Source organism: Polistes fuscatus, unplaced genomic scaffold, assembly GCF_010416935.1.
Source record: "Polistes fuscatus isolate 324 unplaced genomic scaffold, CU_Pfus_HIC Scaffold6, whole genome shotgun sequence".
NCBI lineage: Eukaryota > Metazoa > Arthropoda > Insecta > Hymenoptera > Vespidae > Polistes > Polistes fuscatus.
In genome coordinates, this window is record NW_025113140.1 from 12,581,403 (window position 1) to 12,653,491 (window position 72,089).

At 30.1% G+C, this 72,089-nt stretch overlaps 1 protein-coding gene across 1 annotated transcript; it reads right to left on the reverse strand.

Moving 5' to 3' along the window:
• Positions 1-8,310: 8,310 nt before the first annotated feature.
• On the reverse strand, positions 8,311-44,792 carry LOC122523377 (G1/S-specific cyclin-D2). Its single transcript, XM_043645075.1, has 5 exons — positions 43,360-44,792; positions 36,914-37,129; positions 16,963-17,125; positions 10,390-10,535; positions 8,311-9,016 (listed from the first exon to the last, which is right to left on the reverse strand). The coding sequence occupies exons 1-5, from the start codon at positions 43,558-43,560 to the stop codon at positions 8,714-8,716; spliced, it is 1,029 nt and encodes a 342-aa protein (XP_043501010.1). The 5' UTR covers positions 43,561-44,792; the 3' UTR covers positions 8,311-8,713.
• Between the last annotated feature and the right edge of the window lie 27,297 nt (positions 44,793-72,089).

Consider the following 72,089-nt stretch of genomic DNA (forward strand, 5'->3'; position numbering starts at 1 on the left):
TAAAAATAACTTGTAGAGTCACGCGTACTATACGAAATTTTTGAAGTTATACTTCTTTTGGCGCGTTGGGGAAAATGTAATGGGTAGTGATTTTGTTCCGAGCGTCTGGAAAAACGACACCGTGAAGTTTGTCGGTATTTACGAGCGCGGCAAAGCGATTCAAGAATACGGCATGAAGTTGTTCTCTTCTTTCCCCTTTTTTCTCTTTATAAAAAAATAATTCCCCCGCGAAGAATCGAACGTTGATAAACCAGCGCGAGAAGCAAAGCCGTTACTACTTAGGCTAACGCACCACTCGATAATTGCTCAATTTATTTCGTACAATTCTTAAGACTTCGAAGATGAATCAGAATGCATTACTGTTTTCTTATAACATAATAAAAATGAATTAAAATTATGTATAGACAAAAAATAAATTCCACGTTTTTAGAATATCCTTTCATATATATCTTGAATTAATTTTATGTGTGGTTATAAAAAAAATTCTTCTTTTTCAAATATGTATTTAATTTGATAAACTAATAAATTTTTACGAGACAAAAAGTCAGTAATTTAAAATTTTATAAAATACGAAATTTATTAAGAAAAATATTTAAATTTTAAATTTCGTCTTACAAAGAATACGTATTCAATTTGATATACAAATAAATTTTTGTGAGTCAAAAAATTAATATCAATTAATTATTCTAATTAATTTTATGGCGAGACACAAAATTAATTCATTATTTTTACTCTCAACTAAATAATAATAGTTTCTGTTAAAATTAATTATTTTTTTTTTACTCAAGGTTCATTATTTTTGACAATAAATAAAGAAACGGCGTGCCATAAGCATCAAGATTCGATTTAAAAATACCGCGCTTATAAGCCGATATATGTATAGATATACGAAACGCTCGACGCACGATGGCCAAAACGAAAAATTCTCGCTACCGAAAGAAAAAATAGAAAGAGAGAAATATCGGTTTTCTTTCTCACTCTCACTCGTATACAGAACGCTCGACACTCGATGGCCAAAACAAAATACTCGTTATCGCATGATAAATAAAAAGAGAGAAGTATTGGTTTGTTCTCTCACTCGCACTTTCATTCAAGACCGAGAGTCCCGAAGATTGCCGAAGATCCTTCGTTTGTGTATTAGTCACACGGACGCTCGCACGCATACTAGCTCGCTCGCGTGTAAAACGCGACGGAGGGATAAGCTTGCTTTCTCCCACTTTTACAATTTTTTCCCATCTTCAATCCAATTTTATGCGCTTATTTTTGAAAATACGAAGATAACTCATAGAACATTTTTTAGTATTTTTCAATTCTCTACAACTTTTGTTTGAAACTTTTTTCGATTAAATGCCTAGATTCTAAGATAAGGCCATTTTTTACCCTTTTTTTACCCTTTTCTCAAAACCCGGGATCAAATTTAAATAAAATTAGCACCATTCGATTCAGCGTCGTCAACTTACCCTTATATCAAAGAATCAAGCAGGGGCTGCAAAAATCAGTTTTTGGCCCGCGTTGACTGGGCTAAACGTAAAAAAAAAAAATTGCGGCTCATAGAAACGACACTCTGCCTCGGAATAAGTAAAAAAAAAAGAATGGAACGAACATATTAGCAGAATGGACAACAGAAGAATCGTCAGAATTGCACGGGATAAGTCACCGATTGGCCGCAGAAGTACGGGGCGCCCACAAAAAAGATGTTGCGACAATTTAACAGTGCAATAGGCAGAAAAACGTCGTTACGAAACAGGCAACATGCCTAAACTAAAGAATGAAGAAGAAGAAGAAGAGATATATAATAAAATAATTATTTTTCTTTTTTAAGTTATTTTTTTTCTTTGAAGTTTTTTTTTTAAGTTATTTTTGAGGTTATTGAGGTTATATTCGTTTTGGTACAGCAAAGAAGTATAACTTCTTACGTGCGTACATAAGTACACACACCAGTTTTTTTTCTATTTTATTTTTTTTAAATTTGCATTTTTTTAACACGCGATTTTGCAAGCATAGATATGCATTTAGCATAGGAACCGAGTGACTCAGCTACTCGAGTGAGCCCCTATAGTGACGAATCGACCTGGAAAAAATATTCGAAAAAGCCATTCTAAGTGAGTATAAAAAAGTTGGCATAGAACTTTAACAGCTGAAAAAACTGAATAAGTGTATTTAATTGCTAGCTATTTGCTAATTCAAAATCCGTAATTGCTAACTTTTTTAATTAATTATTTAATTAGTTATTGATAATTAAAAATATGAATACTTTTCTTTTATTTCTAAGTAAAGCAATGTAGTTTGCAACAGTAGAAGAAAAAGAAGAGAAGCACTAAATTGCTAAAAAAATGCCTATTTAAAATCCATAATTGCTAACTTTATTAAATAATTATTAAATTAGTTATTAATAATTACAAATGTGGAAACGTCATAAGTGCGAGATATGTTATATGCATGCGCAACTACAAATTTAAGGCGCAAGCGCACTTTGAAAAAAATCTCCAACGCATGACGTTTCTACATTTGTAATTATTAATAACTAATTAAATTATTAAATAATAAAGTTTTCAATTAAATATTTTGAATTAGCAAATAGCTAGCAATTAAATGAACTTATTCATTTTTTACAGCTGTTAAGGTTCTATGCCAACTTTTTTTAATGCTACTTTAGTGGAAGGTCCTCTAAGCACCATATCGGTAATAGTAGTGTTCTATCTTTATCATATCTACCGGATGCGGTAGTTGTTTTTTACTTTTAAAATATAGACAGTGGGCAGTTGTTATTTTCTATTTTTATAACACCAACCGTAAGTAATAGTAGAATTCGAATTTAATTTACCTTACGTCGGTAAGGCTTTATATTAAGAATAACGAAAGTCAATATTATTAAAGTAGAAACTGCTATTAGCAACGATAAATATTTAAAATAGGAACCTACTATTACCGACGGGAATAAGCTTCTTAGAAAGATCACAAGATGCTGAAGAAAGTGGCACATAAAAATAAAATCCTTCTCGGCACATCATGTACTATCTTGTTCTTTTGAAAGAGATTAATATTATGATAATTTCTAAATGTTGATAATAAGCTTGTTTTAAGGATTACGGGATGCTGAAGAAAGTGGCACGTAAAAATAAAATATTTTTTTGATACATCATGTACTATCTAGTTCTTTTGTTATAAATTAATATTAAGATAATTTCAAAATTTCGGTAATAAGCTTTTTAGAAGGATCACAAGATGCTGAAGAAAGTGGCACATAAAAATAAAATCCTTCTCGGCACATCATGTACTATCTTGTTCTTTTGAAAGAGATTAATATTATGAAAATTTCTAAATTTTGATAATGAGCTTATTAAAAGGATCACAGAATGCTGAAGAAAGTAGCATGCAAAAATAAAATACTTCTCGGCACATCTTGTACTGTCTTGTTCTTTTGTTATAAATTAATATTAAGATAATTTCAAAATTTCGTAATAAGCTTTTTAGAAGGATCACAGGATGCTGAAGAAAGTGGCACTTAAAAATAAAATCCTTCTCGGCACATCATGTACTATCTTGTTCTTTTGAAAGAGATTAATATTATGAAAATTTCTAAATTTTGATAATGAGCTTATTAAAAGGATCACAGATGCTGAAGAAGTAGCATGCAAAAATAAATACTTCTCGGCACATCTTGTACTGTCTTGTTCTTTTGTTATAAATTAATATTAAGATAATTTCAAAATTTCGGTAATAAGCTTTTTAGAAGGATCACAGGATGCTGAAGAAAGTGGCACTTAAAAATAAAATCCTTCTCGGCACATCATGTACTATCTTGTTCTTTTGAAAGAGATTAATATTATGAAAATTTCTAAATTTTGATAATGAGCTTATTAAAAGGATCACAGAATGCTGAAGAAAGTAGCATGCAAAAATAAAATACTTCTCGGCACATCTTGTACTGTCTTGTTCTTTTGTTATAAATTAATATTAAGATAATTTCAAAATTTCGGTAATAAGCTTTTTAGAAGGATCACAGGATGCTGAAGAAAGTGGCACTTAAAAATAAAATCCTTCTCGGCACATCATGTACTATCTTGTTCTTTTGAAAGAGATTAATATTATGAAAATTTCTAAATTTTGATAATGAGCTAATTAAAAGGATCACAGAATGCTGAAGAAAGTAGCATGCAAAAATAAAATACTTCTCGGCACATCTTGTATTGTCTTGTTCTTTTGTTAGAATTTAGTATTAAAATAATTTCAAAATTTTGGTAATAAGCATTTTAGAAGGATCACAGGATGCTGAAGAAAGTAGCAGGTAAAAATAAAATCTTTCTCGGCACATCATGTTCTCCTGTTAGAAATGAACACACTTCTAAAGCTTCTGCATTTCATTGCAAAGGGAACTATGTAACAGGATCATAGAATGTAGGAAGAGGTTGAGGAAGAATAGAAAATTAATGAAAGGAAACACCATGAAATACTGTATAAAATACGAATACTTTATTTTTCATCGATTTATTTAATGCGTCTCGAAACGCACCGGGATTAATATATTTACAGACGTATTTATGGAACAATATATTTTTTTTCTGTTTTATATTCATAGTTGCAACTAATATTTTATTTTACTGTTTTTCTTTTTTTTTCGATAGAAAGTAAATTTACGTGCTAGAAAAATTTTAAAATAATAATTGTAAGTGTCAAGTTTATTATTCGTATCTCGTAAGATTTATTATCGATCATCGATTATCGATTTTTCGAAGAGTTGAAACGATATATATACATACATATATAGTCGTTATATGTGTGCGTATTATTCCGAGCGAAGTGTGGGGATCTGAGGTATATCAGTGGTACTCTATTGCGCTTTTCGTTTTTATTAAATGCACCTGCAATGTTTCGTTTCTTGCCATAATCTTTTTTATTTCGCTCTGTAATCATAAACAAAAATTTTAATAACAATAATAATATATAATAATAATAATTAATAATAATAATAATAATAATATAATAATAAAATATAATAATAATGATTAATATAAAATAATAATAATAATATTAGATATTGATTTATAATTAAAATAATTAAAATATAATAATAATAATAATAATAATAAATAATAAGAATAATTATAATAAGAATAATATACTATATTAATTAAAAAGAATAATAATTAATAAAATAATAATACTAATAATAAGAATAAATATAATAATAATAGTAATATTTAATAAATTAATATGTACATATAATATCAATCCAAAAAAATTATACTTGAGTGCAGCCGACGAATGCAATCAACAAAAAGGGATGAAGAAAAATTAAATTAAAACGGGAGGATTAACTATTACGGTGTTAATAGAAATTAAAAAAACTCTACGCATCGAAATGTGCATGATTATGTACAAATAAAAATAGGAATTAATGTATTATGTATTCTCTTTCATATTTTCTATTATAATCTGTGTTGGATACACACTATTGTTTAACATTCCTTTTTTTTACTAATTAATTTCTAATCAGCCTCCGTCTATTATTTATTTTTTTCTTATACTTTTACTTTTTATTTGTTTCTTTTATTTTTTCTTTTTTACGACGCGCACTTAATGTTAATAATAATTATTAAACAACAAGGTACATGAATATAAAAGCGTATTATTTTCTTTTTCTTTGTTTTTTCATTGCTTTTTGTTGTTGTTTCACTCATATAATTAATTACGAGTTATTATTATTATTATTATTTATATTATTATTATTATTTTTATTATTATTATTATTATTATTATTATGATTATTATTATTATATATCATCATCATCATCATCATCATCATCATCATCATCGTTATCATTATTATTATAATCATAATGGAAAAAGAAAATAATATAAATGATTTGTCTTGCGAATGATTGTTGAAAGATGGATTTTTGTTTTATTATTATATTTTTTATTTTGTTATTAATATCGGTTTATATAACGCATCGCACGTATTGCGTGTGTACGTCGTGTTTGAACAATTTAGAAAAAATTCGAGCCTTTCGTTATTTCAATTTGCGAATGAAATTTTTGTATCAGTACCGTACGATTAAAAAGTAAGGCCACGAATTTTTAAAAATTCTTCTCGTGTATGTATGTGTGCGTGTGTTTAATGTATTACGTGTTTTCTTTTAATTAACTTGGTCAAGGACACTCTCTTATATTAATCGATTTCTTTATTAAAATTGTACTAGGATTTGGTTATTGATAATATAATATATACATATATATATATATATATGTATGTGTAATGTGCGTGCAAATATATGTGCGCATTATTTAACACATTTCATATATTTCATTTCATTACGTTATCATTTATTTCTTTCTCGTGACACTTTAATGTTTCCTTAATCCTTTTTATATTTTTTATTTAATTAAAGGCCAAATTTTTTTTTCATTATTTCTTTTTTATTATTTTTTTTCATTTGAAACTTTTATTTTAAAAGTTTTATATATATATAATGTTATTAAATTTGTATCTTTTTTTTATATTAGCTGTTTTAATTTTATTTATACTTTGGACTTATATTTAAGTACTAATTTATATATGAATTTATATTCAAAAGTCTACTACGCAAAGATTGGAAATTTTCGTTTAAGTTTATTTCGTTTTTCTTCTTCATTTTGTTTTGTTTTGTTGATCTATTTATCAATTTTTGTAGAAATTGTTGAAGTCACTAACTTGCAAATCCTCAATCTTTTTCTTTTTTTTTCTTTCTTTTTAATTTACGTTGGCGACATTAAATATATTTTTTCGCATTTTTTCTTTTTTCTTTTTCTTTTTTTCCTTAGTTAATTATTCTTTCCACTTCGATCTTACTAATATCTTATATTTCTAAGCGTTCGTGTCGCTTTTTTTTCTTTTCTTTTTTTTTCTAAATGTTTCTTTGCATTTATCTATTATTTAATTAATTACATATTTACAAAAAAATGCGACTACGGAAAAAAGGAAAAAATCAAAATAATAAAGCAATTTACCTATATGCGGATTTATTGTACGGTGTACGCATTAAATGTCCTTTCATTTTATTTTATTTCATTTCCCGTTTCAAATTCGCTTTTCTATCTCATAAAATAAAAATTAAACAAAATTGAAATGAAAAACAAAACTTTAATCAATGGGAATTCGAACAATTACATATTAATCTTTTCATTTTGTAACACCGATTATTTGAATTTTGCGCGATTTTACTTGGAATCTTCATTTCACGAACAAATTACTGCCATTTTGTTTTGCACTTATTCTTACTTTTTTTTTCTTTACATACACTAGCATTCGTTGTAAATTAATTTTTACTCTATCTCATAAACATACACACAACAAACAAACAAACAAACAAACACACACACACACACAAACACGCGTATGCATTCAATCTTGTTTTTTTTTTCTATTATATAGTTTATATTTTGTTTTTTTTTTTTAATATAAATGTGCGGGATTGGCACAACCGCTCATAGGAACCGGGTGGTGGAACAAGCGAATAATAATAATCGCGCCGCCATATTTAAACTTTCTATGGATTTTGCTATATATGTATACTGCGTGTTTATTAATTTATCTAGCAATTTAAAACAAAAGGAAATAAAAAAAAAAAGGACAGAAATCTTTGAAGTTGAACTCGGTAAGAATAAATTTCTATAACGATTAATTCTTTTTTTTTATCTTTCTATCTTCCTCACACAAATATTTATATATTCGCTTATTAATTAATTATACATATATATATATATATATGTATTGTGTTACAACTATGTACAAAAAAAAAAGGAAAAAAACTCTAAAATGACTCGACATGACTAATAATAAGTGAATTTTTTTCTTTTCATTTTCTATGAAAAAAAAAAAAAAAAAAAAAAAAAAGAAAGAAAATGTGAATTTTCTCATTGCTACATATAAACACAAAATCTTTTCAAATATATATATATATTTTTTTTCTCCCTATCCTGTGTGTCTGTGTGTTAAACTCATTGGACTAAACATTTAAGTGATTTTTTTTTAATTGGATCATAAACGCGCGAATTTAAGGGAAAAAAGGAAAAAAATAAGAAGGAAAAAGTAGAAGAAAGAAATTAAAATAAAATAAAATAAAATAAAAGAAGGGAAAAAAAACAAATAATATTGAATAATAATAATATTAATAGATGCATAAAGCGTATTGCATTGCCTTCCCCCCGCAGCACGCCCACTCCTTAGTGTTAAAAAAAAACTAAGAAAAAAAAACAAGAACAAAAAAATAATTAAATGATTACGAAGTCTCGTGATGGCGTTTCCTTTTTTCTCTTTATCTAGTTTATCTTTATCTAGTTTATCTTTCTCTCTTTCCTTTTCTTTAAAACGAAAGAGAAGAAAGAAGGAAGATTGGAGATTTTAAACGACGAAAAGTTCAACGACGAATATTGTTAATTTTTTTCTTTTTTTTTCTTTTCAATTTTTCCTTTTTTTTCTTCTTCTTTTCTTTTTTTTCTTCTCTCTTAAAACTTAAAACACAACAATTTTTTGCAGTTTCGTGCGTGTTTTATCTTCATCCAATCAGAACACAACGCCGTCGTTGATTCTTATTTTAATTGTATGATTATTATTGTTATAATTGTATTGTTGTTATTGTTGTTGGTGGTGTTGTTGTTATTAATATTATTGTAGTTGCTGCAAATGGTGCTGATGCGTTGTCATCGTTTTCATTGCGTCGTTTCCTTGCGTTCAGAAATGAATATCTCTGACGTCGGTTGGCGTACCTGCCTTTTCATGTTCGTTTAATTTCTCCTGCGACGTTGCTTGCTGTTCCCCCAATTGCCTTTGTTGTTGCTGTTGCTGTTGCTGTGGTTGTTGTTGTTGTTGTTGTTGTTGTTGTTGTTGTCCAGAAGGAACATTAACAACTTCGTGTTCGGTTGCAACAGTTTCGGCATTACGAGTAACGTTATTATCATCATTTGATGCGTGACCCTCTTTTTGTGCTTTAGAAACCATCTCTTCTATTTGTTCTAAACATCCTCGTAGATAGTCCTGTAAAAGATAACAAAAAAAGAAATTAATCATCTGGAATTACATGGGGGAGGCGGGATTTAAAAGTATTTTCGGATGTATGGAGTTTTGTTAGGTTGAATCAAATGTTCGTGCGTTTATTGTGTTACAAACTCCATAATAATGGATTGTTTTTTTTTGGAACATAACTTTGGAAATATTAAAAAAAAAAACATACTCACGAACTTTTGTTTCACCTTAATAATATAAATAAGTATGCGTAGTATAGACACATGTAGAATTTATCTTAGGTCAGTGTCTCTTTTGCGAGACATTGGAAACTCTTAAAGGAGGGCTGAAGTGATACAAAAAAAAAGTGTGTAATCCCTTTTTGTCATAGAAACAAATAAAAAGAAAGGAACGGAAGGGCAAGAGGAGTCCTGGCTGATTCGGGGTCGCAGCATCGATTTTTGCTTTCTCTTGGTAGTTGAGATTATGAATGAAACCATCCGGCAGATGAGCTCTCTAAAACGGTTAATGAAAGAAAGAGAGAGAGAGAGAATGACTATAGTTCTTTATTTTTAAAAAACTAAAAAAGACATACAACACCGAAAAAAACATATGCTTGCATGTGAGAGGCCATGGACCTCATGCCGAGGTCCATTCATTCGTGCAGTTTATTTATATATTCACTTATTACGAATGTGTATCTTCTATCTTTCTCTTTCTTTTCTTTTCTTTTCTTTATTTCTTTTTCCGTTTTAGTCTTCCAAGCTTTTCCGCTCTTTCGTCCCATCTTGCCGACCTTTTTTTTGCGTACACATGTGCCCGGCACCTGCTGCTGCTGCTTCTGTTACACTTTCTACCATCATCGACACACTCATTTGCCTGCAAACCAACCAACTAACCTCTCTCTTAACCCTCCTCCATTCCTTCTTCCTCTCTAACCTTTTCTCGTCCAACTTTTTGTCCTATGTCTAGCGCAACTCTCACACACAAGCGTTTTGATAATAAATTTTCTAAGACAACTACTTGTGTGTCCGAGGTCGAAGGTCGACCCATACTAACTCAGATTTCCATTCAGAAAAAAAACCTCCGCCATATTGAATTATTCAACTCGGCCCCGAAAAAATAACCTTATTTTATATGAAATTGAGATAAGATGATGGAAAGAATAAATTAATTATTATTTTGATCGTAAGATTCTCGATTTTATTTGTATGAAATATTCAAATTATTTAAATTGTAGCAAGGTTTACGAAATATTTGTTAGAGTAATATGTAAAACGTAACCAGAGTATTGGGTCTCATCTTGATTTACAAAATGGCGGCGATTTACTACAAGTTCGAATGGGTTGGTACGTTTAAACAATTTAATCGAGTAACATTAAATCCTGAAAAGAGAGTGGACAAACCTGTTCGATAGTTGTGATGCTAGTTAAGTGATCGAGAAGAACAGAAATTCCAAAACCGCTCTTTCTGGTCCAGTCGAGTCCATGAAGTGCTGCTGCGATACTCGCAGCTGCTACCATGCTAGGCGTATACGTCAAAAACTTGTATTCTATAAAAGAAGAAAAGAAAAAAAATGTTATTAATTCATGCGAATGATTTGACCCTTAACAAAAATGTTTAATTAATTAAAAAGAACAACTTTTGTGAATAAAAAAAAATATTAACTACTATCGATAAAGTCACGTATACCGATAATCGCGCGATCTACCTTATCGATCAACGGTATGAAACTTACAAAAAAGAATTACCATTACCCAGGGGAATTTATTTTCGTTGGAAAAGTTATAAGAAAAAAATATATTATATTATATATATTATGGCAATTTTAAATATAAAATTAAAACTGTTAATATTTAAGTAAACGATTGAGAATTTTTATTTCTAAATTTTCTTGGAAAGATTCATCTTAAATTTTGTGACCAACCCTTTCGGTGAAACGAACCGTTCTTTGTCAAACTGACAAAAGACGAATCATTATAAAAAACTATAGAATGTGGATATGCAAAAGGCCAAAAGGTTTTAGAATCTACGATGATTTCTCCAAAGTGACGTTGCAAGTATCTATCTCGGTAAGAATGATTGTTAGAGTAGAAGGGGCTTATTTTAAGATTTGGAAAAAGTTAGTTAAAAGAAAAGAAAAAGATTCTAAAATGATTCTTCGTATTCTTAGAAATCCTAGAAATATGTTAAGAATTTTCCTTAGTCGTTAGTCAACTTCCTGATAAGATATTTTTAAACATTTTCATTAGACATGCATATAGGCATCAAGAACTGCTCCTGATGTCCTTGAGATTAAAATATTACCGGTTAAGAGAGATAGATTTAATCGTAGATTTTCACGCCAGTGCAAGGTGCAACAAAGTTTTCTAATAAAGCTGGTTAGATAGAAAGATGCAATGCTATAAATTGTGCATATTTGCAATTTTTTTGAAAAGTTCGGGTAAATATTTTTTATACTAAGAGTGAGTGGATTTTAATGACTCTTATATTAAATTGTTCACATTGCCTGACCCGCCAACTTTTCTCTGACATTTTATGAACTTTCACAGATCGATTTATAACTCGATAAGGTATTCTACACGTAGGAAAATGAGTGTACTTTAATTTAATATAAAAGTCATTAAAATCCACTCACTCTTAATATAAAAAATATTTACAGAAACTTTTCAAAGAAACGGCAAAGTTGTACAATTTACAGCCAACTTTTGTTTAAAGTATTTTTTTGTCAGGTTATCGCAAGTATTTGAAAAATCGTGACTAGAGTTATGTGAGAGACACTCTGTATATTAAAAAAAAGAAATAAATTAGATGAAACGAATAAAGATGATAGATAAAATATTCGATATTTTCACACTCGTCTGCTATTTCGATTACATCATCATCATCATCATCATCATCATCATCATCATCATCATAATCATCATAATCATTCATCTCTTACATTTCTCTCCGGTGGTTTACCTCGACCTCCTGACGAACAAGTTGAAAGAACAACAAAAAAAAAAGATCACTGGATATTTTATCTCTCTTTATCTCACTTTCTATAAGATCTGATATACGAAAGCTCTATAGATAAAATTTGATACGATTTTTTCTTTAAAAATTATATTTTATTAGGGTGAACCAAAAGTTCGTGCTTACGAACGATATTTATTGTGTTGTTTCAGATAAGTGCAAATTATTTTTTGAAGTCAATAAAATTACTTTATACGTAAATGAAATATTAATAAAAATAAAAAATGCACGAACTTTTAGTTCACCCTATAAGAACATGAACCAATACATATATACATATATATAAAATGTATAGAAAATACAATTAATAGAAAATGCTGTGTTGAGTGAAACCGTGTTATATGAGACCCAAAATTCATTATATCTTCGCATTATTATTCAAAGTTTATTTAGTTTTGTAAATACGTTAAACAAAATCATGTTATCTAGTGCTGTAAAAGTACAAACTGTTGTACAAAAATTTTCGCAATTTATGAATCATTTTGTAGCTAAGTTCTGTTATAGGATTCCGTCTTGTAGGAGGATTTTATCCATATATATAATATATTTTATAACGAAGGATTACAAGTCTCGTTCGAAGTTTCTTCCTCGTTGTAAAAACCGAGTGCAAACAACATTTCACCGTAGAATTAGCTTAACGAGGGCTCAACCAACCAAGGCAGCAAGCAAACAAACAAGCAAGCAGGCAAGCAAGCAAGCAAGCAAGTAAGACTACCCGATCAGGTTGAACCAAAAGATAAGGAAGGAATGCATCGATGCTGCGACGAATCGAACGATCGAACGTACGAAGAATTAAACGGATAAACAGAGACACACAAAAAAAACACATTTAAAATCAGAGAGTTTGTGTGTGTGTGTGTGAGAGAGACAGAGAGAGAGAGAGAAAGAGAATTATTACGAGACAAGGAAGAAGAAGCTCTGTTAACTCGTTCAAATGTGAAATGTTTATATTACGTTTTCTTTCGATAATCCTATTGACGGAATAAAAAATAAAAAGAAAAAAAGAAATAAAAAAAGAAATAGAAACACGACGATGAGAATGCTGCAGCATCTCCTCTCTTCTTCTCGTTTCGCTCGCAGTTTGAATCCGATCGACCTTGAAAGTAAATCGTTTACGAACGTTCCGGCTTATTCCGAGGGAGCAAACAAACGTGCATTGATGCAATTAGATAAATGATCCGACTAATCGCGTTGTGTAACAACTCATAACGAGCAGCACCAACGGCATTTCTCACTTAACAATTATTCATTGGAAAATCCTTTATATATATACATATATATACCTCATTTATTATTATCTAACTATAATATCTTGCATTTAATAATCATTTCATATATATATATCGATATATAATAATTTATTATAGAAATAATTCATTTCTAAATATCATTTTATATGCAATGTTATTACTAAGATGCATGTATATGTGTGTGTGTATGTGTGTATGTAAGAAAAGTAGAAATATATAATATATCATTGTATGCAATTTTATTACGAATGTGTATGTATGTATGTATGTATGTGTGTATGTGTGTGTTTTTGTACGTAAGAAAAGTGGACAAAAATTCAATGAAATCTTATATAAATGTTTATATAATTTAATTTAAAAAACAAAAAAATATTTATAAGAAATAATATTGTCATGTGTTGTCTCTGTGTGTATATATGTATGTGTGTGTGTAAATTGTACATTGAACTCTTAGCGAATATTAGTAAAATAATCTCAACTTGTTCAAAGATCTCTCTCTTGGGTATGGTCTCACGGCTTGCACCAAGATGCACTGTGTGTGGTCAGCTTTGCATAAGAAAGAAGAGAAAGAAAGAAAGAAAGAAAGAGAGAGAGAAAGAGAGAAAGTGAGACGGACAGATAGATACTCTTAGCATCCCTCCACTTTGGTTAACCTTACTTGCCTCGAAGCAACAAGAATGAGTCCACTCCCGTCCTTTGATTCTTTTCCCCTTCCTTCCCCCCTCCCTCCGATCACCTTTACTTTTATTTCTCGCTCTAACTATTCTCTATTTGTCTATCTCACCCTATCTCTCCCTTGTTCTGTGACTCTTTATTTCTTTTTTTTAATATTTTATATTCGTACATTGAAATTATTTCAAACGATTAACTTATTAGAAAAGATATAATTAACGACTATAGTTAGGATTAATATAATATTAATGTATAATAATATAATATAATTAAACTGATATCCTAATTATATATAATATAAATTAATATTAAGATTAATATAACGAATATAATTAAAAAAGATATATATTTATTAAACTTTTGATTCTAATTTTGTTGTTATTCGTTATTAGATAAAATCGTGCATAACTTAGGTCAAAGTTCGCGTATATATTACTCTATATAAATCTAACGATGATAATAAAAAAAGATCACGAGATAAACGTGGTTTCCAATTAATTTAGAATGTAAAAAAAAAATAAAAAAGAAATAAATAGACGAATTAGAAATGAAAAGAGAATGATATAGAAACACTTATGTTAGATAGAACCAATAAAAAAGGAAAGAAAGAGAGGAAGAGGAGGAAGGGGGAAAGGAAGGTTCATACTCGTTTTTCTGGACCAAGAAAGAATATCCTTCTCTTTCTCTCTTTCTTTCTTTCTTTTTTTTCTTATATAGGTGGTACTCTCTTTCTCTTATTTACGACTACCTAGTTTGGTTCGTGAGAAACGAAAGGCCTCGAACTCGACGAAGTGGACAACACGTCGTCGTCGTCGTCGTCGTCGTCGTTCGTGTTCCTTTTCCCGTCAGGGCCGCGGCGCGTGTGTGTAAGCTTTAGCTCTGTTGTGAACGTATCTTTGAACGCGCGTCTTTGAAACAACGTTCAAACGAACGGCTTCGAACGGCTTCGGCCACGCGCTTCGACTGGACCAACCGGCCAGACAAGGACGAAGGACGAAGGTCCTACCTTTTTGCGTGAGCTCTCTTTGCTACCAGAGCCTCTGTAATAACAACCGGCCAACCAGGGACCCCATCATGCTCCACCTATATCAACATGTATGTGCACGTTCGTGTATCTATCTGTGTATGTATGTATGGATATGTATATGTATAGTATATATGATCTATGTATGGATATGTGTATGTATAGTATGTATGATGTATGTATAATATGTAGTATGTATGTATGTATGTATATACGGACGTATGTACCTACGTGTATTTATACGTAGAGTATATTTGTGTGAGTTAGTATATTTGTGTGTTTGAGAGAGTGTATTTGGGTGTGTTTGTTGGATCCTGTGTACTTTCCTGCTGCCTGCTACACGTTCCTCTATTGGCATCCAATAAGAATGAAAGACTGAGAGAAAGAGAGAGAGATGAAACGAGTTCACGAGACACGTTCAGGCATTTAAAGATCTTCTCCGATCTCCCTGGATCCGATCCATCGATTTCCTTTTCGCGAGAACAACGGGATTCCTATAATTCTTGATTTTTCTTATTGTTTTTTTGTTTTGGTTTTGTATTGTAAGAGAGAAATTGTATAGATCTTTGTTAGGTAGATTCTTATTTTGATTATTAGAATTCGGAGATGTATTTTTGTTTTTATATTTAATTTTGAGGGTAATGGTTTAAATACATGTGGCGAGTAATGACACAATTAATCAAATGTACTTTATAATAGGAAATGTATTTTACAAAAAATTGTATATTAATTATTAAATTATTTTAATGGAGTAATTATGGAAATAATCATTAATACAGAAAATAATATAAAATGTAATAAATGAAATTTGTTCTAGAGCATCATAAAAATCTTATTCATAAAATTTTCTACTTATAATTACTTTATATAAAATTATTATAATAGAAATAATAATTATTACACAAAATATTACTACAAATAATGAACGAAATTTGTTTTAGATTACCACAAAAATCCTATACATAACATTTCCTACCTACGATTACTTTATATACAATTTTTCTGTCAGGTATGCCGAAGAATGAGCAGAAAAAAAACAAAAAATAAAAAGAAAAAAAAATAAATTAGAAGAAAAAGAAGATGAAGAAGAAGAAGGGTTCAAGAGAAGTCATAGTCGTTCAAAAGTAAACTCCCTTGATGTTTTCCTACTACGTGGAAGCAATACGATCGATCGTTTATAGAGGTCTCCTTCGAAGAGACGGCGAATTACAGGTGACGAAGAGGGCGAGATAAGAGAGGGGAGAGGGCCTAAGAATCGTGACGTGGGGCCAAAAGGGGGCTGGAGGTAAGTAAGAAGGGAGAAAAAAAAGTCGAATAAAAAAAAAATTCTTCCACGACGAATTCCACGGACGTAACTCGGCGTTCATCCCTCGACGTGATCGGACCTTTAACGTCCTTTAAATGAATTTCCTACGATCGTTACCTTCTCCGTTCTCACGATCAAAATGTCTGACCATGCGTTCATTTACCGAGAGAGAGAGAGTAAGAGAGAGAGGGGGAGAGACGAGTATGTTTAACGATAATGATAAATTCCTTTGTTGTTCATGGTGTCACGATTTACGATCAACGAAAAAGTATACATTTTGTCAAACCAAATAAAATTTCCAAATTCTTCCAAGTATTATCATTATTCGAAATAATTCAATATTTTTCAATTATTATTTCTTTCTGATATTGTGTGATTAATTTTTTCTTATGATGAATTATAATTATTAACCCCTTTATCGGTTGCAAGTCACGTGGGAGATGACAAGAGACAAAACATGTTATTAATAAATAATTATTAATAATTAATAATATATATTTGTAATATTCCTTCAAAAAAAATAAATAATCTTTTACAATATTACATAATCTTTTAAAATATTACAACCTAGTGAGAATCATTAATATAAAAAGATGACGATAAGGGTTGGTACGTTTAACGTTGGACAAATATTTCATACGTTTAAGTTATGGTTGATTATTATTATTATTATTATCATTATTATTAATTAAGTAATTAATTTATTTACCTCTCGCACTTAAGGCTATGAAGGTTTGTGCATGCCTCATGACCATCACGCTATCCCAGTTATAAGGCAGACGTAATCTAGTGAGAATGTGTACCAGAAAGTCACTAGGCGTCACCGCTGATAGTTCCCATTTTAACTTCGAGACCACGAGTTGTTCCCACCTCTGTAAAAGAAAAAAAAGAAAATTTAAATTAATTTAATAAAATAGAAAAGTTACATCTACATCTCCCATTTACCCTTTTTCCAATCCCCCCATTTTTTACGAGTGAACGTGTGGGAGGGATAGGGGAGGGGAGGGTTTATAAGATTTAATTATTTTTATATATATTTATTTATTATTTAAGATTTAAATTTCTTTTATACCTACATTTTTGAGACGAATAAAAAATCAGAGAGAAAGAATAAAAAAAGTATCGTTTAAATAATTTTTCATTTTGATTAATAATTAATGGGAGTGATGGGGGGAGGGAAGGGAAGGGTTTATGGGAATATTAGAAGAAATGATTCTTGAGAAGAGATAGTTATCGAAAATGTATATTCTTGAAAGTTACTATTTCCCTCGGTTAATAGGCACGAACACGCGGACGGATACGGCACGGATACGGCACATCCGTTCGCGTAAGTTTCTCGTAGTATAGTAAGTAGTACTCGTAGTACTATGTCGTACCTCGAGCGTGAAATTACACGAGGCTCGAGTACTACGCTAGTACTACGGTGTCCTTGAACATTGTCTTTAGTCATCATTTTCATCGTTTTTTTTTTTATATTTTATTACAATGTTTTTAGTAATTATTATAAACCGATGAAATTGTGATTAAATTAATTTATAACATTTTTGTACATCTATTTCTTACATTTATTTGTCCATTTGGTATTTTTCTGTCTCTCTTTTGTACTCGAATTACGTCAAATACACGTGTCAATGACGATAATTCATCTTTCTCTTTCTATTTCTCTTTCTTTTATTTTACGTTTGTACACGATACGACCTCGTCACGATGGCCTTCCTTTTAAAATAATCATCTCATTCGAATTTCATTTCAAATTAAATAGTATTGTTGTTTTTTAAAAAAACAAATGTTATAATATTATATACGTGGGTGGGTTGAAAAGTATTGAGCCTAATAAAGAAAACAATTTATTTAAAAAATATGTTTTCTATCGTTGAAAGTTTAAACTTTTAAACATAAACAATTCTCGTAGAAAACTTTCTATTCGTTAACGATCGTTGAAACAAATAATATTATATTATATTATATTAATAATATAATATATATGTGTGTGTGTGTGTGTGAGTTTGAATAATATAAAATTATATATTATATTATATTATATTATACGTGAGTGGGTTGAAAAGTGTTGAACCAAACTAATGTAAACAATTTATTTAAAAAATAAATTTTCTATCGTCAAAAGTTTAAACTTTTAAACAACCAAATTCTTCGTATACAATCTTCTATCCATACATGATAAGATTTTTAAATCGACTATCGATTAATCGTATACGTTAACCAATAGTTTAATTTTTTATTTGTTAAAAGCTTTTCATTAGAAAAATTTCATAAGGCGTTGAAAGAAAAGTAGGGAAACAACAACGACAACAACAACACACTCACTGAGTAAGTTTCTCTTTCTTTTTTTCATTCGCCTTTTAATCGGGACACATCATCATCCTTGGTCGTCGGGGTTTCGCGCTCGAGTGCGCATGCGTGCGCGTTTTTTCATATGTGTGTGAGCGTGCGAGTATGTGAGTAAGTGCGTACGAGAAACGTAACGCAACTCGTCGTAGCCGGTGAATGAAACAAAGGCACGAGTACGCTACTTCATTTTTACTAGCAATTTACCCACGAGGTTTTTAATATGAAAAGAAAAACAACAAAATTAATATATAAATAATATTCTAACATTTATTTTTCAAATTTTCTTTCCCATTTCTCATCTCGTATCCTTAAGAATTACTTAATTTTACAATTTAATAAATTAAAGGTTTTAGAAAAATAGTAAAAGTGATTTTTCGAGAACTACCTGAAGAACATTTGATTCGGGTTTCAATCGTTCCTATAAATATTATAATAATAAAATACATTTTCTCAAGGAAGAAAATACGAAGGGGAAGAATTTAATAAAAAAATTTCAAAATTTATTCTTGTACTCTTACATAGACTACTCAATGGATTATTATACCTATTTTAGTTTAGGTGTACCCTTCTTGTTGGTATTATTATGTTATCGCATAACCCCGTCACCCTTTTTGGACCCTTTTTATGTGACAGTATTCGCCTAACTCACACCTGCCCTCTCATATTCCGTTTATCAAAAAAAAAACTCGCACATATTCTCTCTCTCTCTCTCTCTCTCTCTCTCTCCCACTCTCAATTTTTACCATCCCTGTTTGCGATCTTTCTTCCTCGTGCAAAACGGAAATCACTGCGGATGATGAAAAGGATCGTGGGAGAAACATAACTCTCTCTTAAAACGGAAGTTAAAAGTTTAAATTATTTTCTTTCATTAATCTAATCATAAATTATTAAATAAATCAAATAATAATAAATAATTTGTATTTCAAACGTTTACGAAAATTACGAATGAATATAAAACAAAAACGATTCGTGATCTCGTTCCAAAATGGCGCTTGTTTTTGCGTCAAACTTCTTTCCCTAAAACGAAAACGGAAGTTAAAAGTTTAAATTATTTCTTTCATTAATCTAATCATAAATTATTAAATAAATCAAATAATAATAAATAATTTGTATGTTCAAACGTTTACGAAAATTACGAATGAATAATAAAACAAAAACGATTCGTTGATCTCGTTCCAAAATGGCGCTTGTTTTTGCGTCAACTTTCTTTCCCTAAAACGAAAGTTAAAAGTTTCAATTACTTCTTTCATTAATCCAATCATAAATAATTAAATAAATCAAATAATAATAAACTATTTATATGTTTCAACGTTTACGAATATATTATTACGAATGAATAATAAAACAAAAACGATTCGTTGATCTCGTTCCAAAATGGCGCTTGTTTTTGCGTCAACTTTCTTTCCCTATAACGAAAGTTAAAAGTTTCAATTATTTTTTTCATTAATCCAATCATAAATAATTAAATAAATCAAATAATAATAAACTATTTATATGTTCCAACGTTTACGAATGTATTATTACGAATAAATAATAAAACAAAAACGATTCGTTGATTTCGTTGCAAAATGGCGCTTGTTTTTGCGTCAGCTTTCTTTCGGTAGTCTTTGTAAATGATAATGACGCATATTATTATACCCATAAAACGAGGAATCGATCTACGGGAGATATCACGAAATGATAATCGGGTTAAATTACCGGCGACCATAATTACGTTTCTAATTACACAAGCCGGATCCGCGTGGTACGTAATAATAACAATATTTCCACCCTTGTCCTCCGGTTCATTTTCACGCTGCCTGCCTTCTGTGCTTACCATTCGCTCATTTTCCAGATGTCACCTGTGGAATCGGTACTGAGAGAGTACGACAGGTGGTGGCCACTGAGTATAACGATTAAAAAAAATAAAACAAAAAGAGAAAAAGAGAAAAGGTCTTACGAAAGAATTACGATAATGTTATTACAATATTTTACATCCAAAATTAAAACCAAAAGAAATGTCTTATAACTTTCATCAAATCCTATTAAATACATCGAACACCGGCTGCTGGTGATTTTCTTTTTTTTTTTTATAATTGTCAGAATCTTTCCAACTTTTGTGTGTTAACGGTAGGATAAAAACAAGACAAGCGAAATATCTTGGTATGCAGGCAGAATAACATTATTTCAACAATCGTATTATTATACATATTAAATGTTAATTGTTAATTACACACGATCACGTGTTATATATACGTGCAATATAACTGCATTCCCCCACTCACTCTGTTTCCCTATTTCCCACTCTGCTTGCGCTTCTCCCACTCTTCTGTCGAATTTCTCCGAACCAATCACTTTTTCGCATGCTACATAATATGTAAGCATGTTTTAAACGTTGATATAATGTAATTGTCATAGTTTATTTTTTTTTCTACTTTTGTTCTAATTTCTAAACAAAATATAGATAATGTTCCGTGCACAAAAATCAAATCTACGATCGTTCTGTAATAATTAATTTAAAAATTAATATCTGTTTCTCTTCGTGGGACAAGCAAGTTGTTGAATGCGTTAAGGTTAAATCAATCACGTGCGGTCAAATAATTTTGTATTTAATTTGTAACGAACAAAAAAATATGCGGCGAAAACGCATTGAATGTGTACATTCATATTCATTTTTAAATAAAAGAAAATATATTCTTCATTATCTAATTCTACAATAATATAGTATATATATATATACATATTTTTTGTAAAAAAGAAAAATAGTCATTCAAGGTAGAAATATTTCTTTTTCTTTTTTTTCTTTTTTTTTTTTAACGTTGAAAATATCGGGAGAGAAAAGGAAGACATTTTATCGCATTCGAGCACAACAAAGAAAATTTACAAAAAAAAAATCGTAAGTTCTCGTAGCAGGTAGCAAATAAAATCGACGTTAAATTCCATCCTACCCTGCCCTACCCTACCCCATCCTTCCCTCTACCCACCCCTTGCCACTTTGGCTACCCGGCGAGAATCTTTTTTTTGTTGGACGATATTTTTAACAACTTTCCGCCATATTTTAAAAATGTGTGTGTGTGTGTTGGCAGTCGGATGTTAACAATCCTCTCTCTCTCTCTCTCTTTCTATACGCGCGCGCGTGTGTGTGTACATGTGTGTGTGATTCCAAACGTAAAATATATTGAAACGAAAAAGATTCTTTCGTGTGAGGAACGAGAACGGTCGGTCGGTTGGTTGGTCTTCTTCCTGCTCGATAAATCTTCTCTTCTCAAAGGAAAAGAGAAAGAGAAACTCGGAAATAATCCTTGGGAATCGAATCTCGACCTACCGAAAGAGGAGGAGAAGGAAGAGGACTGGACTTCTCTCTTTTTTTTTCCTTGCACCGTGTTCAAACACGCACCGGTGGAGAGAGAAGAGGATGAGGAGGGGGAGGAATCGTTACTACCTGCTTTCCGAGAAGAAACACACCGCCCCCCCTTCCGTTTCATTTCGTTTTGCAATATGAGAATAGTTTTTGTGTTTTTGTTGTTGTTATTTATTAAAGTGAACCAAACGTGTCCGCGTGTTTTTTTATTATTAATATATTTCCGAAATAAATTTTATCTAAAAAATACACAATCCATTTCAACGCAATAAAACGCACGAGCTTTTTGGTTAGCCATAAATTTTTTTGATTATCGTCGAGAAGCTCAGACGAAGGATCGAAAAGAAAAAAGGAAAAAGGAAAATCTTCGAAAGGGAAAACTAACGGAAGGAACAGGGGGGATGATTTTCGACAATAAATAAAATTTTGAATAGCCTACGACGTTTGAATGAAGAAAAAACATCGAAAAAAAAAATAAAAATGCATGAATGTAAATAAATTCGGAGAAAAATATTGAATGAATGAGAAATAAAGTTTAAGGAATGATAAAAAATGGAATAGTAGAGAAAAAAAATCGAAATAAAAGGAAAAATGTAAGAAAAAGGTAAACGTAGAGAATAGATAGAAAGGTTGGGAGGTGAGGGGAAGGGAGGGGGAAAAGGCTATATTAAAGGAAAGAAGAAAACGGGCGGCGCCTCTGAGCAAGGTGTTTACCATTTTGGCCAAAAATAAAATACAAAAGGGTATAAGAATCATTTTTCTTTCTCTCTCTCTTTCTCTCTCTCTATCTCTCTCTTTCTTTCTCACACTCACACTCTTTCTCTCTCGGTGGCATAACTGGGCAAGAAAAACCAGAATCACCGTCGGGCGCATTCCTCGCCCACCAGTGGCGTACTCTTTGAATCTTGGAACCCTTCGTCCTACGGGTAAGGAATTACAACTCCCACGGTCTAAATGTACGAAATAAGAGATAAGGAATGTGCTGCTTGTTACATGCGATAAAGAAAGATGGAATATATTTATTCTGTATGAGAACAAGGAAGAGAGAAAGTATTTAAATGTATGAACGTATACGCATGAAAGAGTGTACGAGTGTGTGAGGAAAGTATACTTGATATACAAGAAAATGATAGACAATGTTTTTATCTATCTGCCAAAGATACAAATGAGAAAGAAAATTGGAGGAGAATTATATTTATTAAGTATGATAATGTAGGATAAATTAGGGTGAAACCAAAAGTTCGTGAGCGTTTTTTTTTTCAATTTAACATTTCCAAAGTAAATTTACAAAATAAAAAATAAAAATTAGGAATCTTGTTGAACGGGAGGATGGGATGTATGAACAATAAAAAAGAAGAAGAAGAAGAAAAAAAAATATTAGGGTGAACCAAAAATTCGTGTGCATTTTTTTTTTCAATTTAATATTTCCAAAGAAAATTTCTCCAAAAAATAATCCATTATACAATTTATAATACAATGAAAGCACGATATTTTGGTACACCCTGATATATTGCACCACCATGTGGAAGAAAAAAAGTTTAAAAGGTTTGGAGACACACGTTGTATTTGTGAAAGAGTGAGAAAGATAGAATGAAGAAAATAAGATGGTGCATAATCTCCTTTTTCGCGTAGTTTTCGTGATGTAACGTTAGCAAAACGCCATTGTAATACTTTCTTTCTTTCAAGACACTGGGTTCGTGGAGAAAAGGAGAGATAAGGGGGGATAAGGTGGGAGGAAAGTGGTGGTAGTGGGTCGAGAAAAAGAACTTGGGAGGAACCAGGAGATAAGTTAAGAGAGAATGAGAGAATGAAGGACTCGAATTTAGTTCCAGGAACAGTCATTTACGGGATACATCTGCTCGGGTTACCAAAGAACCCTCCTCCTCCCCCTCCTCTTCATCCTCATCCTCATCCTCGTCATCCTCCTTTTTCGTTCATAAGAAACCTTCGACCGGAAAACTAATCCTCCTCTTTCTTTATTTAGTTTTATTTTAATTTTACTTTTCTTTTTGTCTATGTAGTTATGTTATTTGATTGATTTTATACATTTCTTTTATAATATGGGAAGACTACACTTGTTATGTTTGTATTGATAATTATGGTAATGATTTAATTTGTTAAATTATAGGTTTCTTTTTGTTTTTTACATTTTTATTGAATATTGTATTTTTTAGAAAGTTAGGTTATATTATTTGATTGGTTTTAAATGTATGTTAAAATATTGGAAGATTATACTTGTTACGTTTGTATCGATGATTATGACAATGGTCAAATTGTTAAATTATAGATTTCTTTTGCTTTTAAGTTTCTTTTTTCCTTCCCCCTCTCTCTGGTAAACGATCAATCAATCTTAACCGGTCAATAAAAGACCGCAAGAATAAGAATGACTGACCTGTAAAGTAGGTCTAGTTTTCCAGTGGTTACCCTGCCTATCAATTAGGTTTACTGCTCGTTCGTCGTTAAATCGTGTTCGTCCCACCTGTCTTTCTAACTTTCATGCTTCAACGAATTTCTTTTAACACGAATTAAATCATCATATTTTATTCAAGAAGTAATAATAAATCATACAAGTCTTATTTTCATAATTACTGGGGGTTACGTTATGCATAGATTTTCAAGGAAGTTTTGAGAACAGATAAGAATGGTGTATCACCATGAATGTTTTATGTTAGTCAAACCAGGGTGTTTTCTATTAGAAAAATTTCTTTTTTTTCTTTCAAATTTTTATACTAAAAAAGAAAACACCCAATTGATGTTATGTATATAAAAAATTGTAAAATAAAACGATAACCTTTGAGGGTAGTAATTTACCATCCACCATATTATTTAAAATTAAACGAATAAACAAATTTACCTAACTTTTCTCGTAGACAAATTGTGTAAAGCAGCAAACAAATAAAACAAAATAATAAAAAGTAAAAAAATATAAAAAAATGTTTATCGGATTCTTCGATAGTAAATTTTTGTTAAATGTTATGCACAATAAGAATGAATAGTAGGAGTAACAAAGGTATTTATTTTGTTAAATGGGTCTTGAAAAGGCGCCTAGTGGTGAGAGGATTCTTCAACTCTTTCCTACACCATGACAACTACGACGACATATAGAAAAAGGAACGCCATTGTCCTCTTCTGCCGGGCCCTTTTTCCAAGAACTTTGCCTTCCTTTGCGGCAATACATCTGCTCCGGTTACCGACATGTGTACATGCGATATATGGGTATATATTTTTTACAAAAGTATAATTTATATAACATTAAAGTTTATAGTTTAACAAAAATTTAATTATATATAGTTAATTATATATGTAATTAAAATAGTTAATCATATATATTTAATATATGTTATATGTAGTTTTTATTATATTATAGTTTATAATTTAACGAAAAAAAAATTCTATTCAAATGTATAATAAAATTCCTGACAAGTCGAAGCAAAATATTTTTGTTCTAAACGAATATCCATAAAATTTGTTCGATAGGATTGAATTGTTAAATTCTAATTGGTGATCGTGTAATAAATATTTTTTCGTGTACAATAAATGAACTCGTACGTTTAAAAAATAAAATTAAAAAAAAAAGAACATAAAAGAAATTCCGAGAAGGCGTTGTTGTTTTACGCACGTAAATAATGCGTAGAGTTTATTCTTAAGTGCGGGTACCCGCACACACGCACACACACAAACAATATTTCAATTTATTTCGTTCTACGACGAAAGCAAAAAAAATAAGCCACGTTTGTTCAAGTTCAAAAGAATATTATAAACAAAACAAAATTATCTACGAATTAAAATACTTTCTCTTTTCTTTATTAATTAAATATTTTTTAAATTATTTTTAAATCAACAAAAAAAATATATTTATGATATGTTTTTGAATTAGAAGTTTGATTGAGATTTTAATTTCGCCTAATTCGACCTCGATCGTGATATACTTCCTAGAATTTTAATAAACTATTAATTGAATGAAATAATAATAATAATAATTATAATGATGATATGAATGATAGAATAAAAAAAAAAGTTTCGGAATAATTACGATCGAAGTAGTTTGAAGAAGCTGGTGGTCCCACATTAGATTCTTTGAGAGATAGTTGGGATGAATAAACTCGATCGTATTTGATAAGTCACAACGGGGAAATATGTTCAAGGCCACCTATCGAGAAATTCTAACAGGCTTGCCTAATAATTTTCGAGTTAGAAAGTATTGGACACGTAGAGGGGTTTTTAAAAGCCTAACCTTTACCAAATCGGCAATGGAAAAGGATAATCTAACCGATGATAGAAATCGCGGTACCGGCTTTGATTAAAAAGAAACGTGACTTTTTAAATAACTATGAATCGAAGGATTGCGTCAACAATATAATAAACTTTTTATTACAAAAATTATTCTCAACTGAATTTCATATCTGTTTAAAAATAAAAAAATAAAATTGAAGTACCCACGAATGATGTAAACTGAATTAATAAAAAATTCTTTGTGAATAAAAAAATGAATTGTATTTCCAATCAAATCAATGAAATTATCGATGATTAATAAATCGATTGAAAAGAAGAAAAAAAAAAATCGCGCGTGATAAAATTAGATGTTTACGATCTAAGAAATTCCTGCTGGTTCTTTTTTTTCTTTCTTTTTTTTTTTATCCTGAAAGTAGATTCTTAATTAGGCAAAAAAATAAAAAAATAAAAGAGAAAGAAAAGGTTCGAAAGTTCGCATGGAAAGGCTAGTTCGTAAACGACCTCGAATCGGTCAGCGTCCTCGTAGAACGATGCCCTCACCATCAAACTATTTCTAAAACTTACAACACAAAATTCGTTTAAAGCGTACGTAACTTACATACATATGTATATATAACTATGTATGCGTGTATGTATCTTATAAACTTGTAATCAGGTTCTTGCAATGAATGAGAGAGAGATAGATAGAAAGAATTCGGTAATTTTTCATGATCCTGAATTCAGAATACTTTAATAGATAAGATTCATTATTTTCAATATGGCGGACGGATGGTTTCTTTTAAAAAGAATTTTAATTGATTCAAATTTAATCGTTTATTATTCATTTCAAAGTTTACTTTACATGTGGCGAAAAAAAAACAGATCAGTGTAATTTTTCATGATTCTGAATTGAGGATACTTTTTTCGAAACAAAATCATAGGTTGAATTCATTATTTCCAATATGGCGGACGAATGGTTCTTTTACAAAGTATTTAATTGATTAAAAGTTGATCGTCTATTACATTTCAAAGTTCTTTTTGTATATGACGAAAAAAAAAGAGAAAGAGAAGAAAGATACCTTTGTTAGAAAGCCGACATTTCGGCTTTAGACTCTTAACGATCATGGTCACGCACGCTTCGTAATGTCAGGAATCTACGAGAGGTATTAGACGAGTTCTAAGAAAAAAAAAACAAGGACGGTCGGCATATTGTTAATCGAATTTCGTTCGGTCTTCCTGCAAAAGAAGTTTATACTGACGGCGGTTATGGTGGGTCATAGTGGGGGACAAAAATTTCATACAATTTCTCGGTCACGTCTCATTCCGTAAACATCTACTACAGAATTAGAATTTGGAACGACAATTTTGAAATTATTTCGCAAAGACGTTTTATTATAATTCGAATGAATTGTAAGAAGAATTAAATCTATGGTGTAGTGATACGTAAATAGTATTACAAATTATTTGATTTGTTTATAAATAATAAATTCATTGTAGAGGGTTTTGAAATATTTTCAAAATTAAAATGAAATATAAATGAAGTTATATACGGTGTAACATTTAACACGAGAGACACCACCACCACCACCACCATGGGCATGCATAAACGTGGTATATTTGTTTTTTTCTTCTTCTGTACTCTTATCGAGGACAAGTAAACTTTTATCGCACTCGTCGTTTTACCACGATTTGAATTTTATCACTTCGACGACCCGTCACACACCATCCGCTTGTTCCCATAAGTATTTTAATATTCATGCTAAAAAAAAAGAACAAGAAGAGAAGAGAAAAAGAAGAAAGCCACTTCCGGTTTTTGCTTCGGCAATAAAAAAAAAAGGAAAAAAAAAAGTTTAGTTTCGCGAATTCTCTTAAATAAAACATCCATAAAGTTTTTGCGAAATGAATGGTCGAACCGAACCGAAGGAAGAAGAAGAAGAAGAAAAAATGAAAAAAATAAAAGGAAAGCAACGGGATTCGAGTACGCTTTTTTAACTTGGTTGCGTAACTTAGAAAGAAAGAATCGTGTGATTATTTTTTGCCAGCCCACCTGCGGGTCCCCTTTCTAATGAAATATCTAACGTGACTCTCAAGGATTCACTCTAGGAGTTGTTCCAAAGTTTTTAGCAAAACGTGAGAAGACACCTATACACACACATACACACACACATTTACTAACGTTTGTTCACATGAATATTCAACCAGGTACAAAAATTTCGTTTATGAGCTCTATGGGAAAACGTAGACTTAATAATACGGATTTAAAAAAGATGATCATTTGAAAATAATATTATTATTATTATCTTATTGTTAGCTATCAATTATATAAATTATATGCATTAATATATAATGCATATATAATTATATTATATATTAATATATATATATATAAATTTTTATATAAATGATCCCAATGATTTTTGTTTTACACGTAACTCTTTTAGAAGTTATTATTTATAATTAGTGTTGCTATTATTACTGAAATTTTAGAAACAAGTTGATTTTTACAAGTGTTGATTTAACAAAACTAACACTCAACCCCTATTAATCGCTTTTTACGACAAGCAGGGGATACTGTGGATATATTCAGTGTTCCTGATCCACAGGGAAATATATATATTATTAGTGGATAATTTAATAATAATTATATAAAAGAAAAAAATAATATTTAAGATAAATTATATATTTATTATTATCAACTAATCATATGTTTTATTATTTATTATTTCACTGTGACAGTTGATATACATGTATATTTTATTACTTTGAACAATTCTTCGAGTTAACTTTCTAATCGGCTCATAATTTTTCCGTATTAAAGAAATAAGAAGGAAATTTAAAAAAAATAAAGGAAGAAAGGAAGGAAATAACAACAAGAAGCAGCACCTGTTGCCGATGCAACAGGTTGCAACACATGATACCGCAACTTATTGCACTTTTATTTCATGAGGGAGGGGGAAAGAAACAAACACTCACGCACGCGTGCGCACAATAAAAAAAAAGAAAGAAAAAAAAATAAGCCACGAAAACGAAGAGGAAACAAAAAATTCAGCTTCAAGAAGCTCTTTGGTAAACAACAAACAAAAAAACACCCCCAATCTTACCCCCCTCCTCTTTCCAGCGAAGAGTAAAAAAAATGACAATAAAAAAAAAGAAAGAAGAAAAAAAAGGGGGAAAGAAAAATTAAGCGGAATTAAATATCGAGATACGTCGGAAGATAAGGAATGAATAAAAATTGGAAGGAAGTTGAGGAAAAGGTGCAAGCACGTGCATGCAGCAGTATACTGATCGCGTGCTCGAAATTAATTGTAAAGGGCAGGTGTATGGTTATCGTTGGTGTCTTGTGTCTTTCTACAGAGAGATAAAAACAAGAGAAAAAAATGACACTTGACTTTAACAGTGATGATGATCAAAACGATTTGAATGATTATGATTATGATGATGATGATGATGATGATGATGATGATGATGATGATGATGATGATGATGATGATGATGATGATGTTCATGATCACCATGATCACCATGATCACCCTGATCACCGGTATCATGCTCAAGATTTTCCCCATCAATATTTTATCCACTTTTCTATTCATTTTTGTTGACCTAATAGTTAAATACACGATAAAATAAAAAAATAAAATTAAAAATGAAATCTTTTTAGATTAAACATATGTTAATTAATTATACCTAATCGTTGACTGCTATAGTTATAGGAATTTGAATTGTTATAGGATTCATTTTCATTGTGATGCAGTATGATTGTTAATGTTAATAATATTCAAGTATTTAGAATCAATTGTTATTTATTTAATGTTATATAATTTAAAATTTTTGTAATTATTATTATGCATTATATACTTAATTATATATATACATTAGTATCATTATTAAAATTTTATAGTAACGACCAATTCATTCATTTAGCCTTTGTCTATTTTTTTCCCACTAATCGAAATATTTGTACTGTTCTACTGCAAATGTGTCAATATTAAAAAAAAAAATTAATAATAATTGATAATTTAGAAACAATAAAAGGATAAAACTAAAATAATAATTCAATGACCCTTTTTTTTTAAATAGAAGTCTCGAAGAAAACAGAAGGACTTCGGTTGTCGACTTTTTTTTCCCCCCACCCGTCTCTCTCTCTCTCTTTCTCTCTCTCTCCCTCTTAACCATAACAATAATCTTCAAAAAAAAACCCCCAGACGTATACAGACGTAAAGACACACGATGAAAAGAAAAAGAAGAATAAAAGGGAAAAAAAAGGGAGAAAACCTTGGCTTCCAGCTGGCTCTCCCTTTCTTTCCAAGTTAGAAAAAGGGCCATGTCGTTAACTTCTCTCTCATACTCTCATAGAAATTCGCGAGTACGTGTTTCGACTTCCGTACTGGGTTCAAAATAAAAAAAATAAAAAATAAAACACAAGAAAAAACGAAGAAAAAGAAGAAGAAGAAGAAGGAGAAAAAGATGATGATGACGATGAAAGTGATGGTGGTTATGGGGGAGGGTGATGGTGGAAAGGGGATGAAAGGGGGGAGGTGCATATTCATATAAGACATTTTAACTCACTTTCAGATGCAGCTGGCAATGCTCGGTGCAGTACACCGCTCACTCTTCTAAGGGGTCTTATGCTTGAGGACCCGAAGGGCTAAGGAAGGAGAAGGGCTAAAGGGGAAGGGAGGATTGGAAGGAAGAGAACGACGAGGACGCAGCTGGCTCTCACCTGCTCTCTCTTTCTCTACTTTTCTGGCTCTCTTAAACCAGCCGGCTGAAATATCTGCAAATACATGTATGCATTTGTGCATATACACATACACATACGTTTTGTAAGTAGTGTTGTGTAAGTATCTAAAATAAGTAATTCGGCGATAACGATTGTTAATCATTTACCTTGCTTTTCTTTTTGCAGTTTCTTAAAATAAATAAAAAAAAAGATTTATATATTGTTGATTGATGAATTTATTTTATAAATAAATTGTTTTCTTTTCCCAATAAAATTGATTTGATTGTAATTAACGAACGAAGTTAGTGTATTTAATTGTTAAACGTTTGATTTTTATTTTAATTTATATATAATTATAATAACATTTTAATAATAAATCTATGCATATACGCACGCGTGCATATTCATATAAATGTGTGTGTCAGTACTTAAAATAAAAAGAAAAAGATTTATATCGTTGATGAATTTATTTTATAAATAAATTATTTTCTTTTCTCAATAAAATTGATTTGATTTGTAATCGAAGGAAGTTACATATTTCATTGTTAAACATTTGATTTTGATTTTGATTTAATTGAATATAGCACATGCATATGCATGCACGACATATATACACACACGCATTTATACACGTGCGTATCCTGTTGTAAATTTAAAAGAGTATGAGTAAGTTCGAAAGAGAGAGAGAGAGAGAGAGAGAGAGAGAGAGAGAGAGAGAGAAGGTGATGTTAATCGTCGCGTAAAACAGTCGAAACAGTTGAAAGGATAATTGCTGTTTTCGTAGCAATTCCGTCACCCTGCAAAGCAATAAACCGAAGCAATACACTGTTGGCAAACACAAATACAAATACACACATACACAAACGTAACACACCGACAACACACTTGAACGCATCGTAAGCGAACGATGTGGGATGGTTTATAAGAACACCCGGCAATACAAGCACATTATTATATACGTGTAATTTGTAAGTGTTTGGGGTGAAGAATGGAGAGGGGAAGGGGGCTCGTGCTTGTCGAGTCGTGTAATAAAAACTTAAAAAACAGAAAGAGAAAGAAAAAAAGAAAAATGACTAATCATCGAAAAACAACGGGGAAATAGTAGGTGGCAAGTATAAGCGTGATCTGTTTGTGTGTGTTAGTTTATGCACCTGTAACACGCACTCTTGCACATATATGCAACAAGCACGAGTCAAAGTATACAAAACGTAACTTATTAACTCATGCACGAACGACGGTGCAAATTGTCTCTTGATAAATTGTCAAAACCTTTCATTTTTGTATTCATCTATTATATCAATAAACGAACCATGAATGAGTGTTACGTTTGAAAATGTAGTCACTATGAATTTTCTACGATAATACGAAAGGTTAGTCGAATTTTTTGGTAAGGTATTTAATTGTTATTTAATAATTTGTAATTCTTTAAATGATCAAATAATGTTTGATACTATTCGATTAAAAAATGTGAAAATAAAAGTTCGGATATTATATATTTGATTAAATCATAAATTAAGTATAAAATGTCTGATTTCAAATTTAAAGTAGGAGAAATGATCGAAAGTTTCATGCTTAATGACCTATATAATATATATAAATATTAATAATAATTATATATTAATTATTAATTTTAATTATATATTATATACTAGGATGAAACAAAAGTTCGTGTGTTTTTAAATTAATTTCACTTGCATATATAAAGTAAATTTATCGGCTACAATAAATTTTTGCACTTTTATCTGAAACAATGCAATAAACGTACAAACTTTTTATTCATCCTAATATATAAATATTATATAAATAAACATACAATTTATATCATATTATTATAATCCTAACAGAGTGAAATAATAGGTCGAGTTAGAGTCAACAACGAGTAACGATAAAACATCTGACAGATAATAACGATAATACACTATCATAGAATAGTAATAGTAATAGTAATAATAATTCTATATTATCATAGAAAAAACCCCTCCTCCCTCCCAGCCTATGGAAAAAAGAAAGAGAAATTGCGCTAGCTGTGTTCTCGAATGACCAACTCGAATGATAATGACTTCGTGATTACGTTACACACAGGTTATTAGTTATACCGTCTCTAACAGGTTTAGAATCACCGATTAGAAGAGAAGAAGAAAAAAAAGAAGAAGAAACCAGTTGTCCTTTGAAAAAAAAAGTTTCTTTCACTTTTTCTTTTTTTTCTTTTTTTTTCTTTTTTTTCTTTTTTTCTTTCTTTATTACCATTAACAAAAATTCGAACGAAGTTTCGCAAAATTCATTTGATAAAAAAAAACCAGAAACAGTCTAGGTGATGTTAGCTATAAATAATTATTTAAATTATAAAAAAACAACATATTTAATTTTTAAATTACATTATCTTAAAAATAAAAACTTTAAAAAACAAATACAATAATAATAATATTAATAATAATAATATTTTATTTCATTTCTTGTAACGTAATTTGTTCTTTAAGCAAAGTTTACAAATCTAATTTCAATTCTCTCTCGTGAAACTTATGCGAACTTATGCGTGTTCGGTTTAGCGTGTTTGTTTATACGACAATGTGTTTAAAAACACACGCATTTTAAACTTATCTATATCGCGAATGGAAATGATTGGCTACTGAAATCTGGGCTAACGGTTGAGTAGAAATTCTGAGGAAATCATATTTGGAATGAAATGAATAACAGAAAGAGAAAATAATGTTTATGCAATATGGAAAAGGTGAAGAGTGTTTTTTTTGTTGCTGGTGACAACTTTGCAAATCTGATTTTTTGATGTTGTGTTGTGTTGTTGTTTTTGTCTTTTAAACATACTTTAACTTTCACTTTCTTTCTATTAAAATTCCGTTTTCTTTTTTTTTTTTTGAAAACGATTTTGTATGGGATAAGAACGTGCCACGTAGCTTATGGGAATTTGTTTTATTTTATCTGGATCGTTCTCGAGAACCATTGCGAAGCGTAAACTGGATTAAATCATTCTCATTCTTTCATCTAACGTACACATACGCACACATATAAACGGATACACACCGATTTTCGTGTTTCGTAAGATTTCATTGCATATTTGTTCTGACGGAAACGAATAAAAATAAAGAAAGAAAGAAATAACATGTTATTCGATCTTTAATAAATTTGTAATTTAAAAAAAAAAACCGTTAACTTTGCATATCTTTTAGGTTAATTCCAATATGGCGTCAGGTGCTTGGCCAAAGTACGCAAGCACTTACGTACTTATTGATAACGAAATAGTATTTATACAAATTTTACGAACACTATATTATACTCTCTTCTATTCTCTTGTTAATAAAAACTAATTTAATTATTTAACAAATTATTATATAATTATTATAACAAATATAGAAATTTTACTAACAGAGTATATACTTTCTTTCTATTCTCTTGTCAATGATTAATTGAATTATTTAGTGATTTATAACGAGTATAATTATTTAACAAATTATTATAACAAATATAGAAATGTTTTACGAACATGCTATGTATTCTTTTTATTCTTCTGTTAATAATTAATTAAATTATCCAATGACTATGAACGAATAAAATTGTATATAATCAACATTTATTTTCTTATCTTTTAAATGTATAAAAAAAATATATTTTACGAAAAATCAATTAAATTGTTTAACATAAAATGAACTTCTAGATTACGTAACTGAATTAAAGATCGTTTAATGAAAAGAAATAAATAAAATACATTAAGTAAAAAATTCGATTGAAAAGATGAAGAATGGTCGTGCGTGTGTTAAGGGAGGACTCGTTTTTTTTTTCTCTTAAGAAAAGAAAGAAAAAGAAAGAAAGAAAGAAAAAAAATCGTATCTGTCATCTCGACCGATATGCTAATCTTATGAAAGTTTAATAGGAGAAATTTACGGTTATTTTCTGTATGTGAGCGGTCCTAAAAAAAGAAAAAAAAGAAAAACATTCCTAGGATGTAGTTGGATTGTAACGTTTCACGTTTTACAATGAATAAACCCTAAGCAAGAGAAAAAAAAATAGTCGAATTATACAGTTACCGTGCCGAAGTTCTACTTCGATTAATCGAAACGTATGCGCATAGAAAAAGAGAAAGAAAGAGAGAGAATGGTAAAAGATACTAGTAACACCAGTTATAATAATTGATCATCGATTTCGAACACCTGTTATTATTTTTCATATTTAATTTCTCATTTGTTTTTTGTTTTATGATTATTTTTTTTTTCTTAGAGATGCAATTAAATTAACACTAAATTTATGGACGTTTTGTTCATTATTTTTTCATGAATTACAAACTCAACAAATGTTTTTAAAAAACCAACATATGCTTTGAAAAAATAATATTAAGTTTTATCAAATTTTTAATGAGTCAAATTGGCTCAGTCCAGTAAATCTAGTTTTAATCAAATTTATTATTGGTAACAATTCGTTCGTGACTATATTTTTGTTTTTTTGAATAAACAGAATGAGATCTTTTTCTTTTCTTTTTTTTTTTGAGAATGCGACAGACCAACTCGGAGCAAACAAGCGATAGCTTGAGCAAGCCTAAATAGATAACGAGCTGATAGTAACATTATTTAATTTTCAGCGACTCTTGACAATCTTTCTCTCTCTCTCTCTCTCTTTCTTTCTTCCTCTTTTTGTATCTAATTATAAGTCACCGTATCTACATATAATAAATATATATATATATATATATATATACGATTTTTTGATTCGCATCATATTCGGTACTCAAAGATTATGATAAATTTTCTAATCCGTCTTGTCTACATTTTCTTATTAAACTTTTTTTAGATTTAAAATAGTCTCGAACTTATTGTTAATTAAAATGAGTTTTTGTTATAATCACATTGTATGCACGATTGCAATATAAATTAATAATAAATATTATGTACGAAAGTGGGGGGGGGGAGGAAGGTGTGTAAAGTTCTGAAACTTGTGTCGAAAAAATAAAAATAATTTTTATATTAGATTCAGAAGATTTTCAACCTATTCCCCCTTTATGCCGCGTGTGCATGAATCAAATAGAAGAAAAAAGAAAAAAACCATAAATTTGTAAATACAATAAAACAAAACGAATTTCTCGTTATTACCATTTTCTTTCTATCTTATTCTAACATAGTTTTTAAATACCAGAAATAAGGTTGTTTAAATAAAAATCATATTACGTATTCCAGGATGAAAATTTATCTGAAGAAGTAAAGAGGTAAGCAGAATGATTTTTTTTTCCTTTTTTGTTCAAACGAATACACGTAGAAGATACTACCTTACACGTATTACGTTTCCCAAATAAAATAAATAGAAATGAAGATCGTGAGTGAGTGTTTATGTGTGTGTGTGAGTGTAAATTCTTGTATGACCGAGAACTATCGAGTAACACATTATACTGAATTTGTCAAGAAGATTGAAACTGACGATATTGAGTAAGGCAAGTACAAGGGAGACACAATATTATATTTTCTTAACATTCTATTTTTAAGATCTACTAGTTGTATATCTACGATATCACGTTTTATACTCTTCCGTGTTAGAAATAAGAAAACAAATATTTATAATCCTACTACGAACTTGTTAGAAATCGATCGATTTACGTTGATAAAACCGGATAAAGTGCATTCATCGTGAAATATATTATAATACTTGAAAAAATATCAATTCAAACATAGTCTGAATCTTAAATGTTTGTTTCTAATATTAATGATTTTTATTCTAACAAAAAAGAAATGAATTGAATTTTGTTGTAAATTCTTTCTAAAAGGGATTTGATTATTTTCAATTGAGTTAAACCAAATGATTAATCCTAACATGATTTAAATAATACTACTACTACTACTAATAATAATAATAATGATAATAATAATAAATAAAATAAATACGCAAATGCGTGAAATTGATTTTAAGATTTTTCTACGAGTAAAATATTCGACACATTTTCAAATACGTAAACGAAAAATATATAATAAAATATATATATATATAAAATATAAAATTATTTGATAACATAACAATATTATAAATAAAAAAAAACTAATTTACCCAAAGGTCATCGAGAGTGATGGAGTTGTCCGTGTAGAAAACGAGAAGGTCGGCTTTTAACGGCGATGATTCTCGCAACTTGGAGGCAAGGAGTAAGCAGGCAGTTCCTAACAGCTGCAGCTGCGACTTCCTGATCGGGCAGACCGAAAGGAACCTGTCGACGTAGTTCATCGATAGGGGGAATACCTCCTCTTGGCACTTTTGCTCCTCGCATACCTGTAACCCATCCAACAATTCCATTTATAATTTTATACAAGTTACAAACTTAACATTTTCACGTTAACTTTCAATTTTAAATCGAATTATTTCAATTTAATTTCTTTTCCAATTAATTTTTGCGTTTGAGTGCTTGACTTTATTTTCTTTCTTTTTTACATTACATTCATCAGAGAATTATTTTAGCCTTTTAGGTAGGGAGGGTATTGAAAGAGCGAAAATAAAAAAAAAAAAATAAGAAAAAAAATGTTGAATGAATGAAAAATATTTGTAAGATTTCGTAATAACTTGCGAAGGTCAACAAGGATATATGGTCACTTCTGGATGGTTCCTATAATGTCGTTGACCTTGACAACGTGTTATCTTCGATCTCCTAAATTTTCTTATTTTAAGACTCGGAATTGACGGTAAACTATACTCGTGTATATTAAAACGTATACGAGATGAGAGTTCCTAATTAATTTTTTATAAAATCAATCATTTTATTTCGAGACTACGTAGAAACCAAGTATTTTTTTTTTCTATTAAAACATTGAAACGAGATTAAAAAGCGTTACGGATAATTATTAATAAATTTTCTAAAGATCACGTTTAAGAACTCGTGAAATATTATTCACAAATTTTGAGGCCATCTCGTATACAAGAAATAAGCAAAACATGTTTGGAAAAATTTGATCAATGCACCACTTGGTTTAAAAGGTTAAAATGCATAACGTTCCGCTACGTTTGACCTTTTTTACGCTTCAAGATTAACTTTATCGTTCTGTCGTTCAGTCAACTCGAGATTATTGTTCGTGTCTCTAACGTAAAGCTAATGTAACACCCTTTAAATATTCCGCAATACGAATATTAAGGACACCGTGTATGTTGTATTTTAAAACACCGTACATTTTTTATTTAATTTCTTTTTTACAAATATTCTCTAATAAACGTTCGTATACTTGCGAGAAAGTAAAATTGTATAATTATTAATTCATTTATTTAATTTGTATTCACAAAATGACGTTTAATATTTAATACTACTATTAATAGTGATACAAATATCAAGAAAATTATGTATAACGTAAAAGAGTAGTATCGTAGTAGCTGACGAGTTTTTTTCCTTTTTTTTTTTAAAAGGTGAAATTATGACACGACTGCTATATTTAAAGACCCCGAGCCACGATACGTGGGAAGAAGAAGAAGAAGAAGAAGAAGAAGAAGAAGAAGAAGAAGAAAAAGAAGAAGCACGTGCGCTATAATCGTGGAAAGTAATCTAACAGAAAGACAGTATTATATTCGTGTGAATAAATATCTCGTGCGTGGTTATTTATAATTTGCTTTTCGAACAAAAAGAAAAAAAAATACAAGAGAAAAATTTCTCTAAAATCTAAATTGCATAATCGGTGGCACCAGAAAAAAAGTATTTCGATGATTTTTTAAAAAACAATTATTCCTTTTCTCTATCTCGAAATTATTTAAATTAGTGATTAAAAAGTTTGTAATTCAACGAGATAATTTTATAATCTGAAACAAAACAATTTTAAAATATAATAATTAATTTTGAAAATAACTTTAAGTATTTTTAGACCAGCCAACAAACTTTTTTTGGATTCTACTTTGTAATTCGTGTCATTTAAAACAACTTTATTATCTGTTATCTCTATCTTTCTCTCTTCCCCTTACACGCACAAAAATGTTTCGTAATCAAGATAACGAGAGACAAAAAAAAGGCTACGTATTTTTAGATAGTCGAATAAACGAGATAGTATTAACGAGAGTAAGAAAAAGAGTACATACATATTTGTAAAATATCTACACATGCATTGTGTCTACACCTTAAAAAAGATAGAGATAGAGATAGAGATAGATAGATAGATAGATAGATAGATAGATAGAGAGAGAGAGAGAGGGAGAGAGAGAAAGAGAGAGAGAACAAACATAAGTTTCTTCTACGTATGTGTAAATAATAAGAAGTACATAGTTTTATAAATTATGGAACGATCGTGAATTATCTTTGGTTCGATGCCTTAAGGTGATTCCACACGCGAGAAACACGAACCACGTCGACTTATTGAGCGTGACCAATGATTTTTACCCTTCTAAATTAGTCCCCCCCTTCCTCACGCAACAAGAGACCTATCACAGCTAATTAAAACCCCCGTAGAATAGCAAACTATCTTCTCGTTCATCTTCGTCCAACTTTATCTTTCCCATTTTTTTAATTGGCAATTTACACACTACGGTGTAAACATTTAATTTATTATTTAATTTATCTCTTTTATATTTTTCAATATACGTATTTGGAAAATTTTGAAACGATTATTCTCTCATTTAAACAGGACCCTCCCAACCCCTTCTCCATAGAATTAGAATAAAAGATATTTTATTGTTTATGAAATAAAAAAAGTACGATTGATAAATTTAATTATAGTAAATTATGAAAAATGTATTTCTGTATATTGTATAAAATATGAATTATAAAAAAAAAACATTGTTACCGATCGTCGATATTCTTAAATATCCGGTTTCTTTACAACTGAATGTTCCGCGTTCGTCGTTCCTCTTTTTTGGTGACATAAAAGGAAACAGAAAGGAAAAAAGAGAGAGAGAGAGAGTGAGATTGAATAGGAAAGATCACGAAATCGGTAAGAAATCGTCGATTATCGCGCATCTGTTCAAACATTAACCGAAAGCTGCGTTTAAGTACACCTTTGGTAATCTTTCTTCGATGTAAAGGAGAAACGACACATTCTGTTTCTCCGATAAAAATACAACTTTACTTGATATAATATATTCATGCTATCGAGAAACTTTGCAGAAACTCGATCTCGTTACTTTTCTGCTACCTGCTTTCTACCTTATATTAAACGATTGAACAAAGGAACGTTCATGAAACTGAACCGACATTATCCAGATCTCATTTAAAAGAAAATTAGAAAAAAGTTATTAGTCGAATATTTAATTGAACGAAGGAACAAACGAACGAGAATGGAATCGGAACGAAGTATTCCATCTTTTATATCGTAATTTCTAAATACTAATAATGGATGTTATCTACGAGTAAAAATAATTAATCGATGAATCATTAACTGTATTATCTCTAATCCTAAATCACATAGGGGACGATTCGTATGGTGAAATAAGACAGTACGATGTACATCAAGTCACGTTCGAGACTTGTCGGGAGAATAGCTGCATGCATACTTCAAGGTCATCTTAAAGAATCTACCAAGCGTTGCAATTACTCCGTAGCCACGATGTGTTTCGCAAAATGAAAGTTGCAATTTCTAATATATTTAAAGTATACGTATATGCGTGTACATATATATAATATAGATAATGTATATGTCCCTTGTCTGTCTCTTTATCCTGTTACACACATCGCAAAGGTATATCTTCAATTCTATCTATCTCTCTCTTTCTATCATTCAACTATCCATTTCACGGCTCGTCTAACATAAAATCTCTTTCGCGTGACGTCTTATTGTAAGGAAGGTTACAATTATCAAAGACTTTCACGTGTCACGCAATGTTTGATTATTACGTTTGCTCGAAAGTATCGAAAATTAATGGGAAAGTGGGAAAAAATAAAAGAACAAACATGGCGCCGGTTTAACGTATAACAAGTATTGACACGTAATAGAAATGTTGTTATTAGATTATAAACAAAAGTAACGAATAATAAGACGAAAAAAGAAACATGCATATAACTTGATAAAAAATAATGATAAATATATAGCATAAAATAATGAGAGAATTAGCGTAGTAAGTTGTATACACACACACACGCACACACAGCAGGTTTGGGATTCGGCTGACCGCCTGTAGACGAAGGAAGACGAAGGAAGACGAAGAAAGAAAGAAAAGAGATGGAGTAGTAGTAGGAGTGGGAGGAGTGGGGAGAGAAGGCGAGGTAACGCGAGAACAGACGAACGGCGGCGCAGCGGGGCGGAGTGAGACGAGGAAAGCCGAGCTGAGACGAGCCGAGAGAGAAAAGGAGTTCCGAGTTGAGAGTGGAATTTGCTGACGCGCAGCCGAGCGCCGGCAACGCAACGTGGCGGCTGTGTGCTGTGTGCCCGAGGCCCCAGTCAGCCTTTTAAATGCCTCTAGTTTAAATGTCCAAGCCTCGAGTAAGCAACGAATGAACTTCTTTTACCAACCTCTCTCTCTCTCTCTCTCCGCTCTCGCTCTTTTCGCTTTCGCTCTCTCTCCTCTCTCTCTAATACGTGCTACGCTTTTTTCGTTCGTGTACAACACTTTTTCTTTATTTTTTCTTCTTTACAAATTCAAACATTATTTTGATTTTTTTTTAACGAATGAGAGTAGAGAGAAAGAAATAGGACGAAGCGGTTCGAACGGAAGGAAAGGGAATACATATATTTGTTGCCATATTTGTAAACGGAAGGAAATCCGGACATCGTTGTCGAGAAGCTCTTGATAGGAATTTTATATTTAAATTATGAGATGTACGTTTATACTTTTTTCTTCAAATTTAAGTTTATATAAATTCATGGTTCGTTTGGAAGATTATTTTTTATATTATACGCGATTTTGTCTCTTTACTAATTTTGATTTAACCAAAAACACGCAAGCGCAAATTGCGCTAATCGCTGGAACGATTAGTATTAATTTGAAAGCATTTCCACTTAATTAAATATCATGTTTTGACTATCTAATCTGACTTAAAACTTATCGTATTGATTTTTATTCATTGAATCGTTCCTCTATCAAAGTTAGTTCGTTCGTTCACAAGTTTTTCTACTTCTACTATGACTAATACATTTCTATTTAAAGTTTTAATACGATATCCTCCATTCATTTAGAATTATTAACATAACCGCGTTGAAAATAAAAAGAAAGATCGGACTTTACGAAAGAGGATCTAAAGTTATATCGAAAGATCGAGAAATTAGTTTGGTAAAGTTTGTCGAAATGAAATTTCATTTCGACCTTATTGAGACCAAAGATAGGGGGGGCGGTACGGTGTGGAGAGGATGGAGGGGAGAGGAGGGAGGGGAGAGGAGTAGAGGTGAAGGTTCGTCGTCAGCGATAACAATTTTGTCAACGAATCATCTTCGGCAGTGTATTATCTTCCTTTTCTTATCGCATACTGGAATTTAAACTGAATGGAAAAGAGATGACACTAGTACGAGAAAAAAATTAAAACGTCAAAATAATCTACGAAAGGAAAAAACTATTTAACAAATGTAAGACATAAATAAAGTGAACTGTATTTGTTAATGACGTAAAAAGAAAAAGAAAAAAATAAATAAATCTTCTCAACAGGTGCTTAAAAGAAAACCTAGGAAGTTACAAAATTATTATCACCGTTTCTTCAACTAGAAAAACTTCTTTAAGTTTAGCAAGCAGATTTTTAAACTCGGAAACGAAAAACGAAACGTGGTGTGGTCATTTAATGTGAAGCAAAAAAAAAACTCGAATAAAATAACGTAAAAAAAAAATGAGGAGAACCGCAAATGTCCATATATATATCGTTTTGTTTCTTTTTCTCGCACGGAATCACGTTCTTACATTCTTTAGGGTTTACCACGAACGTCATAAGAGCGTCAACATTTTAGACAAATATAGAAAAAGGTAGTGTTACTCTAATAAACTTGGTGTGCTTCGAAGACGTGGTCCATTTTGTAACGGAAGTGACCGACACCAACTCGAAGAGAAGAAGAAGAAGAAGAAGAAGAAGAATCTATTTTTTCTTTTTCTCGCACGGAATCACGTTCTTACATTCTTCCCGGTCATTCAAACGATAAATCGTAGACAAATAAAAAAGGTAGTGTTACTCTAATAAACTTGGTGTGCTTCGAAGACGGTGTCCATTTTGTAACGGAAGTGACCGACACCAACTCGAAGAGAAGAAGAAGAAGAAGAAGAAGAAGAATCTATATAAATTATCGAAATAATATATCGAAACTATTATTTTCCCATAATTTCCCTGGTCATTCAAAACGATTAAATCGTATCAATAATTTATAACAGCTCTGACCATAATATAATAAATTATAATTAAAATATAAAATCATACAATATTATTATTATTATTATTGCAATCATATCAATGAATGGTTTTTGATTGTGAATTCTATTTTTATTCGTTGTCACAATTATTCGGATGAAAATGAATCGTAAAATTTGTTGAGATAAGAAGATGAAGAAGACACGTGGACCGAAGAAATGCTTAAAAAAGAAGACGATGAAAGTTTATCGAGAGACACTTTTAATTTAAAGCTTACCTCTAACATCCACTCGGCTACAACTTTGCGCATATGCGGTGAGATATCCTTCTGTACGCACTCAAAATATGATCTGTTTGGTACATAAGTTTCTTCCGTCTTCAATAGATTATGTAAAACCCGATCATCTTGTACCAAAGCTGGATCAGCATAAGCCCTGCACTCGGTATCGGTTGATCGTTCGCAACAAAGTAGATCCATGATTGATTAATTAATTAATTAATAATATTAATTAACTTCGACAAACAATATATATTCACGCCAGAGAAAATGAATCTTCTTAAATTGTTTACTCGTATGTGGGGTAATAAACTCTTCGTATCCTGTGTGGTTTTGATTCTCAAATGTCTCTTACGATTCGATATTTTTAAATCACAAATTGATTTTTATGGAATTATTTTGGTCTTCCCTTATTTTCTTCTTCTTCTTCTTTTTCTTCTTTCTATTCTCTCATTCGTGTATTATTATTCTCGCAATTTTTGTCTTTGCGAGAGTAAACTGTGTCGGGAAGGGAGATGATAAAGAGAGAAAGACAAATTAAATAAGTGAACGGATTTAAGCAGAAGTGAAGTAAGAGTATTGAGTTTCCTAGTCTTTTATAGTAACTTCTTCTATTCGTGATTTCTCTTGCAACGAGATTTTTTTTTCTCTCGGTTTCTAAACGGTCGCACTTGGTACACACTGATTATCACTGTAATTATAACACGCAAGTCAAAAAGAAATATATAATATCTGTGCGCGTTTAGAGAAAATATGGAAATAATAATAATAATAATAATAATATATAAACGTTTTTCTGTTGTCTTTGGTAAACACCTAGGAGGAGGAGGGGTATATATATGCGGAAAGAACACAAATGTTAATTAGTTTCGATTGGTGTACGATTTAACGTGATAGATCGATTTATGCACGAAGAGAAGATTCGATCGAAGATATTTAATAATACTTTGTCTCTCCACCGAAGAACAAACAAATTGGAATATATATATATATATATATCTGTATAAGAAAGAAACCCCCCCAAAAAAAAGAAGAAAATAAATACGAGCCACGAGGAGGACGTTGAAGATATATAATCTGTATATTACAATGTATCTGTATCTTTATTGTTATCTTTTTTTTGTTTGCTTTATCCCCTAGTCTCTTCCGTATAGAAGGAATATGACAATCTATCGGATATATATTCTCTTTTTCTAATTCTTTTCTTCTTGGTGGGGTTACTCTTCTGGTCGTCGAGAACGATGGATGATGTCTTCTCTATAGAGAGAGAGAAAGATATTTGTATGTATGTAAGTAGGTATGTACCGTAGACGTATATGTAACCTCTGCTATCCTCGGCCGTTGATCTTTTCCTCGAACGTCGTCCTCTGTCTCTTCCTCAAATTCTCACTCTCTCTTTCTCTCTCTATTTTTTTCTCTCTTTTTTATATCAATGAAATAAATAATACGTTAAATATTCATATGTTATATATGTATGAGTTATTCTCTCGATAATATATATATATATATATGTGTATATATATATATGGAAACGCGTGTATAATATACGTTGAATATGTACGTATGATTGCAAGATTAAAGACATCTGTTGTGTCTATTAAATTGATGATGGATTTTATTAAAAACAAAAAAAGAATAAACGAAGAAACGAACGTCAGAAACAAAGGAACGACAACAATTATCCCGTTGGGTTGAAATAACACTCGCAGAGCTGTTGGTGGCTGTATGTTTCGTTCGATGCGCCCTTGTGGATATTTAAATGTCTCTTGACGGATGCGAAAGCGTGCTTCCGTCCTTGTTCACTCACAACACTAAGTTCCTCTAACAACCTGACACTGGCGACTTACCAGGTCTTAATGCCGACGCTGCCGGCTCGACGGTAACGGCTCGTACAAAGTTCCCCTTCTATTGGGACTTTCTATACCCCCACCACTCGCTCGGCGCCAGAGGCGGCGGCTAGTCACGTGACCCGGCCCCCACCAGCCAGGCGCCAGAGCCGAGCCGGCCAGTCACGTGACTCTCACACAGACCCAACTTTTCCCACCACCGCCACCACCACCACCACACCATCGCCCACGAGACAAGACCGACCGAACACCCCCCACCACTCGGTCCTTCCAATATCGGCGCCAGTTCGTTGATCGCTCGAGACGGTGAACGGGCTGAGAGGGGATTTTTACTCTCTTCATCTTTCTCTCTCTTTCTGTCTTTCTTTCTCCTTTCTTAGAGAGGCTTTATCTTCATTTCCATCGGTCTTTCTCTCTCTCTCTCTCTCTCCTTCTCTCTCTTTCTTTCTTCGTCTCGTCGTCTTTTGCATCGTGTAAAGGGGACCACTGGTTCGAGCTGCTCGACTATAACAGGGCCGCTGCTACCTTCCTTCGTCGTTCGGTTTCCAGGGACGTCTCTTATTCCCTTGGTTACCCTTCTCCTATCAACTTTCTCTTTCGAGTATTTTTTCAATATTTTATCTTCTTCTTCTTCTTTTTTCCATTTACAGAGAAGAAGGATGAATTTTGTGAAAATCCGTAGGAATGTTATTTATTTCGTCGAGATAATTTTCGATGACGTTTAAAATACCACGCGAAATGTTAGAAGTGACAACGTGGCGCGAAACCTGTTGCTCGTTACGTGTGCGCATATTATTTCACATTATTCTACAAATCGTTTAGATTTTTCTTATTGACATTAGAGATTATAATTATTATAATTATAATTATTATTATTATTATTATTACGCGCGTGTCAAGGTTTTTAACATATCGACGTATCGTTCACACGTAAAAAAAATGAAGAACGTAAATGTGCTTTCCCTTTGGTAGGAAAAGGAATTTTACGTCGTCGCATCGAGTTGTAAATTTATTCCAAAATAAAAAGAGAAAGAAAAAAGAAGAAAAGAAAGGATGGGGAAAAAGAGAGAGAGAGAGAGAGAGAGAGAGAGAAAAGTAAAATCGTCTGGACAAGGCACGTGAGTAGGATGATCGCACGATATCGAAAGGAAGAAACGTTTCGTGAGAACGTTCACGAATTATTATACTCGGGGGTAGAAAAAGGAAGGTACATAAGTATACTACAAGTAAGTAGCTATGCGATGATGACCTTGGGTACTTGAACAAGAGGATCCGGCACTGGCCTCAGGGGCAGCTCGGTCGAGTCCGGTCCCATTCGCTTTCGTTCGTTCGTTCGCACGAGGTGGAACTCGGAACAACTCTTCCACATTGTTCCATGGTGTCCAACACTACATTTTTGACTTTTTTAATTTGATTAGAAAAGATCTTAATATTAATTTTCTTATTAAGAATGATCTGTCAATTTTACACATTTCGCTTATCGGAAACGATGAAAAAGAAAGTGATAAATAACACACACACATTTCAGGTTTCCTATTCAAAAATTTTTGTTGTCCAAGAAAAGGAAAAAGAAACTGAAAAACTTCGTTAACGGTTTCCATTTTAACATTTTTTTTTAATTTAAGGAGAAATAAAAAGAAAAAAAAAGGTAAAAGGTTATGATTTTTTACTGCATCAACGAAAGATCGTTTTCCTGTAAGCACGTGGCATTTAAGAGAAAAAAGTGTCATTGGAGATATCTTACACACGCGTATACTCTTCCCGACAAGATGGCTAACGGTTAGGATTCCTTCCAAAAATGGTGCCGCCATTTTCGAATCTACGAAAAAGATATCTTTCTGAATCAATCGAAATTTCTCTGATGTTACTCGGGGTGACATGGGAATCATTTAAATCAGCTTTTACTTTTCTATCTTACGAGCTTATGAAGTGGTGGAATGTTTCCGTTGTAAGGATTTTCACGCGAACCTGATAACTTATAATTTCTTCGGAATAGATCCACATAATTTCAATCGATTCGATCTAGGACAAGTTTATTTCTATCATCTAATTTAAAAAATAAATTAAAACAGGAAACGTATTCATTGGTGTAGGAACTGTTCGCTTTCTCCCACCTGCTTGACGCAAAGTGTAATTAATTGAAAAATAAAATTATTTCCTATTCGATTTAATTAATTAATTAACAACAAATTTTTGTATTAAAACTTTTAATAAATTTAACTAACTTTCAGTTACTTCTGGTATTTCCAATTAGAACAGGGCCTCGCGAAATATAGAAACGGGTTTGCAAATAGAATTGAGTAAACCAACGAATTAGAAGAGAAGTAGAAAAATAGAGATAGATTAACGTAATGAGTAAGACGGAGATAAAAATAGACAAATATTATAGAAGAGAGAGAGAGAGAGAGAGAGAGAGAGAGAGAAAGAGAAGAGGGAAGTGATAAAGATAGATAAATAAAATGAATGATACAGAGACAGAAATATATATATATAAAATGAATGAAAGATAGAGAATAGAGGCAAACGTAGGATAAGAAACGAACGAGAAAGGTTCGGAGATCCCTGAGATCGAAGTTACTTTTAAAAGCGTAGGAGTGGGAATGTCCTTCGAGAATGAAACACTCGTGGCTTATGTGTTCGTCTTGTCTCGCGTTTACGCGTACTACGCGGCTTACTACACGTAGTGTTACTACACACAATGCCGACGTGTAATTCGCATGTATTCTTGACTCCCAATCACGACCGGATGTACTCCGTATAGGTTAGCTTATACTATACGTGTCATCTCTCTTTAAATGTATTTTATTCTACATATATGTATACACACAACATACACACACTTAAATACATCTATGTATTAACGTGTGAATGTATAATTGTATATACGTATACAACACATATGTGTGTGTATGAATGTATTTACGTACGCTATGTCCAATATAGAGTGAGAGAGAAAGACGAAATGATAATATGTGTGTGTGAGTATGTGTGGTTAAAGAATAAACGTATATATATGTGAATGTATGATTGTACACGTATATGAACATAAGAATGTATGCGTTATACGAATTTATTTATGTACGCTATATTGGTGACATCGAGAGGAGCATATCCGATGGAATAAAAAAAAAAGAAGTATGCGAGTATGGAGAGTATATGTGAGAGTATGCGTGATGAAAAGAAGAAAACGTTTCGTCTACGTTCCCCGTTCCTTACGATTAGAGACGAGAACTCGGTCGTTACGAATGCTCGCTTTGGTTACATATAGTATTCCTTTCTCAACACAACTACTACCAACCTACGCTCATTCTCGCTCCCTATACGGATGAGTAACCTTAAACAGGATGACGAAGATAGTAGTCCTGGGAGAAAACTACGAAGAAAGAACCTCAATCGGATTTTATATCCTACTTTGCGATTTTTACAATAAGATCGATCCTAATTAATCTGAACGAATCTTTAATGATTACAATTTTTTCAAAGTTAACTTTTATAATATGTCTATATAAACGTTTATTTATTATTCATTATATTTTGAAATAATTCTAATAACAATAATGAGAGAGTATGAAAATTAGATGAGAATAATATAAATACAATATTATATAATATTAAAATATAAATAGAAAAAAATATTGTCGACAATAATTACAATGTCTACAATCAAAACCTGTATCCAAGTCTTACTTTTCATTATCGATATTTAAATTTCCCGCCGTAAATTAAATCGAAAGATTTAAATGGCCTCGAAGGAGGCCTTTAGGGAAGCACTCGGCTAGTATTTAATTTCACTAGAGCATGAATGTTCCGGCTGGTGCTTACCCGTCTCTTTACGATACGCCCGGTAAGCTTCTTCTACTCCACCACCTCCTCTTTTTGCCCTCCTTTCCCCCTCTTCTTCTTCTTCTTCTTCTTCTTCATTCGACTCACCTCAAACTCTTGAAGGGAATTCTCTCTTCGTTCTGCCTCCATGATCGTTTCTACCTAACGTCTACTAACACACAAAATCGAATCCGACGATAAAATTAACTCCTAGTAATACTCTTGAAGTTTATATAAACATGTATAGAATGTCTATGAATATATTTGTGTGTGTGTGTGTGTGTAATATGCGAGCTTCAGCCCGTGTCGAGGGAAAGGAACCGAACAATTTTTCTTTCTTCTTCCTTTCCTCTTTTTTCTTTTTCTTTTTCTTTTTCTTTTAACTTTTTTCTTTTAATTAATTATTAATTAATAAAATTACAAAGTATATATATATATGTATGTTTTGTAGAGGTTAGAAAGTTTTCAGGCGCTTTTTGCGTGTATATTTTTTTTTCACGTTTTCAATGTGTTCAACACTGGAGAATAAAATACGTTTTTTTTTTTAACATTTTGCAATACAATTTTATTTATATAAAAATATTTAACGTAATTTAAGATTTGAGAAAAAAAAAAGTTACTAAAGGATTTTAGTTTTGTGGATAAAATAAAAAAGAAAATGAGAAATTTCGAATATACAATACGAATTGCAACGACATCTAAGATAACAAAACTTTGATAATAATAATAATACTACTACTACAAAATGAAAAGATTATTCCGATCATAACGATTACGCACGTAATCGTAATCTCGATCTAATGTGAGAAATTAAATAGGTGAAGAGATTTCAAGGTAAATCATTATGACGAGTAAAAAGGAAATCCTTTTTTTCGTTTTATCTGCTTACGTTGTTTCTTCCTTCTTCTTTTTCTTCTTATTCTTCTTTTTCCTTTCCATTTATCTTTCATCTCGAATTAGTTAGATCCTATTAAAGTTTTATCGCGTATTTATGTACATACATACTACCCGTAGTTGCTCATTTGATTTTCATGATTTTTTTAAGGTTAGGAAGAAAAAAAATGGCGTCTTCTATTTTCGTCGGTTACGACAAACGTTTTGTATTTCGAGTTCGTAAATAATACAATCAAACGTTTAATATTATTTTTAATTATTTCCTTTTTTTGTAAATAATTTTTACATTTTCTTATTATATTAACAATTAATATTGTATTTAAATAAAAGATAGTTACTTGCTTTTTGTAAATAATTTTTAAACTTTTTATTATATTAAACGGTTAATATTGTACTGAAAAAAAGATAGTTGTTTGTTTTTTGTAAATAATGTTTAAACTTTTTATTATATTAAACGTTTAATATTGCATTTGCTAAAGATAGTCAATGAAAGCAATTCAAGTTGAATTGAAAATGTATTCGACGAGGTGACACGTTGCACTCCTGCTTCTTCCTTGAAATCTTTTAAACTAGCCGAACTAGTTCTCGACTTATCGCAGCTCGTTCCCGATAACACTTCTGCCGTTTGTATTTAACACGATGCGAGGAACTCGCCGGAACTCGTAAGAGAGAAGCTTTTCAATCTTCTTTAAACCGTACACCATATTTTCAAGAAATTGGAAACACTCATTCCAGGATAAACGTTGTGGGACAAACAACTTGTTTATCCTAGAATAAATTTGTAAGAAAATATATTCCGATGTTTACAAAATTATTCTAATGTAATGTTAAAAATAAAAAAAGATAAAGAATTTTAACTTTTCAAATTGATTTTAGGTTAATACAATGATTTGATTTCTAATTTTCAATCATTATATTTCGATTAATTTATTGGAAATTTACCTTAGCCCCCTAATCTTTCTATTTTTTTTTCTTTGAACATTAAGTATTTTCCAAAGATAAAATTAATAAGAAATAGATTTAGATTGTGTTGGGCGTAGAACGTTATCGCTAATATTTATGCCATTCCTCTGTAGAATTTAATCGCAAAAAAAGTGTGCGATAAACCTAGCAATTATTTTTTTTCTTTTTTTTCTTTTTTCATCTCTCGTTTAATTGCATGCTCGGTAATCGTCTTATTCATTATGTATCATCAATTATACTCTTATTTGAATTCATTGTAATCATATAAATAAATCTAAAATACCATAAAGACTTTTTTTTCAACATTAATTGCAATATTTATATTTAAATATTTTCTAAAAGATTAATATTAGTATTTAAAAATTTTATGTATATACGATATAATTAAATGATAAACAAATCGATATATATATATATATTTACGAATACAAATTCAAGTAGTAAACGTTAAAAAACAAATTTATTTTATTCCTAAAACCATTCTAATCTGAACAAGTTTTAATCTTGAAAAATTCATTTCAATTATAACCAAGTGAAATTATTTTACGAACAATCTATATATGTATATAAATATATGAATGAAAATGATAAGATGATTTTACGAGGAAACGTATTATACTAATAAGTAAAGTATACTAACACTGACCGGATCATAACTTGACTCGGATCAATCAAAGAAATATAATATAACGATTGATTATGTAAATGCATTATGTTTATATGCAATTCTCTCTCTCTCTCTCTCTCTCTTTCTTTTCATTTTTAATATTGTTATTCTTTAATCGATATTATGTTATCAATATAATAATAAATATGTAGATAATATACGTGTTATATAATGCGAGTATCGATTTAATGTTTTATATTGAAATTGAATAACATAAATGAGAAGTAAATGTAATACTTTATAGATCATACAATTACGTACTTACAAGTGTGTGTATGTGTATGTGTGTGTACGTTAGTGCATGTGCGTGTATGCGTAGAAGAAAGAAGAGGCACGCGTTCTCATTTTCAATTAAGCCGTTTTTAGAATGACGATATTTACGCGCGATTCATTCGAGTTGGCACCACCACCACATCAATGGCACGAACCTCGGAGACCTTAACTCTGCCTACGAGCGAAAGCTAATTATACGTATATGTATTTCGTGATAAGGATCGCGTGAGATAAGCAATGAGAGAGAATTACTATGATTCTTATTTACATTAACTGCGTTTTTTCTCTATAAAACTTTGATACATTGTATTTATTCTAATATTTTTTATTACGTGTATATCATAAAATTAAAATACTAATATAATTTATTTTAATATCTGTACATGTAATTTATATATATCGCAGGAAATATTTATATTTGCAACAAAAGTTGCAATAGAAATATTTTCTTACGTATGTTAAAAAAATTTAAATATTAATTATTTAATATATATTTTATTTTAATATTAATGCACGTAATTTATATATTTCACGAAACATTTATAATTACATAAAAGTATATAGACATATTTAATTACTTATATTAAAATTAAACAACATTTTATTAATATGCGCGATCATAATATGTATATATGTATTTTTAAAGTCAATGATAAAGAATATTAACAAAAAGAAGACCAAACAAATATACGAATTGTTTTATTTCCTGACTGCATACGAGAAGTTCTCGTGTAAGTATCTAAATACGGTCAAGTGAAATATTCGTAAGAACGGAAACGAGCGTACGCGAGGAGGTCAAAGGGTGCGTGAGCTGATAATGACGTCATCTTTTTCGAGGACTCTTCCACGAGCATTTATTTTTTGTTATCGCTACATTATCACCGATACTGAATTAAGGTTAATGCGCTTATCATGGTATATATTCTTATTATTCTATTAATATAATATTTAGGGAATTACAAAATTCTACCATTTTTTCGCAACATTCAAAAATAAAAAACTAAAAAAATAAATGTGTACATACATACACATACAAACCTATGTGCATCATTCATTTTTATAACGCACCTATTATGGTATATACATTCTTATTATTTTATTTATATTTAGGAGGAGATAGAAAAAAATAAATAAATAAAAATTTCTATTATTTTTTCTCGCAACGTTAAAAAATAAAAAATAAACGCGTACTCATACACACACATATACACATATATGTGCATCATTTATACGAAATGAAAGTTTACTCTTGCTCGTTTTTCATGCACGTTCGATAAAGTTGAATAATAAAAAAAAAAAAAAGAAATGAAAGTAAAAAAAAAAGACGTAGGTAGAAATATAACTGGTGTCGTGTCGATAATTTCGGATTAAGAGGACGATCGTTATTATAGTTGCGTTTCTGTTAAGTTGCGCCTTGGGTCTAATTAGAGTTCAACCAGCGAAATAGTTCTTCTCTGATATTTTTTCTTCCCTCTGCCACCCCCTACTCCTACTATCTTTTTTTTGTCCTTACCGTTTACGCCCCCTTTTGAAAGCTGTTTCTCGGTGTCTCCTGAGAGACCACATCTTCGACACCACCACTAATACTAATATCACTATCTTCTAATTATTTCAATTTTTTGTTTTCCTTTTTATCTAATTTGATTTAATTTGATTTAATTTTATTTCTCAAACGAGTCTCCTCTCATGATGCGAGCTTAGTTTGTTGTCTCCCAACGAATGAACACGAACGAACGTGCGATATTTATCCCCGTTGGTAAGTTTTATCGCGTCCTAAGAGAATGCTTACGTTCGCATACTGCAACTGACTGCCAAATAATTGTAAAAACACATTAGAATGCAATAATTATACCCCTGCGACGAGTGCGCGAAGAAAAAGAATACGCACCCCCCCACACACAAATACCCATATACGCATGTATAGATACACATGCTCAGATATACACAGATACAGACATGTACACGCAGGTACACATGCACGAATATACATGAACAGATATACATATACACATCCAGATACACATATGTATACGCAGATACACATGCACGAATATACCTGAACAGATATACATATATAGACAGATACACGTATATATATATATATATATACTCGCAAAATTGCATTTCCTATTATTTCAGGCCAGTGTCAGGATGTTATTAAGTTGTAAGGCGACAACGATTATTTCTTCTTTCGTGCATCGTTGAACAACCTAATCGACCCTCCCCCGCGTCCCTTCTCCACCCACCGTTTAACACTTATCTTTCTTTCATCGAGTTTCTTTTAACTTAAATACGATCATTATTTTTTTTTTTCTTTTTTTTTCATCAAACATGTAATCAAGTTATACAGGAAGTTTGTTTTTGTTTCTACGTAATTTTTAATCATTGGTCATTTAGATTAAGATTCGGGTTTGTGGTAAAGTATTTTATGTGTTGTACGATTTCATTAAAAAAAAAAAAAAAAAACAAAACTGAAAGAAATATTTAAAAATTTACAAAAAGTGGAGAAACTATTATATTATAATATATATGTATATATTTATACATTAAAACGAAAATCCTTTCGGGGTTTGGGAGTTGATATTATAAAAACGAGGTAACGAAATATGATAAAAAAAAGAAAAAAAAGAAGATATAAAAAATGTAGGGGGGTGCCTTTTGAACGAGTTTTTTGTGAAAACGGTTTCTTCTTTAAGAAACTCGTTTACGCTTGTAAAGTGCTACAAATCGATTCACCGATTTGGTACTTACTTTCCTTTCCAGTTTTCGTTTCATTTCGTTTCGTTTAATTAAATGTATCGTTGTATTGAAAAAAAAAAAAGAAGAAGAAACGCTTAGTTAATCTCACACAAGGATCGTTCGTGGTTTTTATTTGGCGAGATATGAGCAGTGTTGTTGTCGTCGTCGTTGTTGTTGTTGTTGTTGTTGTTGTTTGATTGCAATAATCGGGGGAGTATTTAATTAGCTGAAAAATTGCTTATCCAGGTTGCAGAAGAAGTACCTTAAGTAGATAAGAATCTACTGAAAAAGACCGACACGGGTAGACCAAAAGAACAGGTAACCCAAATCCACTGAAAGTTCTCTCACATTCTTTTTACCTGGTCAGGTGCTTTTACCTTTTTTCCTTTTTCTTTTTTTTTTTTTGGATACAGCCACATTGGTATTTGTATTTGAACAATTGTAAATTGAAAAATGATCAGAATATATACATATATATGTGCAATTTTTATATCAATATTATTTTATTAAATAATTGTCCAATTAAGGATTAATTTGTTAATAATTTGAAATCGAATATAAGATTAATTTAGGTATCACATAGATTTAATCGTTGTCTAGATTTAAACGTCATAATTCGAATACAAAAAATAAATTGATTGGAACATTTATGAAAACTTTTCTTTTCAATTTATATCAACACACACACACATATATTTGTAACGAAAATATATAATCGAATTTAAATATATAAAAATTACTTCTAGCAAAGCGAATCTTTTCTTATTCAATATTACAATCGTACAATCATAATTTCAATGAACAAAGAATGAAATAGTAACGTGCATTCTTAAATGCTAGATAAATAACTACATTGAATATTTTCGAATACTTTTTTACCTGCCAACAACAAAAACAACAACGACAACATTAAAATACAATTGATAGTAGGAACCAGAAATCTTTTTTCAATCGATGAATGAAATAAACTAGAAAAAGATTCGAGAAGAAAGATAGTTGAATCCTAGAAAACTACTACATAGAATATGGGGAAAAAAGGGAAAAAAACTACAAAAGAGAAGAAAAGAAATGAAAAGGGAAAAAGAAGGAAAAAGAAAGGTAAGAGTAAGTTATTCACCATAGGGATTATTTGTGAGAAGATTACACCTGAGCACAAAGTGGACAGGTATTTTCACAGATATTCACAAGTATATTTTCAGGTATTCACCTGTACGACGACGACGGCGACGACGACTGCCGTTCTTCTCAACTATACAAGTTTGCGTGTCCGGGTTTGGTAGGTGGGATGGTATTATTAGCAGAAATGGGATGACTGAGGGAAAGGATGAGACAGGGAATACTTGCTTCGAAGCCCTTGGAATTGGACGTGTTGGATACCATCTGAAGAAAGAGAGAGAGAGAGAGAGAGAGAAAATGTTAAAGGACTTCGAATGATGACCAAGAGACTGGGACGCTTTTTCAACTTCACCGAACTTGCCTGGAATCTGCAATGGATCTGTCTATCTCTCTCTTTCTCTCTCTCTTTCATTCTTTACCTTATTCCATTTCTTTCTATACGTTTTTATCTCTTTATCTTTGTCTTATTGTGAGATATCATTTCCTACCATGGTTTAATTAAGTTTACGTATTAAAATTATTTTATCATTTTTTAGACCACCCTGATATTAATTTTTGGTATTTATTTATTGGGATTTTAAGAATATTTTAATGTAAATATATTACGGTTATAATTGATATTATTATTTATTAGCATTATATATAAGAATATTTTCTACTTGAGATATTTGATTTTTAATTTTAGAAATGTTTTCATTTATTATTAAGACATTTAGCTCTAATTATTTGACTTATAATTAGATTATTTTTTGAATTGATTAATATATGAAATTGTATTAAATCCTAGAACATTTATTGATAATTAGGAAAGACAATAAAAAATAATAAGTATCTTGAAATTTGCTATGAATCTTTCTTTCTATTTGTTTTTATTTCTTTATTTCTATCTGATCATCTTTCAATATGGTTTAATAAAGTTTATTAAAATTATTTTATCTTTTGAGACCATCCTGATTTTATTTTGTTATTCATTTATATTACGATTTTAAAAATATTTTAATTAAAATATTATTCTAATAATTGATATTATATTTATTAACATTACACGAACATTTTCTACTTAAAATATTTGATTTTCAATTAAGAAATACTTGTATTCATTGTTACGAAATTTACTTGTAATTATTTGACTAATAATTAGATTATTTTTTGAATTAATTAACATATAAAATTGAATTCAATTCTATAACACAATATTATTGATTATTGAGAGGAACAATAAAAAATAATTAAAACCTCGAGATCTGTGTATTAGATGTTAATCACGTCTTGAACAATAAAAATGACTAAATCAATATTTCCTAATATTTTTGTAAAAGAAACGTATGAACGAATAAAAATCCTGAACATGTTCGAGGATATCCGGAGACTCTTTAGACACTTGTCATAGTAATCAATAAGATTTCTAATCTTCTAAACACGTACTTTTATCTTTCACCATAAATCCTATCTTTCTCTTTTTTTTTTATTATTTATCTTCTCATTAAACAGTCATTCTTTAAATTCCAAGAAAAAAAACAAAATATACAAACGTGTACACACATATACTATATACACGTATTTATTTATTGAGAAAATAATTTCTATTAGGTGTGTCAGAACATATAATTAAAACTTTTGAAACTTTTCATAATTAATCGATCCCATACGCGTCTAACTTTTATACGATATTTTCTATCGTTCAATTTTAATTTTACTTTCTCAAAAAAATAAAGGAAACAAATTAACACGTACACGTTATCGTGTGATTTCTATTTGGTAAAACTTTGAAACGTCATTATCTCGAATCGAATACGAGTCGAGTAGAGTAGTTTTAAAGTCTGGAACAGCCACAGGAATCTGTGAAGGAGTCAACCGAAGAGAAACAAGGATGGATGAGAAGAAATATCAGGTGGTGGAGAAAGAAGAGGAGGAAGGGGTAGGGGGGTGGTAAAAGGTAGAAGAAGAAGGAAAGGAGTCTTTGACTGTGGATTTCTCGTTGATTCTTCCGCTAGAGGAGACCTTCAGTTCATGACAAAAAGCAAAAGTCAAGCAATGCATCGGGTTACTTTTCTCTTGAAAGGGTTGATCATCACCTTTATTTGGTAATGTTCAGGATATGCTAGTTGGAAACATGCTCAGAATTATTCAATATCTTTTACTAGTTTATCTAATATTTTTTCTTTATCCTCGTTTAACGATACAATAGAAATTTTGTCAATTTGTGATAGAAATTTATATTAATTGTTTCAAATTATGTTTGAAGTTTTCACTTTGAAAATGTATTTTTAATTGTACATAAAGTTTGTGAATTCAATTTAATATACAGGGTGTTCCAAATAACTCTAGTCACGATTTTTCAAGTACTTGCGATAACCTGACAAAAAAAATTTCGCAAAAAGGCCTGAAACAGCACTGTGGCAGACACTGTAATAATTACATCTTTATAGTGTAGTTTTATTTAAGAAATTGCATAAAAATTAAAAGAATGCTAAAATGTGATAATGTTATAATCTTAAATTTTATGTATTAGATGCATTATTACCTTTATACACATGCGCAACATTCGGAAGAGCATATAAACAACATTTAATAAAAGTAATTTGATAGAGGACAATGTTTCATTTCAACGGTGGATTTCGAAGAAATGTCGTTTTTCTGAATAGTTCGCGTAAATATTTTTTATACTTATAGCAAGCGGATTTTAATGATTTTTACATTAAATTAAAGTATACTTTCTTTTCTACGCGTAGAATACTTTGTCGAGTTATAAATCGATCTGCAAAGGTTCATAAAATGGCAAAGAAAAGTTGGCGGGTCAGGCATTTTTCACATTGCCTGATCGCCAAGCATTGTTAGCATTATCGGGGGGGGGAGGGTTTGGCTCCGCCGTCAAGAAATACTTTTATTGCAATGTATAGTCAATCAAAAATAGATCAACTTTTGTTTAAAGTATTTTTTTGTCAGGTTATCGCAAGTACTTGAAAAATCGTGACTAGAGTTATGTGGGACACTTTCCTTGTATAGAAAGTAATTTGACTTTTTTCCCGTATTTGCTGCACCAAGCATGAAAATTTTTCTAACTTATCAATGCGATAAATTGAATTTAATACAATAAAATGTATTCTTAAATTTCCTGACATGTTCGCATAATTAGATTTCTATTAAAAATTTAAAAAATCAATAAGAAAATGTCTTGTAACAATGTATCAGATTCTTGTAAGTTTTTAGAGGTTAGTTTTCAATTTGACCGTAAATATGTTGTAATTTTTATACTTTGTATTTTTTGTCTATCGCGAAATAAACAAACATGAATGAAAAAAAAGGGAATTTATACGATGAGGATTAGATTTCTATTAAATATTTAGAAAATCAATAGAGAAAAATTACTTGAATCAATGTGTCAGATTCCTGTAAATATTTAGAGGTTAGTTTTCAATTTGATCGTAAATATGTCATGACTTTTATGCTTTGTAATTGTTATTTACCGCGAAATAAACAAACATGGATAAAAGTATGGTAGTTTTATACGATGAAAGGACAAGACCAAACGATCGTTTGATCGATCTTCTAATGAACTATAATTCGTAAGTAATGACCGTGCTCTGGTGCGTGATTTTAAAATGCCGGGGACAATCTTGTTAACGGCGGTGTTGGTAATGACGGTAATATATCGCGATTATGCGCACGCGAGCGCACCGACACAATACCCACCGCCTATTCGAGAGAAGACCGTAATATATCCTTAAGCTTATAAATATTTATAGTTACTTTCTTGTCATTATTGATGATTATCTTTTTCTTCAATGACACGTACTTTATATGCTCGACTTGCTTTACTTTAACCCTAACTGACAATACTTTCTATTTTTTTTTAACGATTAACTGTCAACCAATTCCAATTCTGATAACTTTTCCAATATATATATAATTCATTTGTTAATATGTTTAATAGAAGCAAAAGGTTATTTACTATATAAAAATGATCAAAAATAACAAATTGCAGGAAATTAGTATAAGTATATTAATACATAAGTAATTATGACAGTGTACTAATTATTAAGTTAAACAATAAATTCGATTAATAAATTTAACATTATAATTATATTATCGAATCATATTATAATATCATATTATACCAAGACAAAATTTTATTTAAATAAAAAACCGTTTTTTGTTTCGGTGGGAAATTTTGAAATATATTTTACAGAAACCGTTATCCTCGTATCGATTCCTTTAGTTTTCCTATAACTTTTTTTTTAAAATCCTCTCATTCCCCGCAATTTCTTGGGATTTTTTTTTCTGTTTTAATTTGATATATACACTCACGGTTTAATTAATTCAACCGGCTAAGGAAAGAAAAGCCGAATGTAAGTTTCGTACGGTATCGAAAAACATTCGAACAGTCGTTCTGAGTAGTCGATAACAACCTGTAATTGATTTTGTGAATCGAAACGTGCACCGGACCGATACTCAAACCCCATAAAGAAGAAATAGAATAAGCCACTTGCCGCATTTGGCGACGTGCAACGGAATGTCGTTGCGAATTGAATAAGGTTCGCAACCTGAGTTTGAGTTAGTAAGTGAGTATAACGGATACAAAAAAAAATCAAATACAATGTAACAAATTGTATGTTATTATACGCGTTTATATATATATATATATACGTATATAAGATACGAGGGCAAGTGAGACAACAACAAGATATGAAACATTATCTTTTACCAACACTTAATTGTTCTCTTACATTCATGCGTGCTACTTTAATCATTGGAATCTTAAGAATTCAGAACTTTGTATTTATATGTTACGCTCGTGTTAACGTCTAATAACATCGATTAATTTTTTAATGTTTTATTAATTATTGACTGATGAGACAATATTTATTTATTTAGATAATTGTATAATTATTAAAAATATAAAATATTATATAAAATAGATAAATGTAATATTCGTCAAATATTTCATAGTAAATTTATTTTAATCGTTTAATAATAATTAGACCTTTAAAAGTGAGACGAATAAACTGAGATCAATTATTTTCTTGTTAAAATATCATTCATGAAAAAATTAATTTCATTCGTAAATATTTTTATCCATCTCCTGTCATAGTTTTCGGCACTTCCGGTCAGTTCATCGACGAAAAATCGAACTCATGCTTATTGTGTGTGTTTCGTAACTTTAAAAACAATATTCTTATTGCAACGAGTGTTGAGATTAAACTATAGTTGAAAACGATATGCATTTAGAATGCATGTAAATGACGTAATTTAAGATTGTTGTTTTATATTTATGTACAGAATGGTATAGCACACATAAAACATAGTTATCTATGTTAAACTTAGCGGTGACCGAGAGTAACCTTTCGAATCGAACCAAATAATAATTTTAAACCTAAAAAAGAAAATATTATTTTGAAAAATCGATGAAAATGCAATAAGAAACAGTTTAGTAGTAATTTTTCTCACGGGTTATATCAACGGTTGCGAACCTTACAACAAAGTTGTAATAAATGTCATAGAAAGAAGATAGTATTGTAGAAAAAGAAAAAAGGTGATGGCATGCAGGACAATTACAAGGCTACAAGAGTCAGCTCGTGCACTATGATAATGAGGTAGTCGGGCGCCGGCGCCAATCGTCGTTTAGCTTTGCCCTCTTTACGGTATCTTTTACATTTTTGTGTGTGTATGTATGTGTTTGAGTGTTCCCCTCGTAAATCATATCGGCAGTCAGTCTCACAGTTGGCATATGTTTTCTTTTTCCTTTTTTTAGATCATTATATTTTTATTCTTTGAAGAAATACATTTTACACTTATGGTTAATTGTAATACAGCCTACGTTCTTTCACAATACTTTTCTTTTTTTTTTTACAAAATTGGTTTTCCTAGTTAATACGAGCCCAAGAAATAAAATGTACTTCTTTTTTTTTTTTTTCATTGTCCACCTTTTTTTTACTAATCTTTATTTTATATATGTGGCGAGACTATAAAAGGAATAACATATGAAATGTTTAGTTGGAATGTTTTAAGTCTAGAGATATGTAAGCACTTTCGGTAAGCAGATCACAGAGGCCATCGCTGATAAACTGAACAGAAAACTTGAATGAAATACGAAACCTTTACGTTCTATTTCTTTTTTTACCTTTTTCCTTTTTCTTTTTTCTTTTTTTTCTTTACGTTTTACTTCTTCCTGGACAACGAAGTATATCTTATTTATATTTATTTATGAATCATCCTATTGAAAAGATACTGGTGCACAAATATAGAATATGAAAGAATAATTATTAAACTGTAATTTAATTTTGAACATAACCTTATTCGAATGTAAGGTTAGTTTTGTACATTTGTTTGTTTTATTTATTCATCAAAAAATAATAAAATAAAGTAAAATACAATTAAATTAAATACTTAGAATACAATGTTCTTCTTTTAATAATCTTAAATAGTAAAAGGAAGTAATTATCGGTATAAACTGTAATTTAAACTTTGAACATAACCTTATCCAAATGTAAGGTTAGTTTTGTACATTTGTCTGTTTTATTTCTTCATCAAAAATAACCAAATAAAATAAAATACAATAAAATATATGTAATATTTAGATTACAATTATGTTCCTTTGATAATTTCAAATAGTAAAAAAAGAAAGTAATAATCGGTATAAATTGTAATTTAATTTTGAACATAACCTTATCCAAATGTAAGGTTAGTTTTGTACATTTGTCTGTTTTATTTCTTCATAAAAAAACAATATGTAAAATAAAATTTAATATTTAGAAAATATAATTACATTATTATATATAGAATATAATTCTTCTTTCGATACTTTTAAAAAGTAAAAAAATAAAAAATAATTATTGAAAAATTAGGTACCTCGTATTACAATGTCTTAACGTGACGAAACAAGTGCAGGTTTTTAAACCATATAGAAGAAGAAGAAGAAGAAGAAGAAGAAGAAGAAGAAGAAGAAGAAGAAGAAAAAGAAGAATAAAAAGATACGTCAACTCGTTGGTGTCATCGTCCTTGTCGAAGAAGATAGAACCAACTCTGTCTTTCTTATTTTCTCTCGACTCGACTATGTTTGGATTTCACATTCTTCCCAAGGCACGTTGAAGACGAAGAAGAAGAAGAAGGAGAAGAAGAAGAAGACGCTATAGTGCTCTTCATGCTAGCCATGTCTCAACTCACGTAAGCAATAGATCTTACCATTAGACTCTTCCGTTGTAACAGTCTAAATTCTGTTTTTTTTTCTTCTTCTTCTTCTTCTTATTTCTTTTGTTTTTTTTTTATTACATCCGTTTCTATCTTTTTCATTTCCCAAATATATTTTCTCGGAAAATTCTCACGCTTCCTTTGTTTTTCTTTTTTATTTCTTGCTGATTTCATACGTTTATTTAATTATTTCGTATTGACGAGTGGATTTATCTTTTTTGTTATACTATATTATTATTCAGGTATCCATTTTATTTTCTGTTGTTGTAAATTTTATTTACCACAATAAATTGAAATCAAATAATAAATTTATAACTAGACTGAAATATTGATTATAAATCATCATCAAGTTCTTTTCAATTTGTTGCAAACCCCTTTCCTCTCCTCCTCACCCCACCCCAACACAGTAGTAAAATCATTTAGAACGAAGTACAAAGGTTTACCCTTTTAATCTTGGGAGAAAAAAACACTAACGGATGTAAATATACACATACATAAATACATATATATGTATATGTATAAACGTTTGAAGACCCGCATGAGTTAATAATACTACTTTTACCCTCTCGAATCCGTGACGTTTCTCATTTACTACACCGTTTGTGGTCCAATATAGAAACAGTGGTACTCTAACTGTTAATACACATAATAACAATCATTCAATGTGATTAAAATGTCATCAACAAAAAGAAATAATTCAAATACAATCCTACATACAATAATTCAATAAATTTTAACAGTAAGAAAAAAACAGAAAATTTTCTAAATAAATTGCTTTATTATTCTACTATTGAAAAATAAAATTCATGTTAATATATTTTGAGTACCACTGTATTACCATTAAATGAATTATTATTGAAAAGAAAGCAACGATTCGTTTGCGGATGCGGGTAACAGGTTAAGTGTGAGGGAGTTGGGGGCAGGAAGGGGGGGCGGAGGATGCTGGAGGAAAAACTCACGGGGAAGATCTAAAAAAAAGAAAAATCCAAGAAAAAAAATTTTTCGAAAAGATCCGACGACAAATCTTTTATATTCTAACGTTTCTAACTTTAGACAAAAAAAAATAGAAGAGAAACTTTGCTCTCGTGTTTTTTAGAATCTCTTCTTTTTCTTCTTTTTCTCTTACTCCCCCCCACCCCTATTTTACTATTTTTCTTATTTTTTTTTCTTTCTTTTATTTCTTTGAGAGTTTCTTCATCTTAGAGGTCTTTCTTTGACCTAACGTTGTAAGGTTGACTACGTAGTTTTATACCACTTATTCTTTGAATTTAAATCCCGTTTTATTCAATCTCGAATTTTTCTTTTTCTTTCTTTAGAACCCCCCCCCCCAACCTGTCTCAACGATTTTTCCTCAAACGATTTTTCCAAGAATTTTTATATACTCGCTAGTCAGTTTAGATACCTATTAATGTTCTCGTACATTTTTTTTTGTTTAGAATCGTTTCAAACTGTTATACGATATTATTATAATTTATTGTAACGTATTGTAATATAAATTATAGTATATATATATATATTAATTTTTATTATTAATATTAGATTATTAGAACGTTTTTTGGAAAAGTTTCTTTGAAATAAAAATTAGATTTTATTGCAAAAATTTCAATTGGAATGAAATTGACTCATTTCAAGCAAAACAGGTACATACCTGTATAAATTAATAATATTTATATATATAATAATAATATTTAATTAAATATAATTTATTTATAACGTTTATATATAATAACTAACATATATATATCAGATTAATATTTAATTTAATATTTTAATTTAGTAATTAAAAAAAAGACAAATAGCAATTGGTTCGATCAAACCAAACGTAAAAACGATAATTTTTCTCTTTTTCGTTTTATTAAATTAGTAAAATTCTTTTCTTTTTTGAATCAAAAACTGACAAGGTAGATAAGACAATGTCTTTTTCTTGAGATCCTCATCAACATTCTTCTCACTCCTTTTGTCCCCCCCTCCCATTCTGATTTTATTTTTTCGTCGTTGAATCTTACGATCTAGGTTCCCCCCGAAAAAAAGGAAATTTAAGTTAACTCCAGTGAATTTAAGAGAACCTTTTCGTTCGATTCCATTACTATCCCAACCTGGCCTACCTCACCTTCATTTTTTATATACCTAGTCTAATGTTACAACTTTCTAAGTTCCTTCTAAATTCTAAGCATCATTTTTCTAGAATGAAACGAAGAGATATAAAACCTTTTTCACTAAACTAAACTTCTATGAAAAGCCGAAAATAAAGTCTCTCTATCTCTTTCATTCTTATTGTACCTAAACCTAACCATTCCTTTTTTTGGGTTCGATCCTTCTCAATGATTTCTTCTACTTTATGGGGGAGTGGAAATTCTTGGACCTTCATTCAACCACCCATCAACTTACCTTTGCATTCAAACTTACATTAGTTCAATTATCATTCATTCACCTAATATTTGTTTAATATTTATTTAATTTAAATATTATAAATTTGTAGAGTTAATTGATTATAATTACAAGCCTAATTATGATATTTACGTTACTTTCTTTTACAACTAATCTAAACTATAATATAATATTATAATATATATATATATATATATAATTTATTGTATATATATTTATTTAATTAAAAATAAATTAATTTGAATAAAATAAATAAATTTATTTTATTATAAGATATATATATATTTATTATTATTAATAAATAAATAAATGTTTCAAATATGTTAAGCATACAAAAAGTTTTGATGGGGTCCTTAACCGTGGAATTTGTAGACCTCAACATAAAATCTTTTGACCTAAAAGGAATGATTAGAAAGAAGAGGGAATGGGAAAAATCCGAAATACCTATCGTTGGAACGTGAAAAGCCCCATCATGGACGCGATCATGCTGGTGGGCCTGGATTTCATGGTGGCCTTCCGATCCTAGCTGGCGAGGGGCTCACAGGATGCTGTTGTTGCTTCTTCGAATATTCCAGGCTCCATGGTGTCGAATTCGCGTTGCTTCTACTTCTTTTCCTACACATATAAATATATATGTATTAGTATATGTTCTAACATATACATATTTATTAATGGGTGCACACATTTATCATTTACTTTCTCACGAGCCTGCATAATTTTTTTCTTATTTCGTCAGATTTAACGAACCGTCACGATTTTCATTTTCGATTAGTCGAATCAATTATTGTAACATTAGCTTATAAAACATCGAATAAAATTAATGATAATATTAAATAATATTATTAATAATAATTATCATCGTTTTTCTCATCAATTGTGAATAATTCTCTCAAGAATTATCTTTTTTTTTATTAAATCTAGATTTTATCATTATTTATTTTAAACTTTTTATGTTTCATTTTTTCATGAACATATATTTTATTATTACTCGTGCTTGAGTATTAATACTGTAAATATGGCATGGTTATGGTTAGGAGAAATAAAATAAAATAAAATAATTAAAATGACAGGAGTGCATAAAGATATATTTAGTAACACGGGACATTTTCTTATCACCTTGCAACGTCGTTAGATCGATAAACCTGACTTGATAAGAATCCTAGTAATAATCGATTACGTATATTAACACTTTGAATTCACCTAATCCTATAAATGATAGTATATAACGTAAAAAAAATACATAAACAATTACATTATACATTCACATTTTACCAATCGTTCAAACTTATTATACATAAACATTTATTCCATATTTGTAATACCAATTATTAATTAACATATAATATAAAATATATAATCAACATTAAATGTATTCAAATCTATACAAAATTTGAATAAATAAAAAACTAAAGAAAAAAAAACAGAAATCACTTCCAGTGATTATGGCTGTCTTGTAGGTTTTCACTTGAAAATTTTTCAAATCTTTCAAACTACTTGGTAACATTAAAAAAAAAAAAATATTTAAAGGACCACATTGAAGTCCTGTGAAATACGTGAGAACATCTGTTTTTTCGCTTATGTTAAGGGGGGGAACTTAATTTTTATTATTTTAAACAATCCTTTTTTGTTTATACTTTTTCTTAACTTTAAGACAAATCACGTATAAATTTTCTTGCTTGAGGGTTTCCTGAGGATTATTATCCACGTAAAATACACATGCATATATTAGTATATATCCTTCGACACACGTTATGCAAGTTTCCACATACAGATACATATACGTACGTTATACTATACTCCCTCATCTACACCTCCTACTACCCCTCCACCCTCCTACCACTCTTTCTCTGTTAATCTTTCACTCGATAAACGTATCCTGCGGTTATGAGCATAGCGTGAACGAATTAAGATAATATAATACCATTATGAAACTTGTATTTGCGAGTATCCGAGTTATACGAGTATGTGTGTGTATGTGTGTGTATGTATGTGTAAATGTAAAAGTATTATATAAGTGTGTATTTACATTTTATCGTATAAAACTAATTCATATGCAAATAATGGAATGAATTCATTTTAATGTAATTTAATCTAAAAATAATATCAAATACTTGCAAATAATATTTTGTTAATTATTTTTAGTTAGTTAAGAACATAATGTACAAAAATTGGTTACTTCAATTTCGTGGAAAAGTTACGTTCGGACAAAGGTGTGGCTGGTAAAGAGAGAAAAGAAATGTTCTTTTTAGAACTTTTGTCGAATCATGTTAAATCAAAATTGTGTATAAACAATTTTACAATTTTTTAAATTTTTTGGTGTGTTTTAATAAATCGAACATACACCTAAGTAATTGAACGTGCGAATCTTGATATTGTCCAATTTCGGTCTTTCACGTTAACATATATATATATATATAAGTATATATATTCCTTATTTAAAATGCGTATTGGTTGGGTCGTAGTGGTTGAATTAAAAATTCGAGACACGATTCGAAGAACGGATCGTAGTGGACGCCTATGTACGGTATTTGTGAATGGAATCAGCTGCCGCCTACGTGACCTTTATCGACGCTCGCACGATTGTTTTGACTTTGATTACAACGCCACGTTGCATTGTCGTCTCTTTTGTTCCTCTTTCCCTATATAACTTTAAATGTTTAATTAATTAACACACCATTTGAGTAGATTCAAATGGTATTATATAAGTATCATTTGATGTATAGTTAATCTAAATAATATTTTATTAAAACATTTAATTTTATTTTTCTTACAAAAGTATTATATATATTTTTGTAAATCTATATAGTTTAAATATTATATATATATATATATATATATAAATATTTTTAATCTATATATATATATCTTTTTTTTTAAAATCAAATGGTATATTATATAAGTATCGTTTGAAGTACTGTTAATCTAAATAATATTTTATTAAAACAACATATATATATAAAATATATAATTCATATTTTTCAAAAATAATATATATTTCTCTTTATATAAATAAATTCTTATGTAATGCTATTTGTATTATAAAAGATATTATATTATTATATATAATTTTCAATAAAGTAATATTATATTTTCTATTAATATAAATTAATATAGAATATTATTTTATTGATAATCGATAAGAATAATATTTTGATTGTTTTATTATACAAATAGAAATATATTCATAATCTTATTTATTTTTTTTTAAATAAAATGTAGATATATGAATAGAAAAGTATGAGTATTATCTTATAAAGTTTCAATTCAGATTTCACGTGGTCTTAATAATTATAAGTTGTTGCAATCAGTAATAGTGATTAAAAAGTTAAGTCTTTTTCCTACGGTAACCACTTCCTAGGAACTTAAAGGAACACTAATTGCTATTATCAATACGTTATCGCTTGTATTATCGAACAGACGACAACTATACATATATATGTGTGTATATATGTAGAAATATACGTGTGTAATGTACCGTGAACGCCCTAAGGTTTTCTTACGTTACATTCTCCGCTCACGAACGTTCTGCAAGCTCATGATTAGTGTCATTAGTATCTCTCTTTAACGATTGCTATCATTCATCTCCCATCCTTCGATAATAATGATCATCTTTTTTTGTTCTATCTTTCCTTACTCGTAACAATTAAATATTAATTTTTTATTTAATACATTCTTAATTATTTGTACATTTTTTTCGTATTAAGAACAATCACTCACTAGAAATAAATTTCAATCAGTTTTTTTTTGCATTCGATACGAAATCGTAAGAAAAAGCAAAGAGGAAATTTTTATTTCGTTTTTAAAATAAATGATTTTTTCATAGCTTATTGAAATAATACGAATAAATGTAAAAAAGTCTGTAATAAAAATGAATTAAATTAATATAAATTAATATGAATAAAAAATACTAGTATAGAAAATGAATTTAATTAATGTGCACAAATTTAATTAAATATCTAAAAGATTAATCTAGGATATGATAAACTACAAAAATAATATAAGAAATAAAATAAACATAAAACTAAATAGATAAAGTTTCAAGCGAAAAGAAAAATCTTTATTCTGAATAATATCTATTAATATATATTATAATAATAATAATAATAATATTAAAAAATATATATATATCTAAAATATATAATATATATATATATATATATATATATATATATATATAATATATTTGAATCGTTTGAAATTTTTGCTGGGACCAAACAAAAATAAGAATAATAATATCTCGTTATGCACCACCACTCTTGCAGTTGCTCGTGAGAAACGATGCACTCGAAACATATGCGTATTATTAATGCCATATAAATACATACCATACACACCAAGAATTCAAGGTCGAAGTTTTGAATCGAGGTAAACCCAGGAGTAGGAAGATAAGTAGAATCAAAAGGATTATAAGAGAAGGAAGGATCAAGAAGAAGAAGAAGATGAAGAAGAAGAAGAAAAGGAGGAAAAAGAGTAGGAAGAGAGGAACGTGGAGAAGGAGGGAGGATGAAAAGGAAAGGGTGGAAGAAATAAAAGAAAGGAAGGGCCAAGAAGAGAATCGCGTCTGGCTCGCGTCTCGAAGGTTTTGATCCCACACACGCGTGCCTTTCTCCCCCCACCCTCCCCCTCTTTCCACCGTTCTTCTTCTTCTTCTTCTTTTCGTTCTCTTCGTCATCCACCTCCACCTCCGCCTCCTCTTTACGCGTGCATCTCGTGAGTTACAAGCTTAGTACGGAACGGTGCACGTGGGTGCACCGTATCGCATACTCTCCCACACCTAACTATTGCACACGATGCACACGACGCGACGACGAACAACGCCTGTGTGGTGTAAAGTATTTTTTTTTTGTTTCCACCTCTCTTCTACTTTTTTCTTTTCTTTTCTTTTTTCTTTTTACTTCCACCTCCTGTTCTTCTTCTTCCTCTTCTTTGCTTTTTTCTTCTCATTTCTCTCCTTTTTTTGGGTGTGTACGCAGTCTGTGTGTACGCGTGTGTGTGTGTGTGTCTGTCATTAGACGAATAATTGTTTAAAATAAATTGTCTTGTCTTTTGGTTTTTTGTTTTTAATTATTTGTAATTGAAAGTAGCATTTATTTTTTGATTATTTGATTATAAGAAACTTTGAGATGCACCGATTGTAATATAACGTGTAAGAATTCTGCTTATGATGTTGAACGAAATTTGATTTGCAATTGAAAGAAACATTTATTTTTTCATTATTTAACTATGGTAAACTTTCAGACGCACTGATTGTAACATAATAAAAATTCTGCTTACGATGTAAGTCAAAATTTTGGATAGGAATGCATTTTTGTTAACAAATATTACAATAATCGAAAAAACTATGAATTTCACTGCAACACAACAATATTTTTTGTATTTCTTTATATACTCAATCGAATTGATACTTTAAATATTAAAAATTTAATAGGATAAGCACCTATATGCGCCCACAACAATAGCCTACAGGGTAAAATAATCATAATAATGAATAACTATATTATAGAAATGAGATATGGTCAAAATATGACGCGAATGAGAATGACAATCATCAGGGATTTTCATTTTAAAAATCTTTTTCTTATAAATTATTGCAATTGAATTAAATTAATAGATCCTTAAAAAAAAAGTTTGTTTTTAAATAATAATAATAATAATTATAATAATATTTTAGAAATGAAATGGTAACATAATGACACGAATAAGTGCACGATTTTTCATGTAAAAGAAAAAGAAAAGAAAAAAAAGAAAAAAAGAATCTTGTTCGTTTGAAAGGACAGGAAAGGGCCAGGACCAAGAGCAGGATGATCCACTACAAGAGGAAAGGATCTTAAAGGACCTTCGAAGAAACCAAAGAATCGCGTGTCCCGCTTGAACCTGGACCTGTCATTGCAACTCGTAAATTCCTTTCTCCTTCCTCCCATCTTTTACAACTAAATGATATATTATGGCGAACCGCATAAGATACTCGCGAGTTTGTACGATGAAATGTTCTAAATTAATTAAACGATTGTAAAAGCACATAACTTTAGCGGTATCCTTTACAAAAAAAAAAGAAAAAAAAAATTCAATTCATTGACATTGGTTTCTCGCGTTACACCTTGTAAAAAAAAATAATAAAAAAAAAAAATAAGAAAAAGAATTAAATTCATTGGCATTACTATTGACTATTTTATTGTATAATATACTATTTTTATTACTACTACTATAATACTGTTTTTACTATATATTATGCTATTACTACTTATTATATACTATACTATTTTTACTACTACTCTCCACTATAATACTCTGTTTTTACAATATATTATGCTATTTTTATATTATGCTATATTACAATTACTATTTATTATATACTATAATATTTTTACACGCTATACTACTACTATTATATTATTTTTATTATATATACTATACTATATATTATACTATTTTTACTAAATACTATATTAATATTTCATTTAAAATGAAATAATTTTGACGAGCTTCTTGCAATCTTATTGGACGATTTATGAAATCAATACAAAAGTGTGTTAAATATTTTGTCTTCTATTTAAAACCAACTTATATATAAACGCATTTTAAAAAGTAATAATCGATTTGTACAAATCATGTTGGACGATTTGTGAAATAAACGAAAAGATATGTTAAATATTTTGTCTTCTATTTAAAATCAATCTAAACGCATACTAAAAAACATAATAATCAATTTTTCCAAAGCGTCCACGAATTTTTGGAACTCCCACCTCGTATTGCGTAAAATGTCAAAGAAAAAAAGGAAAGAAAAGGACAAACGAAACAAATAAGAATAAATGGAGTATTGTAGAATGAAATTC

Coding starts and splice junctions, on each gene's coding strand:
- LOC122523377 (XM_043645075.1), bottom strand. CDS start 43,560: ATGGATCTACTTTGTTGCGAACGATCAACCGATACCGAGTGCAGGGCT. Junction 37,130..43,359: donor TAGCCGAGTGGATGTTAGAG/GTAAGCTTTAAA, acceptor GATGGGTTACAG/GTATGCGAGGAGCAAAAGTG. Junction 17,126..36,913: donor TCACTCTCGATGACCTTTGG/GTAAATTAGTTT, acceptor TTTCTTTTACAG/AGGTGGGAACAACTCGTGGT.